Raw genomic sequence first — 67791 nt, 5'->3', positions numbered from 1 at the left:
ACATTCTCATTGATTTGATGAAACGTATAGATCTCAGTTATACAAACATGATAGTAAAACTCCCGTTTGAAAATTCCACGTAGTTTTCGCGGTATAGAAATTCAAAGTTACCTATTTTTTTACTTCAAAATTATGCAAAAATATTCTCACTCGTTAACTAATAACATTTAATTCAGAATTGTTATAGTACTTCATAGAGCTCTTAAAACTACACGTAATAAGCGTATTAAGTGCTTCGTAAACGCATTCAGTTAATTATGAAAAATTATTTTAGTGATTTTTGTTTTTATTTTTTTTCTCAATTATACCTTAATATATGCAAACATTTTTAATTGCAAGATATAGTCTGATATTTAATCTAATTGTAGCTCTATGAAGTATTTATAACAATTCTGAATTAAATGTTATTTGCATAATTTTGAAGAAAAAAAATAGGTAACTTTGAATTTGTATACCGCAAAAACTAGCTACTTGGAATTTTCAAACGGGAGTTTTACTATCATGTTTGTATAACTGAGCTCTATACGGTTCATCAAATAAATGAGAATGTCCGATTATACAGTCTCATAACATACTGTGCGATGATGAGAGAGTGGCCGGTCGTGTCAGTCGGTAATGTAATGATAAAAAGTAATGTCAATTGTTATGAAATCATTTTTATGCACAATTGTGTCACATTCTATATTTTATCTATGGTTACTTATTATCCATGTTTATTCCTAATGAAAAGAGTCGGTTTCACAAGTTGTTGGGGCGACAATCCGTTCATTACCGCGATGATGAGAGTGGCCGGTCGTGGCAGTCAGTAATGTAATGATAAAAAAAAATGACAATTGTTATGAAATAATTTTTAAGCACACTGATGACACATTCTATCTTTTATCTATGGTTATTTATCCATGTATATTCTCAATGAAAAGAGTCGGTTTCACAAGTTGTTGGGGCGACAATCCGTTCATTACTGCGATGATGAGAGTGGCCGGTCGTGTCAGTCGGTAATGTAATGATAAAAAGTAAATGTCAATTGTTATGAAATAATTTTTAAGCACACTGATGACACATTCTATCTTTTATCTATGGTTATTTATCCTTGTTTATTCTCAATGAAAAGAGTCGGTTTCACAAGTGTTGGGGCGACAATCCGTTCATTACCGCGATGATGAGAGTGGCCGGTCGTGTCAGTCGGTAATGTAATGCAGTGCAAATGAGTCAATCTCCACGGGGCCGGTGGTCACAGAGCCATTAGGAAATCGATTCGTACATACTGAGCCCCATCGACTCGGCTGGCGATTGCAAGTAATAGACCATCCGCCCTGATTAATTATGTTACTCGGACACTAAGCTTTAGTGAAGATGTAGCGTGATATTGAAATTCCAAGGATAATTTATTTTGGTCAGCGAAGATTTTAAATACATATCAGGGCCTTGCTTGGAACATGAATCTGACGTAGTTACTATGACTTTTTTGATTTGCTAAATCATACGATTTTTCATTCATACTCGATACGAATCCACAACCTCTCGCTTTTTAATCGACCATTGTAACCTAGGTTAGAGAACCAATCTCTACATTAATCTAAAAAACCTTTATCTCAAAAGTTTTTTTACCTTCATTAAATTGGAAAAAAAACATACATACAGTCGAACATATAACCTCCTCCTTTTTTGAAGTCGGTTAAAAAGTACTGAAAACCTCTGAATCCAACGGCTGAATAGAAATGTGTATCCAAGAGCCGTCGCGGCGTCGCCGCGTCGTTCCGCGACAGACGTCTGTCACAGTCGCACATCATAATATCACAAGAAAGATCTCTATCACTTTGATCGTAGGCCTACGCGGTTTCAAGCTTATTTCATTGGCAAGATTCTTTCATGTTATTAAAACGCGAGCTGTGTGTGTGGTGTTCCGTTTTCAGCATTTGATTTTATAGTAGGTTAAGGTACAAACGTGTGAATTCACCTAATTAATACTCTACATTTTCTCTGAGCTCTAAAACCAGCTCAGGATAATTCAAACAAATGACAATCGTGGAATCAAAAACTTTTAAATGTTTAGAATTCAGCTGATGAGTTTGTGACGCAACATCACCTGCGATATAATGACGCGAGAGGAAAGTCGACAACCGGCGCACTTAGTTTTCCAATCTAAACAATAGGAATTCAACGGGTGCGCGCCCCGCGGGACGCTGATCTATCTCTATGTAAATTATGCGGCAAATAACGTTGACTTGTGTTCATCAGGTCAGGCGCACCGCGACGACTTGGCAAGGCTCGATTTTTATGTATTACACCTAATCAAGCGCTTTAGAGCTAACGTAACTCTTAGGTTACTTTACACGTGAAATTGCCGTTTGTGTGGAAAATTTGAATAAAGTGAAAGTTTCAGTAGTTAGACTGTTGTATTTTTACTGTTGACAAACAAAATTTTTAAACCTAAATTTTTATGTAACAGTTGAAAAATACACACATTTGAATAACTTTCATTTAAATGTAGGATAATTTCAAAGTTCTGATAGAGTGCGGTGCAAACGATTGCTCTCACCCACCCGATGTTGATTTGAAAAATAATGAAAAAAAAAACGAAAAATGTTTATGGTAATACGAATTTACGAAGTCATACATATCTGTAAGAAAATTTAGACAATTTCACGTGTGAAGTCCTAAGACATCCCATACAATTCTTTATTGAGAACCGTTACTTTGGGGTTGGGGTCATAGACATCTTTTGTCTTGTAGGTAGGTCTCTTCAAAACACGTTGACATAGGTCGTAAACGTGTAATATCGACATAGTTTCGACAACACAATATGAATAACTTTACTGTTTTTATTTACTGTTTTTGTAAGTATGAATTACATTCCGAAAAGAAAGCGGTAAGTACTTAGTTGTCTGTACGAAAATTGTTTTATAAACGTTGTCCTTACCTACATGACTGGCATGACGTGGTGAAGGTAAAGACTCAAACTGCTCAAACGCTCTTAATTTAAAATGTACGTGTATAAATGGAACATTATGGCGCAAAAGTTCAATGAGGGTTTTCGCGAATGAAAGATCCGCTAGATGGCGGGACGTGGATGAGGGGTCTGACTGCTGCGTGATTGGTGGATTTTGACATATCTGTCAATGTCATGTCAAAAATAACCAATCATGCAGCATTTGGACCTCGCGTCTACGTATTGCCATCTGGCGGATTTTTCATTCGCGAAAACCCTCATTGTTTTGAAACAACACGACGCTGCAACGTCGCCATCTTTTGGCTGAAGTGTAATTGATACTTTAACAATTTTTGTTCAGGCAACTAGGTATTTGAGGCATAAAGTGTTTGATACTTACCAGCTCTCCGAAGGGTCACGGAGGCATTCGCACAGGCAGACAACGCACAGCGTACGTGAGGACATTCTTGTAGGAGTGAGGTCACTACTTCTTGTTGTCATTCTCTAAATCGCTCAGCATTAGACTTGTGTAATGTAAAAGCTTGAGAGCTTGTAAGTGAAGCGTTTGTGATTACTATAATCAATTTAAGGCCTTATCCATGAGTTATTGTCATTAAAAATAAACAACGGTACTCATGAATAATACTGAAATTGATTATGTTGACGAAATTCGTGTGGCTAGTGAGGTGCCAGAACTGAATACAGTTGTGAAATATTCCTATAATGTAGATAATTATATTAAGTAGTTATCCATTGTGGAATGTTATTCAACGATAATAAATTTAATGTGGCAGAGTGGCTACCTCTGTGTTCAGTACCCCTCTATAGTTTTGAACTAGACGATAAGTGAATGAAATAATTATGCCAATTACTACAAGTTTATATGGAGATGGCAATCTATACGATATGCTGAATTTTGGGACTTGAGTTGGAGTTATAGTGTGTTATGTGATGATAACGAAGAAGTTTAGTGTCCGCACAGCATTGTGGTCGTCGGTCAGCCCTGAAAAACATACAATATCTAAACACACAGTTTTAATTATACACCAATATTTTTTAATTATGCACCGAAAAAATATCATGAAGCTATATTTTCTCCTTAGAAACTCTTATTTTTTCGGTTGGCAATTAAATAATAGAGGTGATAAACAACATTGAAATAGGATCTTGGAAAAAGGAATAGAAAAGGAATAATTATTATGTTTTGTTTGATTAAAATAATTTAATATTTATGGTTAATTTTTAATATTTTTTTAGTTGTCTGAGAGATCGCTTTCTGGCGTTTTAACCCTCTGTGTATTTAACTGATAGCTGTGTGATATATTATGCTTTATAAGTAGAGACTAAGATCAGCGCTGAAATCCTGAGATCCTATTGGTTTTCAAAGTCGCAGAGGTACAGCAAGGCTTCATCAAGATCTATCTAGATGATATTTCCATTGAATTCAGTACGCGGGATGCTCGTAACAAATCGATTGGTTCAAATTCGATACATCGAGGAGAAATGCATGTTTAGTAGGTACTCGAGCGGACAACATTGTGCGAGCGCCCGCGGTGGGTGCGATTATTCGAACGGACGAAACGCGTATTAGAGACGAATGCGTATGGATTCTACTTTGTGGGTAATAATTAACCAAATACTTAGCAGTGACAGCCAGTTTTTTCAATTAAAATGTACTTTTTTTTAACTTTTATATCTTTTCATGAAGACCCAACCGATTTTTCCAAAGATAGAGTAGGTACTTAGGTGTAATATTTTTTACAGTAATAGTTTTTGAATTAATTGCTATCCAAACATTTTAAGGTGAAATGGAACAAATTGGCAACAAATTGACCGAATGAATTTTCATAGAGCAAGGTCAGAAAGTTTTCAGTACAGAAATATTTGCTGAATGGACATAGCACATATAGATTTATTTTTGTATCTTTTGTTAGAATAATAAAACAATAATAAGCGGCAATAATAATAAATAGCTAACTAATTACAATTTTAAAAGTACTGGGTCGGTAGAGTCATAGAGTCCAGGCACTTTGCTTAATTTGTAAGTAGCATTTTTCTCTATTGTGATTTCTTCTTATTATTAAAACATTAAAAAATTCAAGGCCTTGCAAGTATTATAGAGTTGGGACTTGGGAGTGTGTAACACGTAAATATTTACAAATTAAACTAACAAAAAATAATTCAAACTAATTCTAACTCCTAGACATAAATTCAAAGATATTAATAGATATTTATTTCTTAGCCGTGTGCAAGTTCTTATCGTCTAAATCAGACATAATGGCTTTGTAAATGGTCCAAGAACAATGGGCTTCCCCGTGCGGGAAGCTAAACTTAATGAAATAAGTGAGGGCGTAGGACTACCCACAATTATGAGTGTGAGTTACTAACATGACATGCATCGTTTAGTTTGCTATGAATTTACGTTTTAATTCTTTTCATTACTTTTTTCATATTTTTGTAGAGCGTGTTTGGGTAATAAGTGGGTACTTTATGTTAACTATTTATGGGATATTATTTAATTTTTGCTAACGTAAAGTCTACATTATCTTCTACCGAATTGTTTGTGGAGAAAATCAAACAGAGTTTTATAGGCAGTATTAGAAAATGACTGTCTTGAGCTTATCTTATTATTTGCTAGAGTTTTACCGATTTTGCTTTAGGAATAATAACTCTCCCTACAAATTCAATGAAGGTAGAGTCTACTTCATACTTAGAAAACTAACAGAAGTATTGTCGACATTGATTGAAAACTCTATGCTGTTGATTTTAGGCCCAATATTGTGATTTGAATTCAATATTTTTACCCCTCCTTCTGCAAAACAAATAAATGAAGATCAGAAATTAAAACGAACACTAACCTTGACGAGACCACACGGAATCTCTTTGATAGTTAAATCAATTAAGCAGTTAGTTTACGACGCATCTTATAGGCGCACGTTAATGGCTCATGTAAACTCCACTTACACCTCAGTAATCAAAGCGTGGGGTGCGAGCCGCGGTGCGTTTGTGATGATGGGGAAGAAAAACAATAGTGCGCAGTCACTTGTTTTTTAAAATAACGAAAAGAACAGCGTCGTCACTTGTCTTTTTAAGTAGGTGGACTGAAATCTATCGTGATTTAAAAATGAACAGTTTGTTTAACACCTCATTTTTGTGATTGTTTGATCAAATTTTACAAAGAGATTATTATTAAATAATTTATGTTTATAAAAAATAAATGGTACCTATTTCTGTTAATTTAAATTCGATTGATGTATGTGATTTATAGCCTGACCAGGAACATAAAAACCCTCGCCATTTTGCGGAAAACTAATGGTACTAATTTCTTTTAATGGCAACAGTCTATTGCTGTCAAAGTATAAACAAACTTTATTTTAAATGTGCGCAATTGATTTCGTGAATTAAATTGCTAAAATCTTTTTATAGTCGTGAAAGAAAAGTGGTTCACAATGTGTTAAAGTATTTGTCGAAGAGAAATACTAAGGGTTCGGACAATATTTTCATTGAATAATGTTTTCGACAAAGGTTGTCAAATTGACTGACATATTTATCGTATAGTACAGTCCACTATGAAAATTAGCTGTGGTTTGTTTCAATTACCTATTTTAAAGTTTTTTATCTCTAAGTGTTGAATTTTATGGAATTGGGAAAGAAGTACCGAGTTTGAAGCGTTCATGAACAGACATTGCAGTTGAATATTCAAGTTCTGAATTTGATTATTGATGAATAATAAAATAAATCCTACTAACTCGATTGATGGTTTCATTTAATTTATTTAAACCATTTATTTACCTATAATAATATTTTTTCGTTAATTTATTAAAATATCAAATTAGCCCGTAATCCTGAATCCTGATACATAAAGTTAGCCTATTAATTTAACACAGGTACGACTGTACTCAGTGTTGCACTATCAAATGCAATTGACGCGCCTCTATGCTAGGGTTTACTTTTTATGTTCCTGGTCAGGCTATAATACCAATCATTTTTAAAATATCACCCAATTTTCCGTTACCATTACATTCTAAACGCCACATTTTACGTTTAGGTATTTCATTAATTAATTAATAAATTTAGAGCTATTTGGCGCATCACTAGTATAATTACTAGAACACTTTTAGCCCTAGGTAACTCATAAGGCACTGACGTGTTCATTGCACTCAATTTGTTGCCTAGCTAGTCCCATGATTGCACACGTGTCAAGTCTTACGTATATTGTTTTAATAAATTAAAAATAGAATTATCTTTGAACTTTAAGGTACAAACGAGCAATAGCTGTTTTGGTACAGTTTTCCTAAGTTTGTTTTTTAAGGATAGGATTTTATAGGTTTAAAGGGATAGGATATTAATCAGAATGTCCTCACCAAACATTCGCAAAGTAGCTCAGGTAAGTACCAAGATAACCGCATCAACTCACCCTTAGTAGTTAAATTCATCCGTCCCTCTTCAGCGCTTGCAACCAATCAGCACCGATTTATGCTGGCTGCAGGCTTATTAATTTTGGAATGCCGGTTAATTACCCTGTGAATTTGCGAAGTACTCACTCAAGTGTCATGAGTTAGCTAGCACGTGTGTTTATGTGGGTGTGTGCGTTAGCATCGGACGTAACCTAAACACGAGGGCCACTCGGCTGGATTGAGCCACCTCTTCGTTACATCGGGTACTAGGCGAGCATAATACCAGGAGAGTTCGAATTCCGAGTCCCCGCGCTACCCACACCACTGCAAATCACGTTTAGTGTACGAATTAGCTTGTTGTTGGGGTGGTCGGTGCGTGTGTGAGTGACTGAGTCAGTGTGAGACACCCTTCAGTGACGTAACGTCCGCGCTTAAAGTTGCCGTTTGTTTGCCATGTTTCCGCATAGTTTGAATGAAAAGTAGTTGTGTGTGCTTCTCTACTGTTTTGTTAAACTAACGAAATCTAGGTGATAGTGTTTCAAGTGTGTTTGGATGTGAACATTATTATTTCACTCCGTACGTTTTCCACGAAGTTGGTCGGCGGTTAAATCTGAAACAAATAAAAACAACGTTATTGTATTTTTTCATAGTTACAGAATTTTATGTTAAAATTTTACAGCATTCCAATACGAACACGAAGTTGCTACGTTTCCTGTTTTTCCTAGACTGTGTTAAGGATTCATATATTCAGTACTTGTTATTCGATATCCATGCGGAATGGATTGGATTACATCGAAACTTTTTCCACATGTAAACTGGAAAATTGGCAATGGCCAACAATCTGATTTAAAAATCACTGCCATTAATTAAACTGCTTGTAAAGGAACGCCCATTAATCTTGTATAAGAACGCCGGATAATATTACCAAATTTTATGTTTTTTTTTTATTTTATTGTTTTCTATGCGCAGCTTATTTAAATTTTACTTCCATTACTTTTTAAACGTATATTGTTAACTAACAGTTTTTGCTATTTGAAAAAGACAATAATATGCTTATTTAATTAATCCAGTAAATAGTGACCTAACGCACCAAGAAGGTAAGGCACCTTGTGGTTGTAACATGATACAAAGTTCTTATGAAAGAATATTCCTTAATGTATCTGTGGGCGGGTGTCTGCAAAAGAATAAAGCACTCGTCACACTACGGTCACTCGAAGTGTGACAGTGTGACACCTCGAACAAAGGCCTAGGCTCACTGAGAAGAAGCTTTTCCATTAGACGGTCTGGATAATAAAATATTATGTTCCTGTGCGTCAAACAAAGCTGCCCAGTTGTTTAAGCTGCTTGTACACCCTCACCTTTCCAGAGTTTTCCGTTGAGAATAGCCTTTGTATGATAGCTGTATTTTTTAAATCTGAATTATTGTAAGGAAAATAAATACACTGACCTGCAAAAGTGGGTGTCGCACTTCTAAAATTGCAATAAGTCCCTTTTTAAGTAGGTACTTACACAACCTACTTACGAAATAAAAAGGGCTTGAAAAATAGTTTAATAATATACTTTACTATAAATATAGTAAAGTATATTATTAAACTATTTTAATTGGAAAAGGAAATCCTTTTCCTGTTTTTCCTAGACTATTTTCAAGGAAAGCTGATGAGATTTATTATAAAATGTTTTTTATTTTTTGAAATATATTTGGTATATATTTTTTTCTAAATTACAAAAGACAAATCTTTATTTAGAACCTATTTAAAGAGTTTTGCAGGACAGTGTTTTTGCTTCAATGTATGATTTCCGAAAAGTTACTCTTGCATAACTTAATTTTCATTTAGGTACTCGTAGGTTCACAATGATTCAACGCTGATTAGGTACAATTTCTTTCGTAATTTTATAGCCAAGGATTCACAATATTCATAACAGTATAATTTTATAATACAATTGTTAAGTAATATCACGTTCTAAGTATTGTTATTAGCTGAATACGTAATTGATAGAAAGTTTTAGCCGTCAATTCAATTACCTAATTGCCTATTATTTTCTATGAGTAATAATACAATAATTACGTTAGCCGGAAGTTATAATTTTTTTCTTGAATTGATTTGCGTTATAATGGCATTGTTTGAATTATTCAACTTTTCAAAAGCTGTTGTCATATGCATCATCCCTGCATATAAAAATCTTGTTACCATACTAATAACAAGAAAGATTAAACAAGAAGAAAATATGTAATCGGTACTGAAAATGTTTAAAAAAAGAAACGAAGTTAATTGGTTCGAATTCTGCCTCTATAAAACTGTCTACCTATCTTTTGGAAAGTACATAATGGGCACACAAGGTTTAAAAATAAGCAACAACTATAGTTAGGCAACTTTAATAAGCTAGATGTGGTAAAAACTGCCTTCAACGTCTGAATGGAAGTTTTATTGATGACTTTCAGCACATTTCATATTCCCGAAGACAAATCCAGGACCAACATTATTTTTTAGTTTTTTATATTCATTAAGTCATTTAAAACTTGTATTTTATTATGATGTTATTTATTTGTATGATAAAAAATAGGCATCGCGATTCATCTGCAAAACTAACCTACGAGTAAGTGTGTAGGTACAACACACAATAGTTTTGCACGCAAGTAAATAATATACGTTGAATATCTATATCTCATTATAGTTATAGGTGTTCTAGAATCCACCTCTGCGCATTGTTTTTCATACACAACGTTGAGACGGCCACTGGTCATCAGAGAGATTTAAAATGTCATCCACGTACACCCGTTACATAAATCCGCTGGTAGCAAATTATCCGCACGAGGAGTTAGGTACAGCTGCCCAAAATATTTTGGCCCACGATTTTATAACGTTTTGTCCCAAATTATTGGGCCGAAATAATTTTTGTCAATGTGTTTCAAAAATGTAGCTTATATACCAGGAAGCTTTTTTTGTTGTTTTAAAGTAACTTGTTTGCTAATCAACCGTGATTAAAAATGTTAAGAATATTGGTCCATTATCGGTCAGTAGTGAGCTTTTGTTACTGAATCATTTCTTTAAGCAAATATTTTAAAAATAAATTACTTAAATAAATTGAACTTAAAAATCATGAAAGTAAGTTTAAATTTCTGCTCAAAGATATCCTTCTAACAAATAATTACGAGTACAGCATTCTTATATTACTCGAACCAAAATGCATCGAATCCCAAATACAAAATTCCAGATGTTTGAGACATCGAATATTGGAATGGAAATGTATTGGTAGATCTGGCAACCCTGGCCACACGCGTCCCTCTGCCCGATTTAATACTATCACCAAGATTTGCATGTCACAGAACGCAGGGTACCCGAGGCAAATGCCGTTGTATTACGTAAGGTGTATTGGATTGTGCGGCAATATACCTGGATAAATTCATTTTCGCCACATTAACATAAGCCAAGCAATAATTGTTTATCGATAGGGTTGTGATCGAGATACAATCGATGCTGTATCGTAGTGTGATTACCTACAGATTAAACGGCCTATGATGATAATGAGAATTAAGCATGTTATTTGTATGAATAAAACGCCTACGATTTACAGGACTGTATTATTAATCAAAACACGTGAAGACATAGGCAACGTAAGTCCATGTAATAAGCGTCAACGTAAGTATATGAATAAAACATGCAATGTTATCACAATACCCCTCCAGACAAGTGCAAAAACTTTAAACGTGTGTTACCTACATGTTGCAAGCGACATAAATAATTATTATCACCCCGCTAAGTAGGTACTGCAACTGCTACATCCGCGATTTTAACAAAAAAGTCATTTGTTAGGGACATAAGCGTAGCAAACGGTTGGGATCGGGTCCAGTTTTAAGATGTGAGAAAATATAAAATATAATGGCTATCTCTGTACAATTCACTAATATCAAAATTGTCGTAAGTTCGTTGCGAGTTGAAATTTCGTTAGCTTAAATTGGGGGAGTGTAAAACGGGTATGTGGATGGTAGGATCGATTAATCGAGTATAATCGAGTGATAGCCTCAAATTTGATGCGAATTCGTTCGGCCTTTGTGTTGAGGTAGACGTATGGCCACATAATTGACCATTTAGCTTGTAGAGTTACAGGTAACGGAGTCGTAGCCTTCAGCGGTACAACGGACACGGCTCAGCCGTCAGCCGAGGGGATACATCCATGCATTTGCATAACAAAGAAACATCTGTCTGTATTAACATAGTCCTGTGTTTGCCTTGTCGGATTTGTTTCGTGAACAAACAATCAATCATAACAATTGGATTCCCCTCATGGATTGTTATTGTTTTACTAATATGCTAACTAGAATTAAAATTTTCTAAAACCTAAAAGATACCTCTATTTTTAATTTACAAAAATGTAGTTCTTTAAATCTAGATTCCACGATAGTGTCTCTGTATTAGAGAAGAAAGAAATCAATTAAGATTAGAAGAAGAAGAAGAAATCAATTTAGTGAAAAGTTTTAACGAATCCACTACACTTCATAGTGTAAACTTTAGATATAAACTGATTTTTAAAACTTGTTTAGTTTATATCAGTATACTAAAAATACATCTTTAATTCATACGAAAATAACTCGTGGTATACTTTGTATAAAAACTTAGAAATAATTTTTAAAATTAGGTCAGTACTTTCATAGTGTTTGAAAGTACAATTAACGTCTTTGTCATTAGTATAGATAGAAGCTAAATCTCAACGAAAACTTTATCATTTTTATTGTTTCAGAAAATTACTACAAAAACTTCTATCTATCACAAGGCGTTTTCTTGAAAAACATCCAAAAACCCAGCTCGATTGCGGTGCACTGCCAAATCTTTCGTCAGCACAATGTCCATGTAACTGAAACTTCACGTCTGAAATAGAACAACAGACCTGACTAACTCATCTACAAAATAATGAAATCTGAAGTTATTCTCTAACAGCACAACAATATCTGTAAGAAGATTAATTGGCGCGATACTTTCAATCCGATAAAAAGAGGATTATTTTTTCTAGGTATTTCACTGATAGGATTAATTCGCCGGGGAAATTATAACTTCGGTCATTTACAAAAGAACGAAAGAGCTTTATTGGGTGTCGCAATGAGCTGTACACGTGTATCTGCAGGCTCCGCAGCGTCAATTAAATCGCGCATCGACTTCGTAATGTAAAATTGTTATTTTCATCACGTGACAATAATAGGAAACGAGTGCCCACAGCCCCGCACTTGCTCTACACGAAACAAGTTTCGATTCATTACACTTTACACGTTATTCCATTTTTTCGTGGACGGCCATCGAATTGTACGTTTTTCTTCTTCTAATTAAGAGTATAATTCCATTTTCGTTTAAAAATTGGAAACAATTTTGATTGTCAGTTCGGTTTTGATTTTAACAAGGGCCTCGCGTTGTTTTGATTAAAGTATCGTTTTGTTTGTTCGTGTATGAACTGAATGTGCTGGTAATTATGTAATGCCACTTAGTTAGATTTGATTTTGTTAGTTGAATAGGTAAATATATTACAGTGCCATTGATTTATTAATACTTTACAATAATTTAATTTATTTTAATTAAGAGCAGTTAATATAAACATTGATGCTCAAGTATCTAACAATCACTTGATTCATTCCTTTAATGGTAGGTAGATACGTAAAATATATGACATGAAAGCTCAGAAATGCAAACACATATTTTCATTTCACATTATGCGTCCTAATTTCCAATGTGCAAAACGTTCAGCGGGAAGCGTTTGATAAAATCACTATCAAGTTATGTGTAAATATGCGAGCGTATTGATGAACAATTTACAATGGGTTTATATACTTTGTAACAATGGGGCAAATTGAGCGGTGGCCGCGGATGAAACAATGGACAATCATGAATCCAGTTTGTCACGGCGCGGTAACAAATACATTTATTCAAATTAACGTTGGTTTAGGAATTTGAAACAAAGTTTGCAGTATTGGTTATTTGTGCCCTTTGATTTCAGATAAACTAGGTCCATTTCAATGACCCTATGAGTGATTGAAAAAGGTAATGATAGTTTTATTAATTCATTTTTTTTAACCAAATAAATTCAAATTTTCAGGAAAATTTAGAAGTGTCATCATTTAGAAGTGTAGGGTTGTGTAGATACTTTTCATACTTATACTTAGGAGCCTTGAAATAAAAAAAGAGCTACCTCCAGTTAGCTTTTTGTAAAATATCTTCCAAAGTATGAATATCGCAGTAAACTTTATCTAGTGAGTAGTAAACTTATCCATAAGAACGAGTATGTATTACAGCAATATTGATGGCGGTCACGCAGCAAATTTTGATGGTGGTCACGTTTTAATATGAACATCCTGGACCTAAAACTCCATCGTAGTGTACGTTACATTGTCAGTGTGTGACGTTAATTCATCTCACGTATTGTAAATGTAAACCAACATGTCACTTTGGCACCGATTCAAGAAATCAGCCCGGCCTTTAAACTACTCTATTGGCAGGGGACAAAATTTGTGAAATTAAATTCACTTGCTCAGGAGACCGGTAGATACTTCATCTATCAAAGTTTTAAAAATTACGAAGGTAAAATACTGAAATGGAGCTTCATGGTCATTAATAACGTTGATGAAGATCGTAACGAGGGGATTTTCACACTGTTTTTGAGTAAATATTTCGAGTTCTAATGAATTATAGCCCAGAACTATTTCATTTCATGCAATAGCATATCGTGGAGGATAAAATGTAGGTTAATCCGACTGTTTTTGTATTGGGAAACCAAGTTATATTTAGAATAGTCTCGTTGATAGCGAGCGAGAGGTATCCGCATTCTATTTTTCATTCAAGTAGATTATAAATTGCATGATTAGTGACATTATAGAGAATCTAGATTAAGCAAAGATTACAGGACCAAACAGATTTATACAGATGCAGCGTAATGTGATGAAATATGGTGATCATAGTGGTACCTAATCGTTATTAATTAACGTTATTAGTATTAGTACAAATGCTTTTCACCTTCATCATCTAATAGAGATCTATAATTATAATGGATAGTGCTTTGCATTCGCAATTTCATAGATCTATAAAATTTATTGATATTACTAATAATGTAATTTTAAGTAACTACATATGTTGCAAAGCTGCCTACGTTTGTTTAATTCATGAAGTTGAACGTATGTTTTGTATTCAAACAGCCCAGGAAGAATTTTAACCCTTAAATTGGCACTCATTGAACCCTTGCTTCAAAAATGGTCAAATTTGGGATTTAGGTATTGTTTTGATAGATTAAGAAAAAAATATTTACTTTTTGAAAAAAATTCAATTAGTATAGAAGTTAGACATGTCACTCAAAACGGACATTGCCAATTATTATTTAGCATTACAACCATGTCACTTAGGGCGGACATTGCCAGTTTAGAAAAACAAACGTACCTAAAACAACTTTTCTTAATAACAATACAGGAATCCCTGATAATCATCCTCTGGCTAATCCAGCGCCTTTTGCAATCCATCTGGACTATTTACTGTTGATTTTACATAAATTTATCAAAAAATACCCTGACATATAAAAACATTAAGTGACTGCCTGATTTATCAACATAAATCCCAAACCGGTGGGTATAGACACAAAGTTTGGCATGTAGGTTCCTTATTAGGGTCTAGGGGTGTTATCAGAAAGGATTTTTCCAAAATTACCCCCTAAGGGGGGGAAATGGGGGTCCAAAGATTGTAGGGCGAAACAAAATTAGTTACACTATTTAATTCGAAACTTCACAGGATACATTCCTATCGATAAATGAATAAACACGTGTTTCAGGTTATTTCAGAATTCAACCCCTAAAAGGGGGAAATTGGGTAAAAATGTCTAAAAATCAACATGAGTGTTTATTAATGATACATGGCATTGTCCGTTTTAAGTGACATAACATTTGTAACCTTGAAATGAATGGAAAAAAATTGATATTTTTTTACAGTTTTGGCAATAACCGTCAGTTTTATTCGTTTTAATATTCTAAAATCAATCAATAAAGCACAAGAACAAGTGTAATACCTACAGTATTGCCACATTTATCAAGAGTGAAAATTTGACATTGCTGTTGCATTTATTCAACTGTCTTTATTTTTAAAATTCGCGGCTTATAATTGAACTACAGCCCCGTGTTTCACATAAAATATCATGCTTTTTATAAAATATCCCTTGAAAGTCGATAAATAGCTTTAATTTAGATTCTGTAAGCAATTATTTGACATGTCCTTTAAAACGGACAAAAACAATTTAAGGGTTAAAGTGAAATCTGTTCGCAGACATTAAACCAATAAACAGTAATGATACGTGACAACCCTCTTTATTGGCATTAAAAATGTTGTTTGATTAACTATGTAGTAGGTACCTACTTTGACGGCGGCTTCAATCCACATGCCAATTGGACCTGTCAATTATGCTCTCTGCCGGCGGTCGTTAAAGCAAATTAACGGCCTATGACGTTGTAATAAGGGTTTGAATCGCATCAAACATTAGCCCCGCGCCCCCGTAGCAAATCTGCTACGAAGCTACGAAGCGGTCGCCGTAGCGCCGAGCTTGTTTATCGTAGTCCGGTGTAACCACAGTTCACGGTCACTCGTGAAAAGGCTTGATTGCATCGCAACGCTCCGTAACTTACTTTTACACGTGTATGCGAAGAGGAAAGTCGTACTTTTATAAATACGACTACATAATCTAGTATGCTAAATAAGAAGTAAATAGATATCTACTTCAACATTTCCTACTCCCTGCAAAAAGCGCAATTTAAAATAGTAACAGATTAATCCCGTCAAATAAACTGGCGGCGATTGAGTCGATGATATTAAATAGCTGAATAAATTATGTGATCCCGTATTTTTAGCCGATGAGTTTGGAAATCGTTCGAACCATTTAAAAGCGGTGCATTGAATACATATCTATGCTTTTCATAATTGGCTGCACTTACGCTTTATACCTAAGTTTAAAGCGAATAGAGTTGAAAGTTTAAAAAGAAAAATTGTCAGCTTTGCATTTTATAGTGCCAAACTATAGCCAATATACAGTTCAGTTGGCTGTCAGATGAATTTTCCGCCTCAAAGTTCTCGCAAACTAGATCGTTTACAGCGTTCGGAGCGGAGTACCAGGCGCGCATAGGAGTGAGAGGGCCGCGTTACACGTGGCGCACCCACACAGCGACAAGGCGACGCGGTCACACGGCCTTAAACATGCCTCTGTGTGCGCGTCCCGCCGCTCTGTATTCATGCAATTTACAGACATGACAGGCCGGAGAACGCATTTAGCCGGAAAACTTTGAACAGATCAATACCTTTTCAAAACATACGATTTTATAAAAGTTTGTTTACAATTTACACTTTACATCTCACAAAGCGAACCCTTTATCATGAAAGACTTCTTTGCAAAGCAACCTTTACAAACGTGTGTGCAGTCACAAAAACAACCGTCTCGTTCTTAAACTGAAATGAAAACCCCTTGAGTGGAGGTCTCGACTTCTTTCTAAAGTCAAAGCGCGGTTAACGACTTTCTAGCAACCTTTACGGGGTTATTAAGTAATGTAAGCTAAGGAATAGTACGTGACACTCAATTAGTAATTTGATTTGAAATTTTCTATTTGAACTCTACGTAAATGCACGTTCGCTCCTTTCAGGAAAATGCGAAAGTAATATTTCCAGCCTTTCATAAATCACTTTAAAGTGTCGTTTGAATTGCCTGTGTACCGAATCGATACGAACCATAAACACAGTTAGATTTATTATGTAAGTTTATGAAATAAGCAAGATATAGGCTTGAAAAATTATTTAACGATATAGCAAAATAAAGAGTGGATCATTAATTACTCAAGTGTGATTAGTTAATTCATTAGTGACATCATTTGTGTGAAAATGTTTGTTTATTTATACGACTAACTGTATAATTTATTATATTACGGTAACAGATAATTCACTCTCAAAACTTAAGGTTAAGGTAGTTTATACTACTTCCTCAGGTATTACAAACTGTTTTTTTTTTTCGAATTAGATTTGGCTAATTGCCGGGCGCGGTCTACTTAATAGCCGCTGTCCGGGGACGCTTGGCCCGTATTGATAAAACCCTATCACTAGGGTAAGTCCAGGATAGATGCCCCACTTTTTGAAACAGCTCTGTAACTCAGTCAGTAAGTTTTTATCAACAATTTGACCTTAGTATCTGTAAACTTTGGCCTTTCGTCTATGATATTACTACAATTATTTTAGTTTAAGTTATACCGATTCTGAGTAAATACCATTTTAATTGACCTCTAAAAAGTGGGATAGACGCCTAATGTGGGGGATAGAAGACTCACTGTATGATTGCTTCAAAGGATAGATGCCTGATGCAGGGATAGATGACTCGTTAATACAGTTTTTGAATTCTAAGGATCAAATGCATTTTGAAATCAAACAAGCCAAGTATTATTATTTAAGATGGTTTGTTATTAAATGTATTAAAAATGAAATTTAATATTTTTTATTAAAAATAGTACATAGTACATCCACCCGAAGTCGGATAAAAAGGTAATTCGATCAGAAGGGCACCCTATTTATTACTTTCCTATGGTTAGCCGTACTACATTCTTTTTTTCTTCTTATTTGCTACTTGTGACAAAAAGAGCAGGTTAGGATAGATGCCCCTAGGTGCATGGGACATAGCCCTAAGGGCATCTATCCCCAAAAAAAAATAGGCAACTATCCTAATAGCATAGGATAGGTGCCTTTTTTAATAAAAAATATAATAACACTAAAAATCGAATAAAACATAGCTATCCCGTCTAATTTATAAGATAGTCTATCAAATTATATAAAAATCTGTTTGATTTTACAGCTGACAAAAAAATTATCCATTAAAAGATACTAACCAATTTTATTTCGACGCTCGCTAAGGTTTGGCCGCGGAAGATTTTTGCTCTCACTGGCTAAACGAACGCACTCTTTGATAGTTTGCGAGGCGAAAAGTGGTACGGGGAGGTTCCTTTCTATTATACGTACTATAAATTTAGGCTAAGTTGCTTGTAACATAGTGTACTTAAAATCGCGGCACCTATCCCACTGGGGCATGTATCCTGGAATTACCCTACTCGTAGGTACTGTGACGTTTAGACCCACTTGCATACAAATGTATCACGTATCACGTATTTGTGTCATATACTCGTTTGTCCATTATGTATCTATTTGTAAGACTACAGGGGCTTGTATTACCTACTGTATTAATACAGTGGAACTGTTAGTTAGTGATTATTAATTAATATGGCACAAGAAGTTGATGTGTAAAAAAATACTACACCTCTTTTACAGCGAATTTTTTAAAAGTGTATTAGATTTAACTAGGCTATGTCAAACTCGGCTAAAAAAAGTAAGATTCTTATGAAGATTAAATTGACTAAGATGACTATTAGGTACTCTTTAATGTTAAAATTTATTGATTCAATGTAATTTTAATCCACACAAAACGTAGCTAACCAATTTTCCAATTTTATCCAAGTACGAGTATCACTTCAAATGAGTGTTTTGAAGATTGTTTTGATAATGCGGGCCATAGGGGGAGGCACTTCACCCCCTTCCTGTAACTGGAATGCGGGCGGCGTCTTCACGGTCGTGCGTTCGGAAACTTTTGACTACCCTTCGACAGTTGCAACTTCGAGATAGAATTGAAGCCCGAAAAGTTTATTTATAAACAAAGATGTAGTCATTCATGTGAATAATTTTTAATGTAAAGGTGTATTTGTACATGTAGAGACGACGCGACGCCGCGAGTAGCACACAATAGTAACCAGATATTTAGTTGTTATGTTTTTGCATTAAAAATCTATAGTTTGATGTACGATGTCGAAAGCATTTGCAAAGCGTTGGGTTCATCTTAGTTTACTTCTGTGTTACTTAGGTAATGTTCTGAAATTTTCAATTATAATTTCTGTTTATGTAATAATTTGTGGACATAATTGCATGCTCCATCACCACAGAATCACAAGAATTACCGATCTAAATGAATTGTATGGTTAATGGTCATGGCCATGAAAGTGCAAACAATTCCAATGATTTACTTCGTCCATTCATTATGTTATAAAATATTACATCATTAAATTTGTAGTCATAATAGTAAATCTGTGAAACTTCCATTTGAGAAAATTGCAATTTGGCTCGCTTTCCATGTAATAATAAAATGATGTATCATGTCCTTTTATGGCAATTGTAATGGTTCCTACTCACTTAAAGTTGAAAACAAAAGATAGTTGCATTGGAAACTTGCGTAATCGTACGATTGGTACCTAATGTTGTTATGAAAACTTAATGTGTGTGAGGCTTGGTATTTACGGTTCTGAAATGATTAACAGGTGTAATGTTTTCCCTCTGCAGAGCCCCGCATTATCTTTATCATGCCGCTTGCTGCTGGCACGCAAAATGTAAAACTCTTGTAACTGGATTTTGGCCAAATTGTTCTCCCCAATAATGGAGGTATGTATACCGTATGAGAAGTCTCTTAGAGCTAAAAAACATGATAAATGCCCGCGATTCAACTTTATGACGGAGGTAAAAGAGATTGTTTACGAAATATTTGAAATTCAAATCAGTTGGCTTATTGTAACGCTAGATAGTGTTTATAATGTGAAAGATATATGGTACTTTAAAAGTGTCGCTTTTAAATGTTTTGCTTTCGTAAAATGCGGATCTTAACTTCAGTCTTGTAAGGTATGAGTGTAGGTGGAAAAGTCTAAGCGTGACAGAAAATTAAAAGTAACTTTTCACCCGAGTGAAGGCTCATTTGGAACGAGTGAGGGCAAGTTGAATTTCATATTCGAGTGACTTACAAGCGGGGTCTAGAAAAATCGAAAGCGCATTACCGGGAAGGAGTTTATCGAGTGTATCAAACGGAGCGCTCCGCTCCGCTAACAGGCCTGACTTTTGTGTGTTTTACGTGTAAAATTCCTCATACTCGCGTGCTCGTACCTGGTTATGCACTTATTAGCGTAAGCCAGTTAATGTGGATGTTATTAAAAGTTTTGTTCTTAGAACATGTTGTGTGGCGCTCATTTTAGGGTTGTGACATTTTACACGTAAGCTGGTGTTATTATTTATGTTCCTTATCGGTTTAGTTTAGTGGATTTCGCCAAATTGTAAAGCAAGTGGCTAGTTAGTTTGAGTAAATGTTAATGTCGTAAGTACGAGCGATAGGAATTAGGGAATAGAGTCTTGAATGTATGTATGCTCGTCGTTAAGAATACCTAAGTTAACCATAATTTGATCCCATGATATTAATTGCTTTTTGGCAGCTTATGAATCGATTGGTAGGGTCAACTACCACAACAGGCTTGAAATAGCACTCCTTAACAGTCGACACAACTTAATTATATTTATGTATACTTGGCATACTATTAAAAGGTGAACTTGTAACAAAAGTGCAGTGACGAATAGCACCGAAACCAAATTAACAAGTTAACTGCCACAGTTAACAAACCTGTTTGTGTAAACTCCGCTAACTAGCTAGTTTTTTCCCGCTCGCTGGTCTGACGCACGAACCTTTTACACTATACAGCACAACTAAATTCAGAACATTCAGTTCACTTAACACATACAACTTAAACCGAAATATTAATTATGGTAGTCAACTGAACCGGGTTTAAAACGTTTAGCAAAACATTTGCCGTGAATGCGTTCTGATTATTGTGTGATTACTTTCATTTGTTATTGCACTGATTTAATAAATATTCATGTGTACTGAGTAAACTATAACAATTTGGTTATAGCGCAAGCGACTTTGGCGAAATATTGGCAACTTAATTAGAAATATATATATATATATATTCTGACAATTATTATAGGAACAGCAGCTTGAGGTAACAAAACACACTTTAAATAAACAGACATTTAAAACAATACACCAGCAAAAAAAATACGAAGCTTTCCATTGAAATGATCAAGAAATTTTTTAAAGAAAGTGTAAATCCAAAGGGCGTAGTAGACTTACAGCTAATAAAAACCCCAGGCTATATAAGGGGTGGCGAAAAGACAAGAAGTCAGACGGAAAAATACTGGACCAACGCCACGAACACGCCTGAGTTGGCGGTCAGACTTCAATACCCTCGATAAAATTATGATTGACGATAAATAAAGATTCTGCTTACTTTGTCAACTACTTATGCACCTTTGCTTAGTTTTGTAAGACAAATGTGCATGAATTTTAATTTTTGTACAATGTTATAAAGACTGTGGTTGTGCTTACATAACAAAAATTGACGCCTATTTCTACCCCATGAGATAAGTCCTCTTAATTTATATCACATTTGTTCGTAGTATAATTGATTTCATTCTTCAAAGGTTTAATAACTTTTCAGTCAACTATCTCTCGCTTTACAACGGGAGGAAGTCGATATGATATTACTCTGCGAACTTCTCTTATAATTTTACGATTAAATTCGTTGTGAGAGAAACTAATATTTCTAATATGTATCAGTCATATATTCTACATTTTTATGGCTAACTAAAAAGGAAGCTAAGCTAGCGTCTTCGTCGTTGTCAATTAAGTTTTTTATAAGGTTAGCTCCACTTAGCCGCGGCTGTAACGTGTGCCTTTCGCGAGCAATCCCCAATCGAGGGCAGGCTTAACCTCTTTCGTTGATCGCTCCTTTATCTATTTACTAGAAACCTCTAATGACATCTCTAAAGTTGATATTTATGCCGCACATAACACACATTATGTGTAATATCATACTGAAATCCATACCTGTTAGAACGGTAAATTAAGTATGTAATGAAAAAGAAAAGACCTAAATTGAACATTCTTAGTTTCACAGTTTCTAAAAAGCAAATCAATTCAAAGGTTACGTTTTTTTTCTGAAAAATACCATTGTGAGGCTTGTAGCTACTCTAAACTTGAATTAAACTAAGGTCTGTCTTAATTATAATTATAAATATTGAAACAATTTTATGGAAATCTGACGGCAAAACCAGTAAAGAAAGGCATTAAAACCACAATATCTTAAAACTCAGTCACTTTTGTAGTAAGAAATGTAACTAAGCTGACTTATAATGCGACACGGTACATAAAAATAGTTTTCAACTGAAGTGTTGGTTGTAAGGTAAATGAGACAGCAAGGCAAATAAATAGAAACCTTCCTACGCAGCTCACTGATAATAAAGTACCTATGCGTTTATAAAGAAATCAATTCATATTTTTGTAATAAGTTTTTAATAAAATTGCCTTTTGTATAGAATTTTGTAGAGAGGATAAGTTTAAATGTAAAAGAAGAAAGTGATTAAAGTATTCCTGAAATAAAATTAAATTGCTTAATATGATTCTTATGATGACTTAGGACTGGATAGCGCAGTGTAAAATGTCCACTAAATTGAATTGAACATTCAAAATTGTCAACTAAAATTTTTGAATGTTCAATGTTCCTCCCATATTTTTGTCCTATTTTAAGCAATATGAATTAAGGACAACATAGGAGATCAAAATAGATTAACTAATTAAAGATGTAATTAATGACAAGCGAAAAAAACCTTTCTCGAATCAACTCATTCCTTGGAATTATTGCTCCAAGGTTTACCTTTTATTTTTCCATGTCATGTCTTAAGAGAAATTGTCGATTTAACAAAATTCTTCGAACATTGGTTGGCTGGATAGTTAGCGCGACAAACAGAAAACTCTCAACGCAGCAAACGTAATTACAGAATGTAATTAAAGCGTGGACAGCATTTACACTTGTCGGGCTACACGATGATTATCGTCACCTCTTAGTTCAGTGGAAAAGCCCTTAATTGTAGATAGGTATGATACTTTATTACGTAGCAAAATTATGGAAATGTACACTCTACTAAGATACCAACAAGCATTTGGATAGTTTTGGTAAGCTAAATACTTAAGTCTTGGCCGTGAATCTGCACCATTAAATAAAATAAGCCTTTTTACTTGAGGATTATAATTTGAATAACAAAACACAAATTTTTGTTTTGCAAATAACAAGCGTCTTATATTTTTCACATTTCAGAGTATTTGGGTATTTCTTTCTAAAACTAGGTCCAAATCAATAAATCATGCCCATTATGTAATCAAATAAAAATAACTAAGAAACCCTATGAATATTTCGAGCTTAAAAGTGCAATTTTCTCGTGGAAATTACTATTCTTCAGAAATGTCAAGGTTTTAATTGAAATGGATGCTTAGAGATTGTAACAAGTATTTTTCCGATCTAAATAGTTCAGAAAACAGAAAAAATACTGCTATTATCGTCGTACTTTTTATGATGGAATAACGAAATCTTGGCGTTTGCCTCGTGGGTTCACTTTACAACGTAAACACTAACAAACAGGTGGTGGTATATGTGATGTTCAATCCACGTTTACGAGTTTGGTAGAGCGAGGAAGTTTTGCATGCCATCCCTCACCGGCTGACGAGGTGTAAATATACCAATATGGGTAGACGTAGAGGTATAAATTTTAAAAAGATGAAAGTGCAATACGTTTTAGGTACTTTCTCGTTATGGGTATCGGTTTAACTCTCTAAGGCTGAGTTGCACTACCAAACTTTGACCGTAACTATAACGATAACCGGTGGTTTTTGTATGGAGTTTGACAGATTTTTGACGTTTGTTACAGTCAATATAAGATGGTGCAACCTAGCTTAAGATGGTAGGTACTTTCTGACTGTAATGTGTTTCTTTTTCAAAAAAGGTAATTGCGAGTGATTTTTATATTACGAGTAAGGTGTAACCACACGCCACAAATTAGGTATCCATAATATAGGTACGAGTAGGTATATTATGAGGAAAACCTCGTTATTATCGCTTGGACCGGAGATATGAAGGCCGTCTATGTATTGTTGATAGGTTAACATGTGTTTACAGACTCACACGTCCATATTTCAATAGCTTGTGCACAACCCGTCGGATGCGGATCACTGAGCATGTTACACAAAGTGTTGAAGTGGCCGGAGACGTCAAAGGAACAGTCCAGCAATAACGGTTGAAAACACTCAATCGTTGTTCTGTCTGGCTTAGGGGTTGCTATTTTGGGGTTAATTAAAAGTAACCAAAGCCACACAAAAATACAAAGGACAATAAATAGACAGAAAAGAAATAAGTACTCGCACTTTCCTGGCAAAGTATGAATCGAGACACATGCGTGTGACGTGACACTGGTTTCCAGTGATACCTACCTCAGCCATTGCAAAACTATTCGATATGGTTACACTAGGTAACAGGAAGAATTAAGTAGGTACTATTAGATGTTAGATGATGCTTTCTTCAGTATATTTACATTATTGTTAAAGTAAATAGCTTGCCCGTGCTTATCCTATTATTAATTCAGTATTGACACTTCCTGGAAAAGAATATCGGAAACAGAGCACTTACCCTGGTTCCAGGAAACACGTTACGACACTGATTTGATAGACGTTCATTCACGTGCTGATGCTCTTTAACTTTTGTTTGGGTTCGCATTATTGATGCTGTTCGATTTTGAAATTGGGTTCATCATTAAAAGTTTTATTTTGCTAAGTTCCATGAGGTTCAGTTGACAGCACAAAATAGCCCTTTATTACCACTGCATAAAATGCCACCATATTTATCTAAATATGAAATCGTCCCTTCTTTTCTAAATTATAGTAAAAACCAATTCACAACTTGCTGTATTAATCCCACAATATGCACTCGATTTTTTCAAGTCCTCAATTCAAGTGAATAATGTAAAAATCTCAATAACTGTAGCTAAATCAAAGTCTCATGTTTAAAGTCCAATAAAAGAAGTAACGACATTGTACGGTCTAAGCTTGTCAGTCACACCGCTCAACCACCCTTAAACTAAGTTGAGCAGACAATATACCAAAATAATTTTCCCTCATTAGATTCAAACAGACTACAGATGGCATTGTATTCCAGTAACCGATCCACTAAGTCCGACCGTAAAAAACAGCTCAGTCACTGATAACACTTAACTTCAAGCTTTCAAACCGCACCCTCTGCATCACAAATAAGTATTCCGCTTCTAAGGGTTGATTTCCAACAAAATGGAAGCCGCCACATGCAATTCTAGCCGCACCACTAATCGTGTAAATGACAAATCGACCGACGACCAGCTTCGCCATGTACGCCGAATTACGACGATTGACCCGTGTAAATCGCAAGTGAAGTGATTGCGTTACAAAATCACGATTCGATATACGACCTTAAAGCAATAATCCTAAATCTTAAAACTCCATTACAATAACACATCCGTATTTGAACGTGTTATTTGGGTCAGCTTATTTAAAAACAATCATATTTCAACTAAGTATTGCAGTTACTAGATACTTAGAACTTACTACGGCGACAATAACGGGATCTGTCCTTAATGGCACTTTATGGTATTTACCATCAACTGTTTAAAAATATGTGTTATTGTTTCATAATACACTATAAACATTAACACCAATTTAACCCCTAATAAATACCTCTATAAGCTTAGGTTACTTGAATCTGCTTAACCAAATTAGATGCCGGAACTTCTGAACCAGCCCAAGACTGCCCAACGAGCGAAGTTTCGTCTCACTCCTCGGAAGTATGTGGACCGAAATTGAAACAATCGACAGCTTACCTACGATACGAAGTAGCGGCAGACTACCGCGGGCACGTGATAAGAATGCAGCCAGAGAATGCACCTCGGTTATGAACCCCAAATTGAGATGCCCGCGAGGAATCCCCGAGTTTTCGCTTCATTCGACATCATCTAACGAGCGTCAGGTGTTAATAATTCAAAACACAGAGTCGGTAGAGTGTCTACAACAAACTTGTTAACGCCATACAATTGTATATGTAGGTTCGAGTATAAAAAAACTTAAATATCACCAGTGCAGTTTTATTTAAATCAGCTATGCAGCTGTGCCTTTTCGAGATGTTGAATAAATTAACTAAAAAGTCAATCGACCTACTTCTTTCTCGTTAGTAAATCAAACCAAAAGGGCAGGTCTACAAAGGACAATGTTCGTTCTNTGTCCTTTAGAACTGTAACGCTAAATTTAGTGTCTTGTTTGCGCGATATTTTAACGTTGATGAATGTAAAGGCTTTCTAAAATTGGCCATGTATGCTTTATTTACTAGCTTTCTAGGTAACCGAATCGTATGATGTTTCACTAATTAAAACGTACAGAAACACAATAATGTAAATGAGGACTAATTTGTTAATTGGTTCAGTCATTCAGTGTCTACTTAAGTTACTTAAGTGGCATAAATAAATGGAATATAGCGGATTTTTCTGCGAAGTTACAACAGCAAATGAATACTGAGAAGAAATAATTTAAAAGAACGCGGGTAACGATTACAATCTGTACGGCGACATGCAATCACTTCAGCACTCCACTACATATTGTAGAGCCGATCAGCGTAGTCGTAAGAGGCGACTTAGGGACTACACATCAAACAGAGAATGGGCAGCAGCGCTCTCTGAAAAACATCATTCCTTTAAACTGCGATCTCCAACCCGCCTGCCAAGCGTGGAGATTATGGCAAAACCCTCCACTATAGTGGAGGAGGCTCATAGTCCAGCAGTGGACTGTAAAGGGCTGTTGATGATGATGATGATGATCAGCGTAGATCCAAGACGTCAGGTTTGTCGTTTTGCTTTACTGGGATTTTCCTTGTGTTGAATATTGGAATGATTCTGCGTATCTTTCAGTCCGATAAAATGTGATAGTTTTCTTAGCTTAACAGCAATTGGCGTATGTATTTTAGAACGATTATTAAAACAACCACAACTGCCAACAATTAGTTAAGTTTAACGATAATTAGCAAAACGTATCTAAAAGTAGGCGCACACCGTTGATTTTTAATTGGCCGATAGTTGTGCCCGATTTTAATTTGTATGAAGAATCGACCAAATCAAATCGGCGTAGTGTGCGCACTCCCATACATTCCCATACTGATCAACTGCCCGACTAAACTATCGGCCGACGAAAAATCAACGGTGTGCGTCTACTCTAATTCTTTCACTATGGGAGTACTTATTATTATTCTGTGCTATGGGTTCGACATGTAAATCGAAATAAAATCCACTTCTCTAAATTTATTTTCTTAATTAGTTTTGTTTCACATTGTCTAACCTAGAGTTTGTAAAAACCTCAACTTTTACGGTAACATCCTATTATTTATCATTAGATTTGTTAGTTCAAAAGAACAGTGTAAGTAGATATCTAAGTAATAGAATAACAACCTTAAATCTATTACATAAAGGTAAGTCGTTTGACTGAAAAAATTCGAAAGCAATATAATATTCTGTATATTTACCTATTGGTTCTTGGAGTTACGCATTTTAAATATGCCAGCTTTCGGTCAAGCCCTAGCAAGGACAGAATATTTTTCACTTAAAGATTTCTTTGAAATACGTTCCACGAAAATAAGTAGACTTTTATACGAGTATTCCTAGAATCTTATCACAAACCATGTTAGTTCTTTGTAATACGAAGGATTTGAACGTGATAGGTATCATTGAATGAATGATACCTATCACGAATTTTTAAAATTATGTCAATTTTGTAAATAGTGAAAGTAATCCTATTAAAACCATATTATACAGGTTGTATGATATGAATGTAGAGTTATTTTATAGAAAAGGCTAAGGCGAAATAGTAAATTCGTTGGAAACCAAAGGCTGTTGAAACGTGTTATAGCAATTTCTATCAATAATTCTGATACATTAATTTATTATACTTAATTATTACGTCACAACATGTCTACACCCTGTCTTATCGACAGGCTACTTTTATGCAGCCTGCGTTTCCCACATTTTTTCAACGTTAAAAGTAATGATTTGGATGGTAAATCATATAATTTTATTTTACGTTATTTATCACGATCCTAAAGTGACAACATTATTTAAACTTTATTATAAAAAATCACAAAAAGATTGTACGCGAATCACAAGGCCTAGAGTCTGTCTCTGAATAAAAAACAGACTGCTATATTTTCATCATAACTTTACTTAAAACCGATTTTCATAAATAGCTTGAATAAGCGGGCATTTAAAACTACTTATAGCATTCATAAAGAGGTGTTAGGCAGCGGCTGCCTGTAGAACCAAGACGAAATCTCATAGCATGAATGGAGAGAAGACCAAAAACAAAGGAAGAGGTCGGGAACCTTCAGTGTAGTTCAATTTTTGGATCCAATTTACATAACACCTGCATCAAAAAATGTTACCTGAACCAATTACAGTGGCGTGCTCGTAACTATGAAGCGTTGTAACGCCAGTGCTTTTTTAATTGGTGAAGCGCAACGCAATGCGCCCCACCAGAGCGACCAAATTTCGGCGCTCGTGGCAGAAGTTACGTCGCACATTCCATTGACTTACAAAAAAAAACAGACATGAACCAAACGTCACGCATTAGGTATAGGTAGGTAACCATGTGAGTGGATATTTCTTTATACATAGTTTGCAATTACGCATCAATGAATAGGTAATATCAATAATTAACATTTAGTCAATTGGCCTCCTCGACGGGTCTGGCCAGCGTGGGGAGTAAAGGAGAAATCCTCCATTCGCCTCTAGTAAATTAGACAGTTTTCCTCCTGCAGTAGAGACACTCAGCCCACTGATGACGAGTTTTTTGGATGTCAAATGCAAACGTGTTGTTGTTGTCAAATAAAAAATATCTTTCTTTCATATAACTGAACGTATATTCAATATAGAACCGGCCCCCACGTCGTGATCATCTAGACGGGAAATGGATCGGTATTCCCATGAAAGGCTTAAATATCGACCTCGGTACCATTTCTCCAAGAGAGAGATGAAATGATACCTACCTATTCAAACAATAAATAGGTATATCAATGAAGCACTCGTCAATTTACGAGTAGCTACATCGACTCATCAATCATTTCATTTTTTTTTCAATTCGATTCCTTTTATAGCAAAAAGATATGATTATCAGTTGCCGACTACCGCGTGCCTACGAGCAAAGTTCCCTGTAACTTGGTAAACTTGGAGGGAGTTCACTCTCGCCTCCTCACATAGCGTTTATATCAATTTGCTTCAGAAATATTGGATAAATGTTCAACTATCGCTAAACTTACACAACAAATTGGAACTCTAGTTTACGTTGTTATTTATTATGAACTTTGCTTTTAAACGTTCCAGCTTTGAGTTATATTTTTAACTTCCAAGAAAGGTGAATACGTGACTATGTTTACCGGTAAAATCTTTTATTGTTTTCAACTCAGTTGTTGTATGTTATGTCATTTATAATTAAAGTAACGAAATTATTTTATTGTTTCAGTATCTTCCTAAAATACCATTTTCATCATGCGATCAAAATTCACAGGAAAGACACCTAAAAAAATATATCCAAATTACGTTTCAAAAGCCGGCATGGAAATGAACAACTTGTATGCTAATTAGAAACTTATCCAGCTTAATCTGATGCGCCTTCCGCTGTTACATAATGTAGCCAGCGATACTCCATTAGCTTTTTAAAATCACTACTGCAAGCCAAAAACTATAGGTTTTAAATTGTACAACAGCAAACGAGGCGCGAATGTAATACTACAAATAAGCGGAGAACTAGATTATCGGCAAAAGTTTCTACGTTCAAACATAAAAGAAAGTTACCGTTAATCCGTTGTTTTTCCTAAAACAGCAGCTTGTAACATGAAAACGCGAACTGTAATTCGTTTTGCCGACCGCACACTAAAGTTAAATAGGCAAGCGTCGATCCGATTGAACCGCAAATTACGTAAGGCCGAGCTTGACTCGAGGCGTACGCTCTGTTCCGAATCGCGCCGCGATGTAAGCGGGTGCAGACTGCAGCCTTCAGCGATGCAATGTAACTATACACTATAGCAGCTGTGCTGGTATGTACGCGACGCGTGTAAGATCACGGCCGCTGGACCGCGCCGCCCGCCCCCGCCTGCCTATGCGCCCCTGGTACCCGCCGACCTATTGTGAGCCCGATCTAATTTCAAAAAAGCTCTCACGCAAATTTTTCAGTGTGCCTACCATGAGTTTACGTTAGGTGTGTTCGCTAGCGACTGCGTAAAAAAAAGACATTTAAATGTATGACATATTGTGCAGCGCCCCTAGTGGCTACTTTCAAGAAATAAGATCTTCATAGAATTTTTTGACGTATTCGCTAGCGAGCTCACCTAACGTAAACTCATGGTAGGCACACTGGTACCCGCCGACCTATTGTGAGCCCGATCTAATTTCAAAAAAGCTCTCACGCAAATTTTTCAGGACTGCAGACAATTCAATTGCCGTTTACTCCGTCAATTTAGTTTTACCTTAGGTCATTATTCTTGTAACAAAGAATTACGTGTTTTTCTTGCTAAATTGACGTAAACTGATCAACTTCTCTAAATCAACTTCTCAAAAACTTGTTATAGGTAGGTACTCTTCATGGGAGTATTTTTTTATTTTAATATTCTGTTAGTGCTCATGAAATTAATTTTAGTGATTTATTCATGTCATAAATGAAGATAATATTATTGTAACTTGATAATTAATTTCACATGGAAGTAGAAATATATAGGTATTTTGTGAATAGTGTAGAGTAGAGGATCGTTAACTGGCCTACATTTTGTATGAGGCCTGAAGGTTCATGACAGGCCGCAAAGTGCGTAGCGTCTGTGTTCCTGCAAATTGCACTTTACTAAATCCCTTCAGTGTATAGAAATTCATGACAATTATGGCTTTTGAAATATTAATAAGTTGTTTTTGGACGATTTATGACTTTTATTTGTAACAGTAAAATTATAGTGTCAGTTCTAAGGAAATCCATTTTGAAAATCCAAAAAGCAATATGTTCCGTGGTAAAACCTACTCCAGTAAAAGCTATAATATATTTAAATAAATTCGCGATAATGTAGAGTACTGGGTTTTAACAGATAACGAAAAGATCTGGATCTAAGATTTCAAGCCAGAGTGTGCACTTAAACGGAGATAAGTTGCGCAGGGATGAGCTCTGGTTGCCAAAGGTTTTTGCTCAATATTTACTGTTCTGTGTTAAACAAATCTTAGATGTCACCGTTTTAAAATAAGATACTTTGGTCGTTGTTTATATTGACGGTCTTTTATAGTTCAATGTTATTTGGTTTGAAAACGCTCTACCTATTTGTAATAACATTAATCGCTGATTGAATTTTACACAAAGTTTCAATGTCTACTTGTATGTAGCACAGTATTACAAAATACTCTGGTTGTAGGTAAGAAAAAATTACAATTCTGCTGACCAGTTCATTGTAAAATGTCTGTGTCTTAACATCGTAACAGACATTTACTGAGTAAGCGTATTCCATTGTCTTATATGGGATTGAATTTTATCAAGATTCGCTTCCTGCAGGGTATTTTTAAAAGGTTAGTTACAAAAAAACATCAGTAGAAGCTCAGTCTACCTACTAACATGTGCTGACAATCAATTGTTGTATATATTTAGTTCTAAATTAAATATAGTCAACTAAATAATTGTATAATCAAATTGACGATTACAAATAATCCTACTTCTATTTCATGAGACCTAGTTGTGCCCCTCGAAACCTTTCAATTCTCTGCTCTATTTTATCTTCTCCAGGAAGTTGTAAACAGTATTGAGTGTTTTGCAGCGGTCACGTCACCTCGGGGGAGGTGGCCAAAGCCGCTTAAACGCTGGCTACAATTCCCTCTCTTCCTCACAAAGAGTATTTTCTCTCTATTGTTGTACTGACTTCCTAAATACGGTTAAGAACGAAGAAATATTTGGTCCAAGTGTACACGGTGTATTAAATTAACTGCTATTCCTTGCAGTTCAGGAAATGCCCGTTTTGAAAATAAAGGACATTATTGACATTTTTCTCATCCAATTCTGAAATCAAAGAGGTAGTCTATTCTTAAAGTATTCTTTAGCAATACGTTCGATGAAGAATCGACATTGAGAAATCCTTATATAATGTGCAGTTTTTTAAAATAAATCCTTATTTAAAATAAAGCAATTCCTAATAAATAAAGTTAGGCTGGATTCGTAAAGGAAGTCCTTTTTATTCGAACCGCCATCCATGTTCGATCGAACTACTTGGCACTCTAATTAGAGTTTCAAGCCTAAAAAATAAACCGCTCTTCCAAATCAGTGATTACATGACCCTTGTAAGGTTTTTTTAAGAAAACTAGTTCTGTTTTCGAATTTCGTTTGTCGTTAGTTCTACGAATGCAATCAATTTAATCGGTATAAAGTTTGAGCAAAGTGGAATCGCTGTGAAACTTTGATTCGCGATGATCGCCCGGGTCGCGACGGCCGTCCGCCGGCTTACAAAATTCACGACACTATCCATTATACATGTTACAGTAAAAACTCATAATCGGTCAAAACTGTTTTTGACTAAGGGCAACGGTCAAAATCACTTTTGACTGATTATAAGTTTTGACTGTAACATACACATCTGTAAACAAATGCTCGATACGCCCGATTTATTGCAGGGGCGCGGACGTTGTGTAAACAAATAAACTGAATATGTCATTTCAAATTGGTATAATCCTAAATAGCCATCCTGTTTACATACAAAAGATTTCCTCTCCAATGCTCCTCTGAATAACATGGTTCGCTAATTTATTTGAGTTCATGTGACTTGAGAGTCAGTACCTAATTTCAGGAAGAGTTTCCTTAGTAAGTTCCCTAAATTTCGATAATGGTTTAGTTCATGGGACCAGGTTGAGCTTGAGCCTAATTGTGCGACGCATCACGAAGACAAACCCAGTGTCGCAGTCGAAAAAATGTCCTTTATGCTCGTCGCTACGTTTAATTCAATAAAAGCATCCTGACTTTTTAAGTGTGATTTGTAAAATGGCCAGTATCACAATTAGTTAGACCTTCACGTCATTTATGTCTCGTGCGTATTACTGGTATTAATTTCCACCTCAAATAATTTGCCAGAAATATCTTTTGTATCTTTGTTGTCGGGACATCGATGTGTATCAATTTCATTAAGAGCTCCGATCATTATCGTCGGATCGCGGATATAATAAATTGAATTGCAAAGTAATGACATTATGCATTGTACAAATTAAGTGCTAACCGCAGGCGGGATGACGTTTAATTTCAAACTATCGACGGGTGCGAAAAAAGTGATTTTCATTGGGAACTTGGCGGCGGTTAGGAGTGTGAGGGCGGGCGGCTGGGCGGTACGTGTAACGGAGCCTCTTGTGGCCTCCTGACCGCCTGGTACTATTTGGCATTGACTTAGGGGAGAAGTCCGACGACTTGTTGGCCAATTATTTAAACGCTTTTCAAGCCGCGCGTGAAGGCTTTCGTTATTTTTGCGAGATTGAAATAATTTTTCAGCGCTTGCATTTGTTGTAAGCTTTGATGTCAGGTACTGAATGAGAGTCACGTTATTTTAAGTACCTAGTTATTGATGCTGTAAATTTACACACAACTTTTATGTTATATGTACTTCATGTAGATCATTATGAATTGACATTACGTACACATTTTAATACGAGTGACACTACTTACTCTTAAAATTCCAAGAAACCTTTATTTCAAAAGGAGAATTTTTTTTAAGCTCCGGAAAGCAATAAAGTCGCGCTGTCATGGCCTCTGCAGCTAAACTTTTTACACGTGTCGCTACGAGTACATGCGTCGTTTTTACAAATGTTTTGTTTAAAATCCTAGAATAAGTTATTAATGTAAGATTTACAAATACCTTCAAGTTGTATTGCGACGGTTTGCAAGGGTTTTCAAAATAAACTAATTATTGTGATAAGGAAGGATCCATTAAAAATTACTGTGAAACTACTTTACATGCATTTAAATGTTTGAATTACATAACACCTAGTCTTTTAAAACGGATCAATCAACGGACATCGAAAGAAATATTTTTGCAAATAGATTAGCCATAAAAACCGTTAAGTACTTAATATCTCTTCAAATCAAATATTAATCGTATTCCTTAACACTGAATGCTAACGTCCTCTGTAAGTAGTTTATTAAAATTGTAATAATAACATGAAAAATAATATCCCCAAAGAAATGGAAACCTTTGCGCGCGAGTCACACTTGTGCTTGGCGGGTTTAGTTAATAAAGTTAAATTGTCTTTTTTCTTTATTGTTTGGTTTATTACAACTGAAATTGTCACCCTGTCATAATTTACCAGTTAGAACGATTGAAGTTACACAGTGTGCTATGGAGAGGGCTATGTTCGGTGTTTCTTTACAAGATCGAATCAGAAATGAGGAGACGGATTACCAGGCTGAAGTGGCAATGGGCAGGGCACATAGCACGCAGAACTGACGGCCGATGGGGTAGCAAGGTTCTGGAGTGGAGGCCGCGTACCGGAAAACGCAGCGTGGGACGTCCACCCACAAGGTGCACCGACGACATCATAAAGGTAGCAGGAAGGCGCTGGACGCAGGCCGCTACCAACCGGGCAACATGGAAAGCATTGGGGGAGGCCTATGTTCAGCAGTGGACGTCCTATGGCTGAGATGATGATGATATAGAACCTGACCCAATCGGACAGACACGGCTTGACTTATCTTCCGATAAAAGCACTAATTACATTTCTTTTCAAATAATGAAGTTTATTTACACCTGCAATGTCTTAACCAAGGTGGAAATAAAGACACAAAGTGATTTAATATTGTATGTGTCCATTTTAGAGTTGACCATTTTAAAGTTAAGGAAGCACTTAATTAGCAATGTAGATTGTAATATAATAAGGAAGAACCGAAGATTATAAAAATTAAGAAATGCGAAGACCAACTTCCTTAATACGACAATAAAAGACAATATTTTCTAACACTAACGTCCGACACTGTCTTTAATTTATACGTTACTAGCTGACCCGGCGAACTTTGTTCCGCCTTAATGGCAATAAAAAGTATCCTATGTCCTTCTCCTGGCTCTAAACTACCTCCCTGACAATTTTCAGCTAAATCGGTTCAGCCGTTCTTGAGTTATAAGTGGAGTAACTAACACGACTTTCTTTTATATACAGTGTGTCCGGGCATGTAGTGATCAAACTTTAAGGGCGTAATCTATGGACAATTTTATCGATGAAAATACTTCAAATTTGGGGCCTGACCCATTTCTAGAAAAATTACATCGATTTAAGTTTTTAATTTTTAGTTTACACCTCTGCTTTAAAAAACAAGTGAAAGCGTGGGTAGCTTAACATTAATAGGCAAATATTTTATATCATGCGATAGAAAATAAAATTATCTATTAGTAGAAGAAGAAAGCAGACACAAGTTACATACATTTTATGGGAGTAAGAATGGATTTAATTAGAAAAATACATTACTTTTTTCACTTCTTTTTCAGTTATTTTCCAACACAAGAAAAACCAGGTCGATAAGGTATGTTTTATTTGCATTGTATTTTTAGTATTTGAGCTATTCTACAAAACGAATGTAAATTTATTAGTCTACGTCTATTAGTTTCGACGTAATTGTTGAACAAAGATACCCCTTCCCAGCGGTTTCCGTAGTAATCGGAATAGGTTGTGTGATTCTTTCAGGCAGTGCATTTTCGCATGTCGCGTGCGCTATGGAAACCGCTGGGAAGGGGTATCTTTGTTCAACAATTGCGTCGAAACTAATAGACGTAGACTAATAAATTTACATTCGTTTTGTAGAATAGCTCAAATACAAAAAATACAATGCAAATAAAACATACCTTATCGACCTGGTTTTTCTTGTGTTGGAAAATAACTGAAAAAGAAGTGAAAAAAGTAATGTATTTTTCTAATTAAATCCACTCTTACTCCCATAAAATGTATGAAACTTGTGTCTGCTTTCTTCTTCTACTATTAGATAATTTTATTGGCTATCGCATGATATCAAATATTTGCCTATTAATGTTAAGCTACCCATGCTTTCACTTGTTTTTTAAAGCAGAGGTGTAAACTAAAAATTAAAAACTTAAATCGATGTAATTTTTCGAGAAATGGGTCAGGCCCCAAATTTGAAGTATTTTCATCGATAAAATTGTCCATAGATTACGCCCTTAAAGTTTGATCACTACATGCCCGGACACACTGTATACAGGGGTTAGTCCTAAGAAAGTCAAAAACATGTAACGGAATCTCCGACTTACCACTTTAGTGGAGCGATTGCAGAAAATAATGGCCTATTAAGTACATGTTTTTTTGTGTTATTATGAAAGTTCAGAAAACTGCGCAGTTTTTAAAATTAATTTGGACCTATGGAATTTCTTTTTTTTTTTTAACTTTTAAGTTGAAAATTTTAGAATGTTCCGCTAATAGCATATTTTTTATGTTTCTAGCAAAAATTTTGTATCTTGCATCAAAGATAGGAAGTTGATTATTTTTTTCAAAAATCAGCAATTAATAGGGAATCTGTCAAAAAAAGAAATCTGAGAAAAGTCGACCCAAAAAAAAGATAAAAAAATTTAAAGCCTACTGGGTCATACAATTTAAAAAAAATCACAAAATTTACGATAACTTCTAAACTATGAAAAATCGTAGAACATACATGGGGGTGAAATCGATAGGTCTAGTCCTCACCTATCACCTGCCTTCGGCTTGACACCTTACAAGAAACACCCTGTATAGATAGATTAGTTGCAGCTGTGTAAGAGTTCACTTGTGTGTTTTCTGTCCTGTAAGCCAATAGTTACACACACATTCCGAAAGGGCATCTCGATCGATTTTATAATCATTTCGGCGAAACGTGCTATAAGGTCAGTAGAAAGATCCGTCAGAAACAAATATAGGTGTTGTCTATGAATTAACTACTATGCTACCGAATAATCTTACGGATTATTTTCTATCATACGCTTAATTTTAATTTTATATCAGTGGTAATAATTTCGGGTCCTTTTTTATTACCCGACTGCGCCATAAGAATGGTTATCTTCTATTTTGTAAGACCGTTCAGGCGAAATTTCATTCACAATAGTAACCATTTAGAAAATATCTTTTTCATCTCCTATTTTGCAAGAAATTCACTCACTAAAGCATTTAGAAAATATAAGTTATATTTTCAATTTCGATGTCACACGTGGATTATAGGTACATAACCCACGCTATGAACAAGTAATTTGCAATACATATATCACCATAATTATCATGTTATTTTTGGTTACATAGTCTCATAAATTTTTAGTAGATGAAGCGATAAACCAAACGATAAAATCGATTAAGAAAAAAGGGTTCGGTATATTTTAATAGTTAATTTCTCTTAATTTCTTATTAACTGTGCAATTAAACTTAAAAAAAAAACAGAGATTTGTACAACGCCAACGCGACTGTTCTTTCGTTTCAAACCTCAAAAAAAAAACTGAAATAAGTATTTTGATTAGTGACTAAGCGCGTGAGATACCAAATCCTTTCACATTTTTCTATTATTTTTTATCTTAAGAAGATAAGATTTAAATGTTTAACCTATTCGTAATTTTATTGTCAGTCTCCCTCAGGGATGGTTTCTATCAGCCGTTAGGCCGTTACCTTGTCATCGAATACACAAAGGAAGGTAAAATAAGTGTTGATTAATATTTATACACAACATTTGATTAGGTAAACATATTTTTAAAAGCAAAAGTTGAGTAATCAATTAATGCTTGATGATTTTTTGAATAATTAAAGTATTTTTTAAAATTTTTACCCAGAGGTTTACTCGTGAATGTTACAGTACAGTCCGTCACTAAAATGCAATCGTGCATCTCCAGGGAACAATAAATATGTCCGGGATAAAACATAGCCTATGGCACTTCGGAATGGAGGAGCTTACTATCCCTGAAACAAGTTTTGGAGTCCTTCCAGTCGGTTTAAAAAACACTTTTAATATGGNTACTACCCTTTTAATATTACGTAAATTGAATAAATATGCCCATCTCAAACGGGATTAAATTTATTGTCATTTAAATATTTTGATATTTAAAAGTCCTTGGAAGCGATTCATACATTAATAATATCAATTTAAAAATATTACTATTGGTGCGACTCACGGTTACCGCACAGGAAAAGTTTTTTAAAAGTACTTTTTATTTAAAACTTCCTTTTAAAATAAGCACATTTACAAACTCCCTGTTTAAGAAAAAATATAGCCCTGGCTTTAATAATTTAATTAAACATATCTGTTTTGAAATATTTTAGAGAAGTATAATATTTATTTCTGCTTATTTTTGATTTTCATATTGCTTTTTTATTGATATAGGTTTACTGGAATCGTTGTTATGTATTACTATTTGAGCCAATAATCACTGCGGTTTTTAGATTTTAAAACGGGCTTAATAGCCGTGTATCTAATGAAAGCCAAGAACTTGAAAATATTTTTACAGCGCTGTGCATACTTTTTCCTCTTTAGGGCTTTAGGGTAGGTTTAAGGAACAAATTGAATACTGTCACTTTGTTTTCACTGTATTTGTTTTCTGTGAAAAAAAATTGAGACTCAATTTTTATTTTAAATAAACATTTACAAAATTAATAGGACCAGAAATTATAGAAATTAGTATTTTATAATTTATTTATTACACATATTATTTTACAGGAAAACACTTTTAGTACTGAAATTAAGTTATTTTGGTCAAATAATTTATGATCGAATAATTTGTTTAAACTTTCCACTGAATTAAATCTCGTTTGATGCTTCTAGTCACTTTATTTTGTAACTTTCAGGAAAAACACTATTTTACAGACTAATATTGGTTATAGTAAGTTTTAAAAGATAGAAATGAAGTTTAGCTGCTTTTAATAAATTATCTAAATTATTATTAAGACACTCCAATGATCTTAAATCATACAATAACTTTACTATCTCTTTAACAATTTCTCTTTTTATTATTACAGGAATTGCGAAAGGGAGTAATTTAAAAAAGATAACACTATATTAAAATATTTACAAAAAAAAAAGTATTTAAGTATGTTTATATTCATTGTCTAGTACCCATAGTACAAGCTTTGCTTAGTTTGGGACTAGAAGCGCAGTGTAAAATGTCCAAGGATATTTATTTATTTATTTATTTATTATTTATTAAAGCTTTCCGTATTAACCAGAGTGTAAAAAACCCGAACGCGCGAACTTTAATTGCAGTTCACACGGCGTCTGTTTTAATAATCACAGAGCGTTTACAAATTGAAAGAGAGAGTTGGGACACCAAAACCCGCTTTCCCACATTCCGCCGATAAAAGGGAAACCCGTATCAACTTTACGCGGGCGGAAAAGGATGGGGAGTAGGAAATGCGGTAGGTGCGAGAGGGTGGCAGCTAAAAGTGTAAGGGCTTACCTCCTCACAGCTTCTGGTGGCCTGGTAGTCGGTTACAGAGCGCGTAACACGCGGCGTCCGGCGTCCGGCGCGGCGGCGAGCTGGAGCGGCGGCACGGCACGACTGCATTCGCATCCGCTCCGATGTGGGTGGTGCAATTTGTGCAAGCGAGACTGCAGCGCCCGCCCATTCGCCTCGTGCCTCACTTTCCCGCCCTACTGTACTTCGCAACTTTAAAACTAAACTTCACTTAATCAACTGTAAAATTACTTTTGACAACAACTTTATTGTTTAGACAAGTCAAAGATGTGTGATGTGACTCGATTTTTTGGAGACACTAAATAAGTTTAACTAAAAATGTTCGTAACGCGAACGTGGTTGAGAGTCTTCTCTCAATTTGTGTGTGACTTGTTATGGCTAGACGATATCTGAATTTGTCTTAAACTTACAAGCTCGGCGGGGCGGAGCCCGCCCGCCCGGTCGCTACGGAGACCGGGCGACCTTGCACGCACTCACACGTGTGTAGCTCCTGTAATTTTTCACAATTCACATAACTATAGTTGATTATAAAATTGAAATAGCCTTGGTAAGTGCCTGTAATGAGACCTAGCTAGAAAGAGCTCATGGCCCTTTAATAGAAAATGCCCTGGAGATAATGCCGTTACTTATAGGTAATTTGTCTGTACTTACTGCTATCGATTTTGTAGTGGTCTTTCATTAAAGATGTGGATTACCAAAGTGGATATTAATTTGACTTTTACGAAGTGGAGTGAAAAAATATTTTTTTGTATTTTTTTTAATTCAATTGATTTTCGTGTGTGATTTTAAAATAAATAAGTAACCTAAACCTTAGTATACCTAAGCAAAGATTTAATGAGCATTAGTACTTACAGTTTCAAATATGAACTATTTACTCAGCAGTTTTTCCAATTGAATAAATATTCAACTTTGTGGACTTCGAACTTTCTGTGAAGCCACAAGTAACTCGCGCGATGCATGCAAAAATGTGTAAAGTATCAAGAAGCAAGTTTCAATACGCGCTCGCTTTGATTCCACCCAATGGCTATAAGATGTAAACTACTTTACCACCCCGAGCCGCACTAATAATAACGTAAGGTGTGGAGAATAGAACTTTTTACTTATGAAAACCTAACGCCTACATTTTCAGGATTTTATTACTTTTTTGCTGCGCAATAGAGCGTGGAAAGTTTTAATTTCAAAAATTATGTCTTCAACTTACTCGTCGTCCTTTTGTTCTTGCTTGGTTATCTTACTGTAGGTATGTTATATGAATAAAATATTTTTCTGCAACTAGTGAGATGTAATAACCTTTTTAATGAAGCATATCAACCATTTTATTTTCTAATTTATATGTATAACTGACCCCCTATTAAATACTTACCTACATGCTGCCATCAAGAACGTAACTACAATAAACAATATGTCCTTTTTTGTGTCTCTTAAATACCTATCAACAGTTAATTTTACGAATATAATAAGCTACTTCATAACACAGTAACTAAACGACATTGACTCTATCCAAAAGCACAATAACTCCTAATCATATACCCACTGAAATTAGATCAATACAGCCCTTAGTTCCCGAGATAAATATGGCTCAGATAATGGCGCTTCATGTATGAAAAACAAGTAATAGTTACGACGTAAGCAAATCGTTTCCATAACCCGACTCGACGGCGCGTGAACCGCCCTGTTTATAGGAAGACTAGTTTGCGACCCTGGCTTTGTCTGACAATTAATTTTAGATTATGTTGTGCGTCTTTTCAGAACTCTGTTTTAAAATAAACTGACACTTTTTAGACACCAGCAGGGCTTTGATTTCAGAATATCTTTACAAATATTCCGGTGCAATTCTAAAGTTTGTTTTTTGCCTGTATCCCATATCTATCCCATATCATTAAACAATCGGTGAGGAACTGTTAAATAATCTTTTAATATTATAATCTATCTATCTAATCTACATAGTGCTCTACTGTTTGAGTTGAGAAAGAAACACAAACAAACATACAGTTACATTACATTAGTCGAGATTTTAAACGTACATTTTATGGTGGTTTCATAATTTTCTCTTGCTATTTCAGTCAACCTACGCTTAGTGATCTTTTTAAAGATGTATCGAAAGTGACATAAGTATTAAGTTACGCTTAGAGACAGCTAAAAGGTACCTAGAACTTGTTTGAACTTTGATGACAGTATAGGTACTGTGGTACAGTTGTTTTGTTCAATGTTAAAACTTGTTAAAACCTCATGAACCTCTACTCTCATCTTAATAGGTGCATGTTGATACTTTACTGAATTATGATTTTTTTTCAAGATAAACTTTAAATAATGATTCATGATCTACTTATGTTATTACATCTGTTTATTTCACTTCAACTAACCGAATTGTTTGGGATTACAAATGCATTTTATGTATTCACACAAGTTTGAAATTAATACAATTCTAAATAAAATTCAGTCAGGTGATTCCGTCTGCTCGTTTGCTTCCAGTCACATAAAAAAACCTTCGACATACCGCGCCGGTGGCTCAGCAAATAAAACCTGAAAGAGATAAAATTTCAGTAAACTATAGACCATTAATGAAGTCAAACCATACAAGTATTGCGTTATATAACTTCTTGTTATGGGTAAAGCAAAAGTGTACACTTGGTTGTTTCTGTAAAAAATAAAATATCTGTTTGAGTTTAAATTTTGTGCGGAAAATAACAATGCCGTAAACTGGCAGTGCTCTTGTTTCTGCTACTTTAAGATGAATAGTAAAACGCTGGAACCCTTGTCTAGCATTGGCTCTTTTTACAGTTCTTTTTCTTAAAGTACTTCCGTTATTTTTCAGTGTAAACTTTCTTGTGTAACAAGTCCATAAAATGGTTGTAGCACTATTAGTAGATCAACGTCACAAGTTTTGTAATTGATATTGGATTTATTTTTTATCGGAAGAATTTACACTGTGCTTCATGAATTATTTAATGATGACAATCATTCACGATCACGGACGAACATGTAAAACTGTAAAAAAAGAAACATGGCATTGATTACATAAGTAATAAATCTGATTCATAAGTAATAAATTAAATCAGTTATTATGTTCTTTACAAATTTTATTCATGTAACACACAAAAGTAATCAAATGTGCCATTTCATGGAAACAACAGTTTTAACATTTTTATTCCGATTTTAAGCATAATATCGGCTGATATGGTTACAGGTAGGTAGGTAAGTTAAAACCTCTTACCTGTAAGTACTTATATATTACTGAATCTGGGTCCCCCAGATATGTTTTGTTAAGCGCAAAGACTTGAGTAAATCACAGTGCCTCATCATTATTTTACTCAAAATAGTGATTAGGATTTTTAAAAAAGCTCTAATTTATATAAAAGCTATTGCTGTGGTCTATCTATACCATAACACTCTACAGTTAGGTGTTTGTCCATCAACAAATCGGATACTCCAAATTCTGCTTTAGCTGGCGTTCTCTCGTCAACGGTGATTTGATGTCATTGATTTCAGTTTGGGACTACAATAACAAACATCCTTCTATTCAAAAGGCGACAGGGATGGCACTTTACTGAAGCGAGCTTATTTTGATTTTTGAGAGAGATGTCGGTACCTATATCATTTTGCTTATTAGCTTAGAATATCTTACTGCTGCAACATTAGCATAATTATTACTAAAATTATTATCTACCAGCTCTTCTGGTGCAAGTGCTATAGGCTGTATATACGGTAAATCGACTGACGATCCTAAAAGTTCTGATAGATTGCATTAATTTCATTTTATCTCTTCGTTACAGCCCTACTACCATTATAATAAAAAGTCACGCAGGATGTACAAAATGACTAGCAAAAAAAGCTAAGCGATCACGTCATCTAAATAAAGTCCCATTATATTGCCCACTAGCTTTCCGCCCGCGGCTTAGCCCGCGTAGATTTTTGTCTGTCACGGAAAAACTTTATCGCGCGCGTCCCTGTTACAAAAACCGGGATAAAAACTATCCTATGTCCTTGACTCAAACTATCTCTATGCCAAATTTCATCAAAATTGCATCAGTGGTTTAGGCGTGAAAGCAAGACAGACAGACAGAGTTACTTTCGCATTTATAATATTAGTATAGAAGTATAGATTATATAAAGTTGCTTGATGAAAAAAAACACTGAGACATGTTTTTAGCTATTTATAGCTGCTATCTAGTTTTATTAAATACTTCCTGGTAACGTGTCCTTACATGTCCATCAGTAGAGCGCTTTCACATTTACTTAGACCATTTAGCAGCGCGACAAACGCGCGACAGGCGCGTTGCGGAAAATTTCAGTATGTGACAGTGAATGCATGCCTTCACATTATAAAAACACCGCGCTGCAGTCGCGCTACTAACGCCCGTTTGTTTGTTTGTTTCGTTGAAAGTAAATATTCCGTATATTCTTCTCTCTTACCTCGAACACTAAAACGTAGTTCTCAGCAACCCTACCGGGCGACGCCCCGTCCAGTTCCCACAAAGATTCTGGATGTGCTGCCCGTAGCAAGGCTGGCAATTACCGCCCGAAATTAGGCCCGATCGACGCCCGCGGCGGGCAGCACTAGGGCGGGCGCATAATGACGCTGGAAGGTTGCAATGTGAAGGTCTAGTTTGACCGAATAACACTTCCTTTTTGTTTCTTTTCTTTTAGTGATAAACTTACACCACTTAACACACCAGGTGCGATTGCGGTCAAATACCTGCCTTGTCATGCATAAAAAAAAGAGCTCTTGGCGTTCACATCTAAGTGATAATCTGGCCGAAGATAGAAGCGAGATTCAACCGGTAACCTTTACAATAAACGAATGGCTCCCTTATAGATATCTCACTCTCGCACTAGTGAGGTACCATAATGACATTATATTGTTATAGCGACGGATTTAGGTAAGTAGTTAGCCATCAACAGTCTTCGAAACAGATAACCTTTTTTTTGGCACTAATAGTTTAGATAGTGAATGATAATAAACTAACTAGTTTTGGTTCTATATCTAAATCGAATCTAATTTAAAATAATGTTGTGACTATAAATGACCAATATGAACGAGTCCTAAGTATTGGTCAGGTCAGTGTTATGAGCGAATTGTGATCAAATCGGTTCATTATTCTGCGTTCCATGACAAAGCAGCTTAAAGGTAACACGGTAAATTACTAGTTTCAATTAGGATTTTAAAACAAAGCCAGTTAATATCGCTTTGAAACTGACCATTACAAAAAGTGCGAGAAAGAAACTCTTCGAACTAATTCATTTGGTTAGAACAACAATGTTTGTATAAATTTTCGTTATTTTATATTTTGTACATAAACCGGTTTGTTATTTGTTCTATGGCATGTGTTTTTAAAAAGATAGAGTCGTACGAGTACCTATGTATGTAGTGAGTCGCTGTGCCAGATTGGTTGGTTAGCTATGTACGACAATGTATCTACTCTACAAGACAATGTCCTATGATAGCAATTACACATATTGACATTTGAGATATATTATTTAATCTTAAATTCAACGAGAAAAGAATCTCAATGAGAATTTGTAAAATGATTTCCACTAAAAGTATCTCAAAACTAAATACATAATTTTTCATATTATTACGTTGACCCAGTATCCAACTCTATTATTATATTGACGTCATCATCATGTCACGCTTCACGAAACACCCTAAATGCCTACCTACGCACCCTTTTGTTTATACGGTACAGGGACCGAGCTGCGCTGTGGAAGGATTCCGTCACGAGCTAATTGGAAAGCTACAATCCTATTTCGAAGTCAACTTGGCCTCGCAGTGAACAGTGAGTGTAAGCTGAAAACCTTACAAACAAAGCTTACATGGTTTTCTAATTAGAAGCTCCCTTTGACGCTGCTGAACCACGCAGAAGCAATATTTCTTGGAACTGCACCAAAATATGTATTGTTGGAATTGAGGATGGCAATTGTACCTACAATGGGGAGCATTCCAGATTACAAGTTATACATTTTTGATATTCATATTTAGTAGTTCCAGTGACAGAGATAAATGGAAGTTATAAATTATGTTACATACCTTATAATGACGTCGAGGTATTTGTTAAAATCTATATACTTATAATAAATCTGTAGAGAGGTCAATTCTGTACATGAAATATATTTTCAAAATAACTATCAGGGGGTGATTAGTGATCGATACTGATGCCAAAAATGCAATCAGTAAAATTTTTGTCTGTCTGTCTGTCTGTCTTTTTGTCTGTCTGTCTGTCTGTCTGTCTGTCTGTCTGTCTGTCTGTCTGTATGTTCCTTATAGAAACAAAAACTACTCGACGGATTTTAACGAAACTTGGTACAATTATTCTTCATACTCCTGGGCAGGTTATAGGATACTTAGGATACTTAGGAAGAACGGGAATTAGCGGGAAAATCCTTTTGTATGTAAAATCTAAACCGCTTAAGTTAGCCGCTTGAAATTTGGCATGTAGGTACATTAGTAAACTTAGAGCTTAGTTACAACAAGGAATTTCCGAAATTCCCACGGGAACGGGAACAAGAGGGAAAATCCTTTTGTATGAAAAATCTAAACCGCTTAAGTTAGACGCTTGAAATTTGGCATGCAGGTACCTTAGTAAACTTAAAGCTTAGTTATAACAGGATATTGCAAAATTCTTACGGGAACGGGAGTTAGCGGGAAAAAACATTTGTATGAAAAAATCTAAGCCACGTAAGATATACGCTTGAAATTTGGCATGCAGGTACCTTAGTAAATTTAAAGCTTAGTTACAACAGGATATTGCAAAATTCTCACGGGAACGGGAGTTAGCGGGAAAAAACATTTGTATGAAAAAATCTAAACCGCGTAAGATAGATGAAAGGGGTAAAACGGGATCCACGCGTACGAAGTCGCGGGCGGCCGCTAGTACTGAATAAATGAGCAGAGTTGAATTCTATATAAAATATTTTATAAACAATGCAGTACATAACTATCTTTATTTATTTAGTTTGATCTAAGTAATCATTGCAAAAAATATATACTTAAATAAAAAGATAAAAGATACTGTACAATCCAGTGCTACGACTCTACATCGCTCGTAGCAATTGCTACGGACCGTACGGTAAATCTCGTAGCAACGACTACATCGACGTGCTACGTTCTGGGCGGCAATGGCGTCCGATGCGTTGAGTGTAGGCGGTTTTCCGCTGTAATAGGCCGCCCACGCCGCCTAACTACCGTGGCGAAGTACAATCACTGTATGCGTTCATTAGCTGTAATGAGACCTCTGTAAGGTCCATTTTTAGTAGGTCCGTGCGCCGTCAAATGCTATTCTGTATGTGACATCGTGCTGAGTAGATCTGGCAGATTAGAATATGTATTTTCGTGGTTGTCGTTAAAGGCGAAGACCATGCCTACCTACCCAACCTGTCTTGTCAGTCAGGGTCAAATCGTTGACTTTCCTAATTTTTTAGTTTCGAAGCGAGGTTTTAGTTTTGAGTAGGCAGTGCCACAACGGACATTAAGATTATCTCCAGAATAATACATGTGTAATCTGATAACCAGCAACCCGTTTCGGCTTACATGGTGTATCATAAAGGTAACAGCTGGCTCTATATGCAATTTCATCGTGCGTAACTATATTAGGCAAAATGTACAATGTAAACGACAAACATTGCTCTTAAGCGGTTACAGAGATTCGCTTTTATAGCTTATGAAATCTAAATAACAGACACACTTAACTAATTTAATAAAATCCAACCAAACGAAACAGTAATTTGTTCCGTTCCACCATTTAAGTGTTTATTAATTTACACTTATCAAAGATAATAGCACCTGATAAAGGGCTGACGCCGCTATGGAATGGGATTTTCACTTTCCAATTAGCTACTTCCTGACGCCACCAACATTTCTACGAAATCAACTCGGCACGGCCTGTAAGCTACAAGAAGCCGCACCTACACAAATATAAATCTTATCAGTTGTCGGCCGTTTGGTGTAGTGGTTCGAAACGGACTACTATTCCGGAGGTAGCGGGTTCGATTCCCGCACAGTACAAACATTTGTGTGCATGAACATATTTGTTTGTATTGGACTGGGTGTTTTCTATGTATAATAAGTATGTATTTACAAAAAAAAAAACTATTTAAGTATGTTTATATCCGTTGTCTAGTACCCATAGTACAAGCTTTGCTTAGTTTGGGACTAGAAGCGCAGTGTAAATGTCCAAGGATATTTATTTTATTTATTTATTTATTTATCACGTTTGAAATAAGACAACATTTGTAAGTCATGATGCTTGACACAGTGTAATTGCTATGAAAGTACAAATACTAAACTCGTAACCAAATTCGGCTGAACTAGCTTGGCAAAGTTTTCGGTACCGTAAATGTCAGTAACATTGATGCTAGGCATTCAAACATTACGTGAAGTTACTCCACTGTGGTAACTGCTGTGGTTGATTTTCCAAAATATGTCAACCCTATTACCTACATAATACCGAGAACAGTAAATATAAATTCTGTTCTCAAAGCATTATCAGCATTTGTTTGATTAATAACAAAATTTACTGTATCAACAAAGATAACGATAAAAGCAGACGGTTAAATGTGTATGCCAATAAATCATGTACCTAGTAGGGATCAATTTCATTAATTTTCCGAAATAAAAATCTCTGATAAAAGACGCTATTCCGATTTTAGGCTCTATTCAGTACTAATTGGTACTGTTATGATTTAACAACTAACAAGGTTTCAAATCATATAAAGGAAAGGAAAAAATAGCTTTTCCTTGACCTTAACCTCTCAAGAAGACGCGCCGCCACATTTGATATCGGTTCTTTTATTGGTTACTCGTTCTTCATACTGCTCTATACGTGACAAGTCCGGACGTCAGCACTTCAAGGTTAATACTGAGCTATGTTTTTTAGTTGTGATATATTCTGTTTTACAACAAAACATTATAGTGTCGACTGTATAGTATAAACTAAGTACGAGTGTATATTTGTTTGAAGAAGAGTAGGTATCAAAGGTTTCTTTAATACAAAAAGAATATCTTATGCTGGGTTGCACCATCTTGCTTTAAGTTTGACAAACGTCAATAATCTACCAAACTCCATACAAAATCCACCGGTTATCGTTAATCACGGTTAAATTTAGATGGTGCAAGTCAGCCTTAATAATTGTAGAAGTTGCTTTTTCCCATAAACTCAAACACGATTCTGGGTCCTCCCTCCCGTCAAATACCTGTGTAGACCTAATTTATTCAAAGCAAACGAGATTAGCGGATGTGAATAACAGGGAGTGGCATTACTGTAATCATAGCGGAGAACCATATCGTATATTAATGAGCATGAAAGTTTTCCCCGATTCCGGCAAATTATATATGTTTGGGGCTAATTCGGTTGAGCGGGCGTCTGGGCGAACAAAGGCGGGTCTACATCGGATTCTAATTAGGCTTTATTAGATTTGACCGACATTTAAAACACTGTGGTTGAATTGGACCGGCAAATTGAATTGCTTACTACTGAGAGAGGTTGCAAACGAACGGAACATGCATAATCTTTTTGGTGTTAGTTCCGTTATATTTCAGTTGGATTGATAAATTAAGACACGTATGGAACAAAGAAACAAATGCAGTGAAACCAATAATTTATAGGTACCTACCTACTTTTTGTAAAGAAAATGTTAATGCAGAACTACCTATTTATAAAAGGTTATCGACTTGCACTAGAAACAATGCTTGTAAAATGATTGTCACGTGGTGTCAATTAATCCTTTCAAAGGGTTTCAATACTCGCAATTAGCGACGCATTGCATCTCGCGCGGGTGCCGGCGTAATTAGAAGGGGTGTGTTTATGTGAGCGGAGCTTACCGTGGAGCCTAAAAAATGGTAATACACAAACTAGTTTAAATAAAAATAACATGGTTAAATAACAACTAGGTTAAATAACATGAAAACATCTACACACATCATCTATTTAAAACAATAATATGAAAACAGACTTACAGTAAATATAATCAGAGGCATTATTTTTATTGTGTGTTTTATGGTTTCAATTTTCTCAAGCTTGACTGATCCACCGGCATCCAACCTCTCGCTCGCCGCTAAGCTCTGTACTTGACCGCGTCCTTAGGCAAGGTGTGTTTACACAGGCTCGCTTACAGCGAACTGACACCTCACTTTTAATTGCGCGTGTCGTATGTCTCTGGATACAAGTAACGTCTAAGGTTTTCAATTAATGCGAGAATTAAAGAAATACTTCTACGTGTGTCTACGAGTATATCGATTTACCTCACAGAGGACGGGTTTGGTGTGCCACATCTGACCACATTATCACTAGCCAATGTTGTCCTAAATTGTCAGGTCATTGCTATATTTGGACACGTCTGGCAGTATGTAGGCCACGTACAAAAAATAAAGAGTACCTAACCTATTTCTACCTACTTATTAATATAGCTTTTCGAGGGACTTGAAGACCGTTTTCATGATCTGAAAATATGCTTAAAAGTGGTAATAGCTATCTAGTTGTTACAACTATAGGTGACATGGCATTCCCAAAGTAGCACTAGGGAAAAATTTTGGACAAATAATTATAAGTGCTCTGAAAAGGGCCTACGTAGGTACTAATACAGAATTGGATCCTACCTATTAACACAGTAGATACCAAATAAATATTTTTTCTTTCTTTCTTAGATAAATATACTGTGCTATCAGTATTCTAAGTAGTACAAGTTATTAATATCAAATTCAAATGTAAAAACCGTGCTGCAGTTTCTAACTCAATTCCTAACATTAGACGGCCGCTAAGCAGTCTTAGAAATTTTCTTTTGAACCCACACATGTACCTCTAATTACGTCTAAATTAGATTACGGCTCACAAACGCTTGACGCAATTAGGAAGTGGCGGGTTACAGGCTCATTACAAACAGGCCAGCGGTGTGATGCCATAAACTTTTAATTGGTCGTGTCATGGCAGTGGAACCGACGCGCCGGGCTAAGCGAAGCGAGGAGCTGTAACGAGACAATTCAATAGGTATTTTTAGTTTTCCCCAAGTTTTTTTTATAATATTCAGACTTATAACACAGAGGATACATCTAGGGAGCAGATGTAGTTAATGACCAAGGGTATGCGATGCATTAATATTATTATACTATCAGGCAGTGTCTTCTTGACAAACGATTTAAATTGATGGAGATTGATTGAATGAAAGAAAGAAAGAAAAAATTGTGAACACCTATAATGCTCTACTAAAAATAAAACTAATGCGGCTTGATTTCGCGTTATTTGTTATATATATGCTACGGTATTTCGTAGCCAATGCTACGAGACATTCCGTAGCAAATAGAGATTTTGGACACAAACACCCAATCAAAAATAAATTTTGACTTGAACATCATTTATAAAATTAAAAAAATTAAAAACATCATAATAATTTACTAGACAACAAATAATAAACAGACCTCGAACTAAAGCTACAACTCCTGAATGTTTTGTACATTAGATATTGTTCATAACGGCATGAATGGTTCTTTGTTTTCATTCTGATTCAGCGTTCAACTTTTTAATCAGCTTAAGCGCTTAAAAACGGTGTTTCCTGAAAGTTCAAAAGTTCCCCATGAAATATCTGTACTCCACGAACGCGTTAAAACGAGAGCTGTCTGTTTCGAGAAATAAACAGTTTAGAGCCATTTATGAAGTACATAAACGTGGAAATTAGAGCGTATCTAGATGGCACATATCTATTTTACAGTACCTTAAAACAAATAGCGTTTAAGATGGAACGAGCTCGTTGGGGTTGTTAGTGGAAAGAATGCATAAGGTTTACGTTCGGGTCAAATTTCGCCTCGTCAGAAATAATTAAAAGTCTTTACGATGGGCTAAAACGACGCTGTAAAGCGGCAGGAAAATTATACGGGAGGCGCAAGCACGTCAGTTAAGGACTTTTCACACTGGCGACGTGGCCGACGATTAATCGACGAGGCGTGCAAGATGCGAGGAGGCGGCGATTATTTTTATACAACAAACTCAGCACCGCGAGCTTGGAATGATATTGGGGCTATTGTTGACTCGCGGTGATGCCACGACGTGCGATATGCTACTCTTCTCTTCTCTTCTCGCCGCGAAAACGCAGCGGTCTCGTCTCGTCAACAAACCGCTTAGTGTAAATAAGCTTAAAATGCCGTAAAGTGTATGAGGCGGATCATCGTGCGCTCATTGCCACTCCGCGTTTAGGCACACGTGTGCACTTCTAATGACAGTTATACAAACCTGCAACTATTCGCCATTTTGGTACCACTGTTCCAGCAGTAAAACGAGTTATTTATAGGATGTGATTTTCAGGAAAAAATATATTTAAAAAAATAAATTTGTATTTTATAATTTTATTGTCAAGTCATAGTAATGATAGTGACTACAATTGCTTTTGGGATTGTTGCATCACCTAACACATGTACCTACAACATAATAATAAAATTGTCCCATTGCGTTAAAGTCACTTAGTTTAGTCAGCATATTGAAAGATGAATTGAAAGTCTCTGTAGTTAAGTAGTCAGATAAGTCACTCGGCAAGCGAGAGTAAGTTGGTTCAAGTCCCACCTGCGGAAATCGACTTTACCAACTGAAAAATTGTGATATCTTTCAAACTATTCTGAGCATGTTTGAAAAGTAATAACAAATACTTGAATGTACAAAACGTGAAATATAGGTAGGTACGACCAAAAACTAAACATTACATTCATAATACTATTTTAATAATACTTAATTGTATTGTGTTTGTAATTTTAGCAAACGCTCTGTGAAAAATCTCTTCAAACTGATTAACTCAATAAATCGCTATGGAGGCCATACGGAAATCTGTTTAAAATATAGCGCTTTTCGCGTGATCAAACCTATACATATTTAATTGATGCCAACGGGACAGCGGGCTGCGAAATAACTCGCTATTAACTTTGTTTGAATGTTTAAAAACGGTCTTTTGCAAAAACCAACTCTGAAATTGATATCAACTCATATCGACGTGGCTACGTAAAAATAAATTGGCCGTCTATGCATATTTACGCGGACTATTAAAACTGAACGGTCCGCATTTGCATACGAGATCAAGATCGATTATTTTTATATAGCGAGCCTCGGCCCACCTCCGAAGCCTTGTCTCATAATAGGCTAGATGACAAAATTTCAATTATTTGTTAGTCAGACAGATAATTAGAACTCATATTTTTTATTTTCTTTCATAATTAAATAATAACAGTGCTACATCGTATAAAAAATCCTACTCAAGCGTGACGTAACGCGCCATTTCAACTCAACATAATACTGTAATTATTGGATTACGAAAAAAATTAAAAAATATGTGTCCAAAATCTTTTTATTATCTGTCTGACGGTCTAAATAGAATTTCGATTTCATTACCCAGTCATCATCCCTAATTCAGTCTCAAAAACAACAACGAAGTGTCACTATCGATTCTATTTTACTGAAAATCGCAGTCGTCTTGCAATAGTAACGAGTTATCAAAATTATTTAACGCCCAATGACGTCCTAAGGATTTTCTATTCATAATACAACAGAGGAAAAAGCTAAATTCAAAAGAGATTTTTTCATTAACCGCATTTTGTTCTTAACTTCCATCATTCCTGTCTGAAAGTTAATGACTCCAGTCCATCGTAAATTCGAAGACCCTAAACAAACGGCTTTCTTCATTTGAAAACATGACGCTAGTTTAAAACCAGTCGTATTCGCACTAGAATGCCGCCGTCGTCGAATCTTTTACACGGCTATAGGGGGCGCTCGTAAAAACTTTTAATTATTTCGTCGAAAATAGTCCCGGAGACCGCATATATAAACCCGTGCATTCTTTCTGGCCTCTCGCGAAGCTCCTAAAAAGCATAAGTGCCTTGTTTTAAAGTGTTGTAAAACAAGCGTAACCTGCGGCGCGCACGCGGTATGTGCACACTTTAAAAATAACCGTATCTTTAGTTGGGCGCCTTCCTTGTCTTTATATTCATAAGACGCCGTAATACTTGATTTTTCGTGGATATCTCAGGCAATATTTTCTGTGCTCCACAAAAACAGAGCCATTCCGAAACTTTAAAAGGTTTGAATAAAACGACATACCTAACCTACCTGTTTTATGTTAGATACAACAAGCTACTAACTTTCCATACTCGTTCTATTATAAAAATGAATGTGTAATGTTATTAGATAATAACTAGTGGGGTTTCAGCCAACTAGCTAAGGGATCTTTAGCTACTGTTGTATACGGCACAGTAATTAGAATTCATTTGAGATCCCGTCATCAGGCGGCAATTTTCTCGTCAGCTGTCAAGTGACAATCAGCAATCATTGCTGGATAAACGTTTCGCGAGACCACTACATGCAAACGCAGTTCAAAGTAATATCCTGGCTCGGCATCTCTCTCTTTCGCTCGTAAGCTTACAAACTGGAGTGTAAGTGAGAGGGCAACTGCACCTGTGAAGGACTAGTAATTAGGGTTGTCAAGAACATGATATGAAGGGTGCAAGATTTATAGCTTGCCTTAATTTGCAGGTTGGTAACTGTGAGTTGCAATAACAGTAATGTAAGTTTAGGCACCTTCCATCCGTACTTCAATATTCTGAAGTTAGAATCAGAAAGTCACGCAGGGCTGTCTATCAACATTATTATGACAATATTTTATGTATAAAAGTTGTGGTCGCTATGGGAATTTATTCTTACATCTTATTGACTTTCTTTCTGAATTTAGTTTTTTGTGTTTTTCGCGGTTGATATACTTACTATTGATTCTATCGACTGCACATATTGTATTTCCATCAATTGTATCCAAAGTGGTTATAATATTGCTTACTCATTAATTAGTTCACAATCTGGTTCAGATCCTGTATGATCTCACCCTGCAAGTTACTTCCCGAATAAAATTGATAAACTTGCTGAGTTGCTCCACCTCATTTTAATCGTGACTACGAGTACCTATAACCATAGCCGGTGTTTTTGTATAGAGTTTGACAGACTCTTGACGTTTGTTTGTTTTGTGCAATCCAGCCATACACTCGCAATGTTTGTGTATTTGAAAACCTGCGAACACAGCTGCCGTTACCTAGCATACCATTTCATTCGGGAGTCGTTAACTCCCAAGTTAAACCTAAGTTTGCGGAAAGATAATAATAATATAATAATTACAGTAGCACCCCTAGCCCGGGGTGGGACAGTCGGACGGCAATCAACGTAAATGCTCGCGGCGTTGACGCGATAAGTAGCCGCCGATACAAAAATAATTGATACGTCGCGAATTGCTCTGTCCGCGGGGCGCCATTCCCGTGATTCATGAATGTAACGATTGATGGAGTTCACGTGATACGCACTTAACGATAATTAACGTTACATGAAATGGGAAACAGTTGGGTAGAGATCAAACGAGATTAACGGCAGGGTTTTATCACATAAGTTACCATTCTGTGTTAAAAAATTGTACCCAGCATAGGTACTAACTGACAGGGGCACAACCCTTGGTGACACAGACAAACCTAGTGTCTGAAATTTTTAAAATATTACTCGTTATTTGTGACTAATATTCCGTGCAACCCAGAACCCCCGAGTTGAAAGAGTAACCAGTTTCAATAAGAGTCATTGTTCATGACATCACAAACCGACGACAGTTGGATAGACGACTTGGAACCGGAATTCCATTGCAGTAAGTATTTAGAACAGCAAGATTAAAACGTTAGTTCACATCAAACAACCATGTTTAATCGCATCAAAGGCAATAATTGAATAGAGTCAACCTACACGGTAATCTCCGCAGCAAACAACTCGGATATTTCCCTGAGCACACAACTTCAAACTACAAACACACGGATTTCTTTCTTAATAAAGTGCAGTTGAAATTATGACTATGAAATTGTCGTGGAAAGTTCTCGAATTCGCGATGGCTTCAGATATAAGTGCTCGTGTTGCTGTTAGTTGTCGCTTTGTGATGCGACGCGTACGACGAACGCCTTTTCTAACTTAATTCCTGTCTCATGCACAATCTATAAACTTTTGAGTGCTACCTGCTACGACTGAGAATGGCAAATTATTTGTCTGTACACGTAGCTCGTCGGAAACTACATGGATATTTCATATTTTAACAGACAGGGGTGATCGTTAGTTCAAAAGTGCATAATATTCAGTTAATAGAGTTAGGGAGTTTATAGGGACGGCATAGTTTATGTGCGCCTTTTTTTCGTAGGAATTAAACAAAAGTAAAAAACTTGTATCCACAACAATCAATTTGCTTAATATGTATTCAGCTTTTGTAGTCAAAGGTCAAGTAATACGTCAAGTTTTTAATTAATTTTAAGAGCAGTTTTTTTTTGTTTGGGATTATAAAAGTTCCTACTATAGCATAATATTATCAACAAAACTCTATGACAAAATAGCTATAAGGAACAAACAAATTAATTTATTATTATCTAAAAAGGCGGAGAAGTAAGTTCAAATCACGACTGGATCTTACGTCTTAGCTCTATCATCGTATCCGGTAACACGCTTAAGCTTTAATACCTTGTTAAACAAAAAGATCAGGATAAAGTGTTCAAAGACGAAAGGTTGTCTCTACGCAAATTTGGTACTACGTACAGGTGAACGTATATTAAGAAAATTTTGTGAAAATTGACTTTGTATAAGCATATTATTTCGTGTCTTTTACCGTATTGTTTTTAGGCAATGATAAACGAGACTCATAGCAATTTAATACATAAATGTCTGACTGTCTAATAACTAGCAAAATAAGGATTTTATTATTTAAACAAGATCATATTAGCGTGTAGGTAATGTTAGTAAATGCGGTATTACTATAAATTCCCATTGAACACCGATTGCATCGACTCCAGTCGGTCTATCAGTTCTTAGGATCGCGATACCCAGTCTTGCTTGTCCCGTTTTTGTCTAAAGCCCGATAGCAGGTAATGAAATGATGCCTTTCCGGTCCGGGACGCTGTGTGTTCACCTGGAACTAGGGTCACCATATCGCAATTCCCAGGCAGGAATTTGGAATGAACTGTACGAATGCTAGATATTTCGAAAAAATTCTGAAGAGTTTAGTCCCAAATTAAAGTAATAAATTCCACATGCAGCTTAACTTTCGCGACATTTTATTGAATCCTATCTAAGCGTTAGTTCGGATGAATTAAAAAGCCGGACTTTGTCCACACGTGTACTAACAGATGGTCACCCTACCTGTAACGTGTTCTGTTCTTTGAATTCTTATTAACTCAATTCCGGGGTTCTATCGAGATAAAGGTAGACAATGCACTTATCGTTTTGATGGTAATAGTCATTTATGTATGATTTTTCATGATAACAATCTGCATTCCAGCTGTTTTTATACAAATAATAGACGTGAACAAAAATTCTTTTTTTTATTTTGATTTTGCTCTACATATAGCCTACTGTTTGTAATTAACTAGACAAAATATGCATTAAGTTTACACAAAGAGAATCAATAAATAAGAATTTAAACTGTTGAGTTCTTGATATAATTTAAATAATACGTTTTTAGACGATAAATCTTAAACTAACTTTGTGTTTACAACAAGTAACTAGTCGACTATTGCGACCTCTTACGAAGTACTTGTGAAGTTCGCGAAAGTTCGCTGAAGTTCAATTGGAACAAAGCTCGGCTCACACCTCAGCTACTTAACTTTCACTTCTTTATTTAATAAGCTTAAAAAGCGACACTTTACAGACTTATTTTCTAGCTCTTGTGATATTTTTATACGGGTTATTGATTAAAATGAGGAAAAATCACAATCGGCTTAATGATACCTAGGCATTCATTTAATAGGCACTACATAGGTTTATTATTACTTGACATAACAAAATTAACTTAAAAAGTTTAGTGCTAACATTTTTTTTTGCTGTTTTAATAAATTCAGACATGATTGGTTTTATAAAAGATTTTATATTTATAGCCGCCAAATATGAACGTTATTCCCACGTCTATCGAGCCCCTCTCCAACACAACTACAACGCCGTTTTAAAATCCTTATTATCATGAAAACGAGACTGTTTGAGGTATCAAATTTTGATACAGTTTTGCATAAAGAGATAAGCACTATCAAAGGATTGCTCTCAAAGTGGTTTACCCTGCGAACATATTTAAGTTTTCACGGAGTGAGGAAATGGAAAATAAATTTCATTCGTATAAGTTTCTTAGCTACACATTACCCAAGGAAATGTTTACTTTGTTTGGATTATTAAGCGCTTATTATTTCTTAGGCTAATGGAATACTTATGTGGGTTCGCAGTGCGCCCATCGCTTATTAAAAATAGTTATTAGCTACCTTTGGGGCTTTTGAAACAAACAAATGAATTCATGATTGCATTTTAGATTAAAACAATGAATGCTCTTTGAAAATGTTATTTGAAATCAGGAGAGCTGTAAGTTTATCTAACTGTGATACTATGAAAATAAAAGTTTAGGTATTGCATTAAATTATTTTAGAATCACTATTGTTATGACATATTTTCAAGTTTTAACTAGTAGTCATATTAAACCGTTAACTCTATTTGTTTGCTGCTAGTTTGACCTTTGGTTGTCTACTTACCTAATACAAAGACCTGGAAATTAAGAGAAAATTAGAAACTAAAAACGACACTAAATAAAAAAGTGCAAAGTGAAATATCGTACAATGCATTTCAAGATTACCTCTCATTAGAAGTACCGTGTTTAACGGCAGAGTATTAGTACAAAGAGGAAATACATTAACATAGCAACTTCGCAGCGCGAGTTTGAAACATTTTCCCCAAACTTTTCTATATGTGTGAAATGCTATTGAAAGCCGCTCACGGAGATTAAAACGCGCCGTGGAAATGTGCTCAAGGATTACCCTCGTGAGCCGGTATGAAGTTGTCTTGTTATGTATAATTAGGGTTGGCAACTCTGCTTAAGATCTAAACTTGAATTTAAGACGTTAAAAACGACAAAATAATAGAAATTTAAAGGATTTTTAAAATTTTCTCAAAGTTGTAGTTAGCGTTAATAACACAATTTGATCTCAGATGTATCGATGAAACCTGATACAGTGCTGCATTATTCAATAATCAAACTTAAACAATCAAAACAATAAACTATTAAAACCAATACTATGAATCGAGTATTTCTGTCTGGAGTTTTCATACCTTGTCTACTAAATAGTTTTATATCTGGCACTTAGTCAGAAGGGTATCTTGGACTTGTCATGCTCACTAAAATGTCTTTGGGGTAGTGGCGTGTGAGGCGGGTCGCTACATTCCCTACAATATGGTCGAGTGAAGCGATGGCTGGTTCACACGTCATGTCTGTGAACAGGCGCTGCCTTCGGGGACTGGTCAAGACAAGATATACCTACCTTAAATTTTTTAACATAACAATTAACAATCAACTTGACAGTGGCACGGCATTAAATATAAGTATATACAATTTATTTAAAACTACCACACGGTTTTGTTATGGTGCCTTGCTTTTCTCTCTAGAGTTTTCTTGCCTTGTCTCCTAAATAGTTTTATATCTGGCACTTAGCCAGAAGGATATCTTAGACTTGTCATGCTCACTAAAATGTCTCTGGGGTAGTGGCGTGTGAGGCGGGTCGTTACATTCCCTATAATATGGTCGAGTGAAGCGATGGCTGGTTCACACGTCATGTCTGTGAACAGGCGCTGCCTTCGGGGACTGGTCAAGGAAAGATATACCTGACATAAAATATATGTATCAAAACGCAACAATTAACCTAGAAATTAGCACGGCACTAAAGAAATATATTCAAAACTGCCACGCGGTCTCGTGCTAGATGGGCGTCTTAAAGGTCACCTTCTATCAACGGGAGCGCGTGGTAAGTAACTTGCTTCTGAATGTATGTAACTTCCTACTTTTTTATATTTTTAAACCGGCAGACAGTGGTGACTGAGTTTGTTGCGGCGCTTCTTCTCAGCACTTGCCAAATGTTTGTCTCGAAGCGCTGGTAGGGCAAAAAAAGAATGAGACATGTATAGGCTCCTTAAGAGCATTTGACGATTTGCAAGAACTAATTTAATTAGTCTAAACAAATAAAGATAATTTTGATTTTGATTTTGATTTTCTAAATACGTATAAATTTTAAATAGCTGGCGATCGTCAATGATCGCGAAAAATTTGGTAAGTTAGCAGCCCTGTCTCAATGCGCCCCACTGACGGGCTACATTGAAAAATTAATGCGTCCACCCCCCAGGGGGCGCGGTGCGAGAATCCGACACGTGCCGATTTGAAAAACGAACAACCGGTAAGTTAATTTTGAAGTGTAACGAAAAGCACCTTCATATCTTGGCATCGAGAGAAACAGCAGAACATAAATTATATTCATAAGTTCTTATTTTTCTGCTTTTCATAAGTCACAAACGAACCACACGTTATTAAAGTAAGTTATTCACACCAAAAAAAAAGTAGGAATAATGTCGTATTGTTGCCAATCAATTGAGTACAATTTAATTGCATAGTATTTATTTGCAAATTATGACATCCATTTATTAAAATAAATACTTTTGTGTTAATTTCAACCAAACCATTTTTAACTTGCATCAACAAATCCAGTTTTAGTAGTTAGTGCAGCATTGAGAACCTGAAACAAGAAATATAATCACTACAATAAAAAATCAAAATATGTTATTTCATTAAGAAAGTGTATTTTCCAATCATCAAAAGGCAATTATTCATTTGTTTGTTTTCCACTAGCTGTGGTCGCAAGTTCTTACGCGTGGAATTCCTTTTCTAGTCAATCGTCCAGTCAATGAAGACCTCCGATTTATATGTGACTCCATGCAGTAGAGGGATCAATTATCTCAGTACCACATTAAATGTCGCCATAGACTACGAGTATCTACCCTCTGCGAATTTCTTTCTCACCCTCCTTCATTCCCTACTGCCCTATTTATATATATTTTGATGGCATTCTAAGCTTTATTAGCCCTACATTTCACCCTACATTTTTCGACTGAGATGCTACGATTATAATAAAAAATATGAGTGGAAATCGTACACGTAATATTGTTAAAAGCAAAGGAATTTTTCAAGTGTGTGGTAATGGAAATATAATTCAATTGGAGCTATACTTGATAAATCAATCGAATAAAACCATAATTTTGGGCTACCTCAATGATCTCCTCAACTCACATTTTCACTTTACAATATGAAACATCTTAATCGTTTGGTATAAACGCAACATTAAAGCACGATTTGTATCACATCATAAACAAAACGCAAACAAAGGGCTTGTAATAAAGAAATTAATGCGCTCTACGTTTTATTCCAGATTTCTGCTCTAGCACCCTATAACTCAGACATCCGCACGTCCGTATTTTGCAGTGAATTGTTCTTTTAATTAATTTATGCAACCGAGCAATATTTCAAAATTACACCTCTCATCCGCAAACACACAATACTATGAAGATTGCGAGGAACGGCAGTAACTAAAGATAGCAGATTGATTTAATTTTTGCCGAGTGTTAGTTTAACATACATTTTCTGTACAAAATTTGGCTATCTGCATCTCTGTCTAGAGACCAGTTTAATTAATTTTCAGATTGACTCACAGAACTCGTAATATAACAGATTTTTCTATTGATTAGTAGGTACAGACGTGAGCTATCCACTTATCAGGAGAACACAATTTGTGAAATTTCGGATCGAGCAACGTGTAAAGGCAAATGAATAAAATCGTAGATCGAAACCGCGTGCCTACACCAATCATAGCAATGAAAGTGCGATTGTTGCAGCTAACTAGATCGTTGAGCCTGGACTCGGCCGATGTGTTTGTGCTCAGCAAGTCTATTCTTGAAACCGTTCGTATTTTCAGTTGAATTTTTCTCTCTCACTCACCTCCAAGTAGAGCGAGACTGATAGAGTTGGAAATATAGAAAATGTCTACTAGAATAAGCCACCAGTCCCGAATAGCGGGCGCTTTCTTTGTTCGACGCAACTTCGTTAACTAGCTGTCGGTGACGGCGTGAACAGTAACGTTGCGTTCTCACTTGAAATTATACCATCAGTCAATTCGGAAGCCGTGCTAAACCCATCTAGATAAATTTTAGGACATGACAGTACTAGAACTCGAACTAATACTAATCAAACTTGCAACGTAGGTGCCCCAAAAAAAGCTAATAGGAGTACGCCTGAATGTGGTTGGGAGACAGGTTCCAAAAAAATTAACATCTGGTACCATCTAACTCTAGCTAGGCCGTTTCTGTCTTTAAAACCAAGGCAAACTTAAATCATACCTGAAAAATTTATCAAGAAAGCTTGCAAAAGTTGCAAGCAACAAATCTACGGAATCCGATCAAATCAATAGAATTAGAATCTAAATATATAAAAGGAGAAACTGACTGACTGACTGACAGATCAACGCACAGCCTAAACGGCTAAACGTAGGCACTTGAAATTTGGAAGGGACGTAGCTTAGGTACCGTAGAGGTGCACTAAGAAAGGAATTCCAGAAATTCCCACGGGAACGGGAATTAGCGGGAAAAATGGGATTCACGCGTACGAAGTCGCGGGCGGCCGCTAGTAATAACATAAGCCAGTAACAGCATCCCAACACTTAGCAACTATCTGCGGGTGAACAACAAACGCAACGATGAAAGCGATGCTAACTAGATCTTTGAGCTCGTGACTCTGTTTGTGCTAGTCAGACCCAGGCCGGATTGCGGGGCCTTCTTTGTTCGACGCAACTTCACTAACTAGTTGACAGCGAACACCGCGGAGCGTCGAAAGCCAGGTGTAAGGCTTTGTCTAATTTGAATTAGCCAAACCAAAGTAATATAATCTGCAAAACTACGTCAGTAACTACAGCTATATCTCGCATTTTGAGAATAGGTAATTTTTTTTAATCAAGTACTAGACGCCCGCAACTTTTCAAAAACTCATCATCTTCACCAAAATACAATCCTTACGTAATCAAATCTATTGAGTAAAATGTCCGTTTAAATTTCGTGTCTACAATATTATGAAGTAGGTACTACCTAGGAAGGAAGCCTATGTTTTTATTAATTTAGGAGTATGAAATACAAGAATTTTTTACAGATCTGCTATAATAATATGGCTTTAAAAGTATTACCTGTTTGTATTGGTATTGGTGCAAATGGCATTGCCGGTGCTTGATGATTGATCACTGTTCGTATCACTTTTTTGGGCTGTGGCTCATAGTTAGCCAAAGAATAAACCATTGGCATTTCTATTGGTGGTGGGTTATTCATATAGTGCTGATACATCATGTTTTGTTTCAAAGCATTTTGCAGATTTATTGCAGCTATATTATCTGCAAAATTTTCTAAATATGCATTTCTCGTAATTTGCCCAGATTCTAATTCTGATGGATTATCTTTAACAAGATTTTTGTTCGGATTGTCTAAACTCCCAAAAATATTATCAAACATTTTATTTGGTGCATCTTTATTATGCAGAAGGCCTGATAAAAGTAAATCATCGTTGAATTCCTTATCGTTAATAAATGGTTTATTTATATTGCTTGCTGGTGCTGGTGTATTTAATTTACTCTCTGGAGCATATGGTCCTCCATAAAACTGATCTTTATTTTCCATCAAATCTTTGGCCATTTCTTTGACTGTTCCAACAATTTTATCTGAATTTGTATTCGAATTGGGATCCAACATCATATCTGGATAAAGAGACCGCAAATCTGGCTCACTTTGTATTTTGGAAAGATACGAATCTAGCGTACTCTTTCGTTCTGGAAGCAAATCATTGTGTAAGTAGTCATCGGGGTAAGCAGATCGCAATTGGTGAGCGTTAGCATCTTTTTTTAAATGCTCTTCTCCATTAAAATCATCTACTTCTTTTTGTGGCTGTGTTTCTATCTCTACTACAATTTCCTCGCTAACTGTATCATATTTCAAATTATCAGAATCTTTGGGATCTCCTGTAATATTTGTAAATATTATGTTTGGTAGATTCAGTTTCAAGTTCGTCTTAATGTATATGATTTTGGAATCATTGCCAGTGTTTTCTTTAACATCAAATTGCGTACCTTTTGTGCCTTCATTTTCTCCTTCCGTCTGTTTTATCAGTTGGTCCAATATGGCGTTGATTCCTTCAGAATTATTATGGTTTTGAATGGAAAATGCAATCACGTTTAATATCATAATCAGCATATCTGAAAAATATGTTTAGGTACAGTTTTGTGGTTTAGAGTAAGTAAATCGATATTCAAGAATAGATATTGCTTATTTCCCTTACACATTATTAGACCCATGTCTATTAGTGGCTAGGTCGATACGGAATGTCGATTTGAGTGCATTTACCACACAACTGCTTATTAATTAAGTGTTATCGCATTAATACCTCCTCATTGACTTAATTAGGTTGTTATTGATTGCAGTGAATGTTTTACATGCATTATAATTGGATAAACACTTCATGTTAATTAGTTTAGTGGGTTTAAGTTAATTGCCTGAATATCGTATTAATATCAGATAGGTACTCGTATTAATAATTTGTGTAAAGGTATGCACTTAGTGGACAAATAGGGGCATGTGAGATCGATTTATGATCGTGATAATTTTGTTAGACTCATTAGTGATATACTTACATCAGATGTATGCTGCCAAATCGAAAACAAATATTAATTCTTTCTAAATTCGTAATCCTTATAATTACTACTATTTTAAAGCAAATTTAATAGTGTCATAAAAATATCCTATCTATGCTAATATTTTAAATGCGAAAGTATAACTCTGTCTGTCTGTCTGTCTTGCTTTCACGCCTAAACCACTGAACCGATTTTGATGAAATTTGGAATAGAGATAGTTTGAGTCCCGGGAAAGGACATAGGATAGTTTTTATCCCGGTTTTTGAAACAGGGACGCGCGCGATAGTTTTCCTGTGACAGACAAAATTCCACGCGGGCGAAGCCGCGGGCGGAAAACTAGTTGAATCATAAAGTAGAAAACAATGCAGCATCGCTGTAGAATGCCAATCGGAAAATTTTAATTTACGCAATAACAATTTACAAGTGATTGGAGACTGAAAAAAGCAATCTTGGTTATAGTTGGGTGGGACGGCATCAAGTAAACAGCTGGCTCGTCCTGCATTTCAATCGGTTCTATTTGTATTTTATTGAGACGACTCGAGGCCAGCGCGGAGGCTTTAGGTTTATTGAACGCTTTTTATGAGGCTCGCCCAATAATGGACTGTGATATTAACGCGACGGTATTGATAATTAGCTGTGGGGTCGGGACTTTGGTACTCTATGATCTACTGATGCATATAATCTTGGTTGTAGTCGATAGAAATTGCAAAATATTTTTTGGAATACAAATACTGTGATTAGACGATCAGTACAACGTGGAAAATGGCATAAAACGCGGATAAAGTGCCACCTTATTTTTGGGCGAGAGCTCTTTTCCTTGCGTTTTTTTCCACCACTCAATGATATTCTAAAGTAAAGTAAAAATAAACTATTAGTTTTTTAAACCATCTGTTATTGAAACTATCGTTGTAATTTGCGGCGGCACCTTTGGCACGTAGCAAAAACAAGGAGCCAGCTTAGAAATCGTTTAAGATTTTCAATATCCTTGCGCAGATTAAGCCATTAGCGATTGCAGTTACAAAGGTTCATCCGAGCTTTTTTTCGTTTCGCTTTCCACTCCAACTGTTGAAGTCGGGGCCGCTTGATTTTTAATTTAAAACTTTGTTTTTTTAATCTTTTGGCAGGCTCCTAAGAGACAACTTCCAAAAGTTTCATAGACAAATTTTGAAATAAGAACCATTTCCAGAATCAGATTGTGTTTTATTTTATTTAATTAACAAGCATTTAGTTCATTTAATACCTAACAAACATTATAACATGTGCAAGTACATAATATTTTTTCTAAGGTCTACTTTCATAAATTCAACTGTATTTATAAGCATTTAGATACTAATTTACTTCCTGTGCCCGCAATATGGTACGAGTGAAAAACGTTTTCTAGAGAAGAGCCGCAGTATTCACGATGTCATTAAAATAAAAATCCGCTTAGGTCAGTCAAGTTCGAGTCTTTTGGGTAATTTTTTTTAGTAGTAAGTACAAGTTTTTTTTTGCCCAATTTAGACCTGTGTCAAAAATGTGTGTCAGCCGATACGGTCTGTCAATTTCTGATTAAATATTTTAACGAACAAAATAGTCCCCAATATTATGTCTTTACAAAATATCACTTTTGAGAAGGAAAAGTAATAAAAGTAATCAATTTCCTGCAAATAGATTTTGTTAAAGCGCTTTACACGTCCCAGAAGACTAAATTAGCATATGCACTTGGGTTACAATACGAATACAATTACAGCTGTTAGCCTCAACGTATGCTAGATCACTCGATCACTCGTCTGGACTCGCATGCATGCATAATTACAGACAGCAAACGTCTGGTGGCTAGCGGTGACGTGAGGAACAAAAATCAATGGCTACTCTAAAGTGTTAAGTATTCCATGGCTTATGTAATGAAATTGGTAGAATTTGATAAAGTTTGTAAAAGCTCGTTTAGGTGATGATGAAAATATGTACCTCTATATTTTTGAGCTTAATTTTTAGCTGAAGTCTTCCATGTCATTTAATAAGTACGAGTAACATGCGACTACGCCGTAGTACGTAGTCACTACGGTAACAGCGATATTTTAGCAGTTGGGAAAACTGTGGATACCTACTTTTGGTAGAGAGGCGTAAAGGCTTCAAAATCTTAACACTGAAACAATACTTATTCAAGTTTAAAATAAGCTAACCTACAGAATTCCAATTAAAAAAATATAACTTCTGAGTTAGGCTATTTCACAAGTATGAATAAATGTGAAAAACACTAAATTAGTCTCGTAACAAATGATTAGTTTTCAATTACATGTTAAATCCATTCCGGATGGTAACTTTGTGCAATCTATCGTCACAATGTTTTCGTCGTCCGGTTGACACGTGGTTATTTGTCCACCGCCGGCTGTTCGAATAATTGAGGTGTACATTTTCACTTTGTTCCGTTTCCATTCGATTAAAATCGTTGTACCACACTTGTACAAGCTATTCGGTGTTTACTAAACGATTTGAACGCTCGGCCGGTTTGGCCATCCGAGCGCACAATTTTTTTGTACTGATTCTCCCGTTTAAAAAAGCGCAGCAAAGTAATTTAAAAAGAGATGAAGTACTACGCAATTATGGCGCCGTGATAGGGAAGTACGAGTATATTATGTACTAGCTGTGCCCGCGACTTCGTCCGCGTGGACTAATGACTTTGGGTAGGCACTTTTAATAATTTAGTCTAATTATTTTTAACGAACGAACGAACGATTTTACAAAGGCCTATGTTCAGCAGTGGACGTCCTATGGCTGAAATGATGATGATGATGATGATGATGATGATGATTTTACAAATAGCTTTTGCCCGCGACTTCGTCCGTGTAGAAGTCGAAAAAGTTCTCATAGGATTTTTAAATGGTTTTTAACGTTATTATCTAAATGTTTGAATACTATTTGATCGTTTAAACACAGTGAATGATTAAATTACATAAAATTTTAATGATACTTTTCACGGCTTCGCTCTCATGAATGTTAACGACCGTCAAAAGCACGTCGATAGATGGCGGTCACTAATTTAGACTTTGATTTGCTCGTTTAAACACAGTGAATTATTCAATTACATAAAATATCTATAATGACTAAATTTTAAATATTATGAACAGTTCTATAAATGTAATATTTAGTTCCTAATTAGGACTAATGATACGTTTCACGGCTTCGCTCTCATGAATGTTTACGACCGTCAAAAGCACGTCGATAGATGGCGTTTTTAAGGATATTTCTCACCTCTTAACTATTTATTGAAATTTAGTTTGTCACATATCGTCATAAATTGTAGCCTATATATTAGCCTGGGTTATAAATAATAATACTGTAAAGTTTCAACAAAATCCGTTTATTAGTTTTTGCGTGAAAGAGGAACAAACATCCAGACATCCAGACAAAAAGGTTACAGTGAGCCAACCATAAAAGATAGACATATGCTGTAGCGGACTTTTTTGTAGAACTTTTAAAGGGGAAAATCCTATCATACATAATTTATGCGAAACTTTAACCGTTTACGCAGCGTCAGCTCTCAAAAGGAAAAAAAATCACTGATTTGAAACATTCTTCATTGGTGCTCCGCTCCTAGTGGTATTAGCGTGATGATATATAGCCTAAAGCCTTCAGGGATTAACGGACTATCCAACACAAAAAGAATTTTTCAAATTGGTCCAGTAGTTCCTGAGATTAGCGCGTTCAACCAAATAAACAAACTGTGAATAATAAATTGCGC

The 67791-nt window shown here is 35.6% G+C and overlaps 1 protein-coding gene and 1 long non-coding RNA gene across 3 annotated transcripts; both read right to left on the bottom strand.

Annotated features, from left to right (window-relative positions):
- Nucleotides 1-7347: 7347 nt before the first annotated feature.
- Nucleotides 7348-39605, bottom strand: LOC114360280 (uncharacterized). Its single transcript, XR_003656500.1, has 3 exons — nt 39515-39605; nt 7907-7936; nt 7348-7450 (listed from the first exon to the last, which is right to left on the bottom strand). It is a non-coding gene; the product is annotated as an uncharacterized LOC114360280 (long non-coding RNA).
- A 20417-nt stretch (nt 39606-60022) lies between these two features.
- LOC114360272 (uncharacterized) lies at nt 60023-63780 on the bottom strand. Of its 2 annotated transcripts, XM_028314903.1 has the most exons (4): nt 63719-63780; nt 63510-63635; nt 62580-63401; nt 60023-60089 (listed from the first exon to the last, which is right to left on the bottom strand). In XM_028314903.1, the coding sequence occupies exons 1-4, from the start codon at nt 63732-63734 to the stop codon at nt 60064-60066; spliced, it is 990 nt and encodes a 329-aa protein (XP_028170704.1). In that variant the 5' UTR covers nt 63735-63780; the 3' UTR covers nt 60023-60063. The 2 variants fall into 2 exon arrangements, with proteins under 2 accessions (XP_028170704.1, XP_028170703.1); XM_028314902.1 differs by having other exon boundaries at nt 62580-63635.
- Between the last annotated feature and the right edge of the window lie 4011 nt (nt 63781-67791).

Source organism: Ostrinia furnacalis, unplaced genomic scaffold (assembly GCF_004193835.3).
Source record: "Ostrinia furnacalis isolate ACB-3 unplaced genomic scaffold, ASM419383v2 OfSCF4915, whole genome shotgun sequence".
Taxonomy (NCBI): Eukaryota; Metazoa; Arthropoda; class Insecta; order Lepidoptera; family Crambidae; genus Ostrinia; species Ostrinia furnacalis.
The sequence above is the reverse complement of the archived record's forward strand: the minus strand, read 5'-3'. Positions and strand labels throughout refer to the sequence as shown.

Excerpts from the sequence above, each read along its gene's own strand:
- LOC114360272 (XM_028314902.1), bottom strand. Across the intron at positions 60,090-62,579 it reads ACCAATACCAATACAAACAG|GTTCTCAATGCTGCACTAAC; the intron begins GTAATACTTTTA and ends TTCTTGTTTCAG.